Source organism: Homo sapiens, chromosome X (assembly GCF_000001405.40).
Source record: "Homo sapiens chromosome X, GRCh38.p14 Primary Assembly".
In the NCBI taxonomy this organism is placed as follows: Eukaryota; Metazoa; Chordata; class Mammalia; order Primates; family Hominidae; genus Homo; species Homo sapiens.
The window spans coordinates 67044527-67116615 of NC_000023.11; the positions used below are offsets into that span (position 1 = coordinate 67044527).

Below are 72089 nucleotides of genomic sequence, written 5' to 3' on the forward strand. Positions count from 1 at the left end.
ACTATTATAAGTCACAATTGCAAATGCTCCAAATAACAGGCATTGATTTGTGATAGAGCTGCTTCCTGCATGGTTAGCTCTAAGTAGCATGCTCTAGAGTGACGAATTTCAAAGATTTACAGTAGAAAAACAAAGGTGGTGTATAAAGAACTTTATTTCAACTTTGAGAATTACCACAGCTCCATATTAATCATTACAAATAAAGTCAATAATATAAATCCAAGAATAATTATTTTATTTGTTCTATTAAACTGTATTTAACAAGGTTATTGATATCTCTGAACAACATCAGTTAAGACAGCTAGTAATAAATATAAAAGTTTGATGTGATGCATCTAAAACTTAGCACAAGCATTTAAAATATCCATAATAGATATTATCACAATGCAACATGTTACAAATCCTTCTGATATTTTGCATCTGACTATCACTCACGTCCAGAAGAGTGCAGGTGCCAAATCAATGGGCCTGAACCTTGGTTGTCCACTTGAGTAGACATGTACAGACTGAATTCAAAGAAATACTGGACAAAACTCACACCTTTCTGAATAGTGGTGCACTTAGAGGACGATTAAATATAAAGTTCAGACATTCCAGGATCCTTACTTCAATGTCTGCATGACAAACAAATTAACCATGCAGTCCAGGTTAATTCATAACTGGTTTCCAAAAGAATCCAAATTTAGTACATCACACACACATTTGCATAAGAATTCTGTTTTTAACTATGATAATTTGAAAACATCCTTAAGATGTATTTCAAAAATGAAGCTAAAATTAAATGTCTGTGAATTTTCTGAAGACTTTCATTAGATAAGTTTATAGTTGCCTATTAGCTTAAAAAGTAAACAGGGAGGGCAGTAACTTTAGACCAGTGTTTCTCAAACTGTAGTTTATAATCCATTAAAAAGGCATAAAATGTATTTAGTGGGTGGAATGGGACCAGTAGTGTGTGTATGTGTGTGTATATATATATATATATATATATATATATACACACACAGACATATATATATACACATATATATATACACACACATATATATACACACAAACATGCACACATACACACACATATATATACATATATGTATACACACAGACACACACACACGCACACACACAAAAATACTAAGTAATAATGTACATTTTTTTTTTTACTATGGGTCGCAGCCAAAAAATTTTCAAATGTATTTCTTTAGACTCCATTTTCTTCTATGCAACAAGAGTTACAAATACCTCCATTTGTTTCTGAGGCCTAAATCCTCCAGGTTGCGTCTAATACTCATTTTATTTTGGCTCTTCTCTAATAAAGTTATCTCTGGTTATTTGCTTCAAGGAGACTGGCTGGGTTCCTTAATATCAGCCTTCCTGCTACACCCAATCACACACAAACCATAGTCATTTCTGTGCTTGAGGCTTTGCTTCTCTCAGCTCTCTTGCTGCGTGTATCATTTACCTCTTCTGTATTTATCCAATTTCCATTCCCAGATCCAGCATAAGGGTGACTGATCCCATGAAGCCATCTCTGACCATATATTTCTAACTGTTCACACCAACATCTCTTTCCTCTCTTTAATTTAACCAGGATACCTATCTTCCAAGCCATGTATCTGAATACTTAAAGAATAGTAAGAATTTCAAAGATATAAAAGACTTCAAAGTCTATTTGGTCTAACTCTCTATGAGGGTGGTACAGCTCAGGAAAATCTGCATCCAAATCACTTGGGGAGTGTATTCCAGATACAGATTTCTGGGTCTTATGACCAGACCTCTTGAATCAGGATTTAAGGGCTGGGGTATGGGAATCTGCATGTACATCATTTAGGGAGGCCCTGATGCCTAATTGAGTTTGAGAATTGAGGGTCTTTTTTGTCCTACCACCCAGCTGAGGTACTATTGCTTTCGCTGTTTTTCTGGGAAAAGCCTAGGGTCACTGCTTCCATTAGTACCCACTCAATTTTTCTAGTACTGTCCAGCTGGGCAGTAGGGGTTCCCATTTTGCAGATTTGTGGAGACTAAGAGCAAAATTTAGCCACCAGGCAAGAACATAATTGAGTGATAACACCTTTCCAGGACCATAGGGAACTAACTACTGGAGCCCCCAGGACTTTCTACCTGCCTCTCTAGAATGGCCAGAGTAGCCTCCATCTGTTGCCACATGTCATGAAGCTCAAAAATATTACCTTCAAAATCACCAGAGATTGGGCCCATAATTTCAAATTCTGTATTTACAGCTCTGCAGATTATCTACTCTAAGTCTGAGTTTCCTCATCTGAAAAATGGGAATACTAGTGGTATCAATTTTGTGTGGTTATGTGAGAATTAAATATAGCAATGAACAGGAAACTGGCTGTGATACAAGAGAGGCTCACTAAATGATGGTTGTCATCATTCCTATGGTCTTTCTGGTTCTAAATAACTTTTGACTGTTATTTTATCACCCAGGCTCAGCAGGAAACTCTAAGAAACAAAGGACTTTTTACAATTCTATGAAGGCTGATAAATTCAACTCTTATACAACTAGTCTCAGACAGCAAAAATATCTGATGAACCTGGGACCTCTCTTACCCTAAGCAAGAATCATACCCCTAGACCAACGAACCAAGCTTGGCTTATATTGTAGGTGAGGATCTGTCCAATAGAAAGATTATGAATGCTACCTGATACTGAGATGTGCATCACAGAATCCCCGTAAGCCTAGGTTATATAACCTACCTTTCTCCTGTACTCATACAGTAAAACTTATACAGGGACTTAATATGTTTTCCACAAAATATGCAGATATTTAAAACCTTGATTATTCCATGAAGCTTGATATTATCCATAAATGTAAACAACCAATATCTTGATCTATGTCACCGATATCAAGTAGTATAAAGCTCAGTATAGAATCTGTGGGACTCCAGTACACACCTCCATAAATTAATGAGTTCTTATAGAGATGAATCATTTAGTCACTCAACAGAAGGACTGTTGGACTCATCTAACAGTCCACAAAGATGTCACAACTTTTAATAACTTGATTTCAACAGTTTTAAGCAACGTCTCTCTGCATGCTTTCAGTCTGGTAACCTTGTCAAAGGACAAAATATTAACATAAGTCACTTTTCTGTAACTCTCATAAGACATTTTATTTGCATTATTTGTATAAACTTATGACAATGACAAGCAACTTACCAGAATTGGGAAGTTTTTCATAGTATAATATTGTATCTTACCTTTTTAAAAATTACTTTTTGGGGAGCATAAAGTTCTATGAGTTCCTCCATATGCATAGATTCATGTAACCATCACCACAATCTAGGTACAGTGCAGTTTTGATGATGCCAAATTATTCCCTTATCCCCTCTGTAGTTACATCTGCCATCCCTAAACACTGGCAACCACTGATATGTTTGCTCCTGTAGTTTTGCTTTTACTAGAATATCATGTAAATACAACTATATAGTAAGTAAGTTTTTGTCTCTGGATTCTTTTTCTTAGCATAATGTATTTACAAATACACCCATGCTGCTATATGTATCAGTAGTTGGTTCCTTTCTATTCCTGAGTAGTATCCCATGGAATCCAAGTATCACGGTTTGCTTATCCATTCAACCGTTGGTGAACATTTGTAATGTTTTCAGTTTTTGATGATTTTGAATAGGGATATTATAATTAATGTGCAGATTTTTATGTAAATGTAAGTTTTAAATTTTCTAGATTAAATGCTCAAAGGAGCTGTTCTGGGTCATGTGGTAAGTACAAATTTTAAAGAAACTGCCAAACTGTCTTCCAAAGTGGTTGTATAATTTTACATTCGCCCTACTTCACTTGTTTCTTGTGAAATAAGACTGAGCTTTTGTCTCATCAATCCCACTGGTTAGAATACAGGGGCTTCATCTATGTATGCCTCATAGCACCTAGCCCCAGGCCTGGGTATAAAGCAGGTACTTGTTGAATGTCATATATAGCTATTATTGTTTTCTACCTTTCACACATGTCTTTTTAAAATTTATTCTGTTTAATGGGTCGCTTGTAACTTGTAGAATAAAAGCTACATGCTTAAAGGTCACATTTAAAGTCTTTCATAAGCTGTTCCTCACATTACTTTCCTAGCTTCATCACCATATATCATCATAGCCCATATTCCGACAATACCAGAAAACTTCAGTTTATTCCTTCCACCTGGAATGTGCCCCCCATCTCATACTACATCTACTATGAATATTGGAAATTATATTTACTAAGTAAGTATCTCAGGACAATCTATGTACTATATCATATTATATCCCCATAATATTTTATTTTATTATCTCCATTTTACAAATTTGGAAACAAAAGTTCAGATAAATTAAGTAACTTGGACAAGATCACTCAGCCAGTGAATTCTAGAGCCAGAAATCAAACAAAAGACTACAAGATAGAGCCCCAAATCTTTTCCCTGGCATTCAAGTTTCTTCATAACCTTTTTCCAGCCTTTGTTGAAAGGTAATGTGCTATAGAGGTTGAGAGCATGTGTTTGGATCCAGGAAGTTTGGATCCAAACTTCCTGGGTTTGAATCTTGACTCTGCTACTTGCTGTCTGTGGGATCTTCAGTAAGTTACTTAACTTCTGTAGGTCTCCGTTTCTGAACTGTCAACTGGGAATGATGATGTTCATAATATTAATCTGTCTCCTAGGGTTATTGTGAGGATAATACATGTTAAACTCAGTATTGTTTCTGATATACAGTAAGTAATGAACTAATATTAACTATTGGTATTACTTTCTATAATCACCTTCTCTCATTCCATTACTATATATTCTGTATTCTGCATTGTCCTGTTTCTGTGTATTAGTCTATGTCGTTGCCTGCATCTAATCTGTATGTGTAAAAACTCAATTTGTTTTTCTCAGCCCAGGTCAAATGCAACCCTCTTTGTAATCTTCTTGGATTACTTTTGATAGAAGCCAGCCTTTCCTTCTCAACACTTTCAGAGTAATTTGTTTACACCTCTCTCATTATAGTGCTTATCAATTTCTGCCTTTGATTAACTTGTGTAGGTACCTCTCTCTTGATTGACTGTTTATGTTCCAGAATGGAAATTTACACTTTTCTCTGTTGCTTACAGTGTTTAGCACAATATATGACACGGGACCTTTAAGTGCAGTGAATCGTTGAATTGTAATCATCTCTTTCTTGTTACGCTCAGCAGTGGCAGCTGCAGTCTGCAATAAGCTGATGGAAGTTTCATTCTGAAGTTAAGCCTGCCAAGCCTTTCACCGCCTCTTTGCAGACACTTTTATTTTGTGTTAATATTTTCTATATGGGTATCTTTAAACCAAAGCCCAGCAGTTGAAGGTGACTAGAATAGGCCTAGCCTAGGCAAGCCACCCTGTAGTTAGTAGTTGTTTCAAACTTTGGAGTCTTCCCTTACAGTGGAGATGGGGGTGAGGAGCTCCTCTAATTTCTTGACACTGATACAGACATTGAGTCTGATGACACCACATGCTCCCAGTAAATTACACAGATCAGGGGCTCTCCAGATTTCTGCCATCTGGGGTAGCTTCCAAATCAGCCCTATTTGATTTCATCTAGGACCAGACACAAACACTCTTAAACATAAATACAAGTATTGCTCAGCCTTCTGCTTCTGAAAGGAGTCAGTCATAAGTCTCTCAGAATGCCCAGTCCTCTGATATCTGTTGAGGTGGAGAAGGAGAGCCAGTGGGAAGTATGGATAGACATGGCTGGGTATAAAAGGGAACCTAGACTGATGAGGATAGCCTTTTAATGTTTCCATGCCCAAAACATTGAGGATGAGTTCAGCAGGAGAACTATTATTTATTAAGCTTGTTGCATTCATGTGTTCCTCCATCCGTATTAAAAAATATATTGTCTTCGGACTCATGACATCTTAGCATACTGTCCTCCATCCCTTTTCTTTGCTATCACTTATGTACTTTCTAGTCAGTCTCTTCATTTATTGTAGACATTGGCACCTGGCTTACTGTCTTCATCCCTGCTATCATCCTGGAAGACAAATTCTAAGAGATGATCCAGCTAACATCTGGGCTCTTGGGTCCTTTGACTTCTTCATCAGTAGTGATTTTGTTCTACATCTCTTTTCAACCACCTTGGCTATTGTCATCACCCAGAACTACTCCACTCTTGAAATACTAAATGTAAACATCCAGTTACTATCACACATCCTTTCAGGTTTCTTTTCAGTTACTCCCAGGAGAGCTCTCTGCATCATTCATATTTAAGCAGTTAGGGTGAAAAAATCTTGTTTATATCACATAATCTTGTTTATAATGTCTCCAAAAGGCAGGAGCCAGGCCCTCAGTACCCTTCCTTCCCCCCACCACCAACCTTAGTCCACTCCAGTGGAAGCTCATATTACAAATAAACTTCTTCCCCAGTCTGAAAAAGAACACCTAGGCCAAGCCACTATGGCCATGGCCTCTCAGCTATTGATCATTGTTAAAAATTAACCAATGATTAGGTTTAACAGCCCCAGTCTCTTGAAACTAGGGCTAGAGTGTGTGAGTATAACAGTGATCTTCCTAGAGTATTACGTGAAGGGCACTGGGGGAGAATTGTCCTTGGGGTCCTTAAATCCCCAAGCAAATGCCATTTTTAAATAAGACTTTCTCCCTTTGGTTACCAGAATGGTATTTTAATTATTTTGAAGCCTTTAGGCCTTAAATGAAAAGTGGACCAAAACAATTTTATTATAATGCAACAATTTGATTGGCTCAAATAATTTATTTCAAATATAAGAGTGGCTTTTAGCAATGTAATTGAGAAGGGCTGATAAATTACTATTGTCTGGGAAACCAAGGTCTTGAATACCTGGATGCTCTTGGTAAGAGTTGTGACTATGCCCTGGGCCTTTCCTCCATTGAAGCCTGAAGGAACAGGATATATTTCCAGTGTCAGATATTGTTATCCCAGACAGAACCTTCAGTTCCAATTGCTTTCTATAACCAGAAAAGACAGACCCATCTTTCTGGAGATCTGGAGGTTGCTGTAAATTATGTTCACCATTCCTTTCTACAGTCTGTCCAAATGAGAGAAATTCTAATCCTTTTCTCCCCTCTCATCTAGGCAAGAGGATACTCTAAAATTTGCCTTGTTTTACTCACTTCTGGCCAATCTGTGCTTTCTGTATAAAGGGCCCTTCATTAAGAAGGGGGAAAATGGTACTTTTAGTTCAACTTTTGGAACTATAAACTTGGTCATAACCAGATAAGAACGGATGTGGGAGGGGTAGAATTGGGAGGACAAGTGGAGCTACCGGAACTACCACTGGAGTGCATGAGAGGAGTCTGGGGACCACATCCACTGCCACAGTCCAAAATTCTCTCTAAAATACCATAATATAGTAGGGGATACATTGCCCTAGCATCATAATACCTGGGTTTTAAATCCTAACGCTACCATTTTTCAGTTTTGTACGCTTGGGCAAGATATTTCATCTATCTGAGTCTCAGATTCTCCACTTGTAAAATGGGGATACTACTTGCCTTATAAAGTTATAGTCAATTCTAAATGAAATGATCAGTATAAAAGCATTTGCCTTATTCCTCCATTCAGAATATTTGTCAGGAATGTGACAGGGAATTCCACCTGATTAGCAATGTACTCAGAGGCCCAAGGGTAACAGAAACAACAGGTAGGGATGTTGAGTCTTGTTCTGTACTCTGGCTTGTAGTCTGGTCCCCTAGGGCCAGATGAGGCAGTATTTACTCAAGAAACTGTACTTGAGTACTCTGAATCCCCAGACTGGACTATGTTTTCCCACTGATATGTTTTCAAGATCTAGTAACTAAAAGTGTAGATTTAGGAGTCAGACTGACTGGGTTCAAATTTTGCCCCATCACTTTCCAACTATTGTGCAAATGGCTTAACTTCTCAGGCTTCAATGTGTAAAATAGGGATAATAATGCAGTACATATTTAAAGTGCTTAATAGAACAGTGCCTTGTACATTAGAAGTGCTGCAGAAGTTATTCACTTTTATTACCATCATCTCAATGTTTGTTGAAATGCATTACCCTCACCTATTATTAGTTTGTGACATATACCCCCACTTGGCAGGGAACTCATCCAATGCAAATAACACATATGTGTAAAAACTTCAAACAAGGCTACACGAATAAAATATGAATGAACATCCTCTTTATTTTACCTCCAGAGATAACCACAATTTTCTTGTATATGTTTATGATCTTTGAAAATACATGTATGAGATCATACTACATATACTGTTTTATCACCTGCCTTACTAAGTTAACAAAGAATTGTGGCAGTCTTTTCTTGCAAAATCTTTTTCTCAGTTTCAAAAATTCTGAGGTCACTTTTAAGATCATTGTTAATATTTTAGTATAAGATGATTGAGAAAATAGTTACATACAAAATGTCACAGTAACTGTATCACAGTCATGTTTAAAAATGTTTGAAAAATTGCAACTCCTGTATGTGTAAGACACATTTTTTATGTATCATAGATATGTACCTATAGATTAAAAGAGTCCTCACTCTATCTCTGGAATGCCAGAGGGATCTATAACCTTGAGGATAGAGCCCGTGATGCAATCAAATTGGTACTTCCAGATCTGACAGTCTATGGCTATATGTTGGATGGTAGATATTTGTGGGTCTTGGTGGGTTTCCTTTTGCTAATCAATATCTTGAGCTGGCCTTGGGTGTCATTTAAAACTGCCTTGTTGTTCAAGAACAAGGCTTCCATGTGGGCTAGGCAGTTGGGAGGGAGAAAGAGAGGGAGGAGCAAGAAGAGAGGGTGGAAAATACAACCACCCCAGAGTCCACTAGAAGACCCATCAGAGCAAATCTGCTGCCAGTGAGATGATGGAGATTTAGTTGTGAGAAGGAGAAGATGTTTGGGCACTGAAAATTGTGTAGCTCTTGAGGAGGCTTGGAGAAAACATTGATAAAGCTTTTGAAACAATGCTTTGCTTTCATGTTACAAATAAAAAAAAGTAATGAGACAAAAATGAAAGTCTCTCACTGCTCCTCTAGACTAGACATCAAGATATACTTAGAAGTCATAAACATAATGCTCTTCTATTGAAGTATTTGACCTTCATTCATTCTTCTATACTGAATAGAGGCTAAACACTTGGACAGCACCATCCTTAGGGTAAATCTTTGGATGCAGAGCATTAAGTTACCTTTTTGTCAGTTAGGATCCTGGCAGGAAACAAATGGCATGCTCAAATTGGGAATTTGTGCTGAGATTTAATAGAAAAATAATTACAGAAGATGCAAATAGGGTAGTGTAGTACCTTGGAACTATAACAGTAGGGGTATACCCACCATTCTAGACCTAAAGAAGTGAAAAGAGACGCAGTGAAAATGTAGCCCAGCCATGGCAAAACCTTCCCCACAAGAGGGTAAGTGGTGGAAATAAATACCCTAACTTCACTATCTCCACCTCATCTTATCTCCTTCCAGAGCACCTCAGCAGCCAAACCCAACCAGAAACTACACTCTGGTCAGTCTCCTCATGCACAGAGGAGGGTGGAACATGGATCTGGAAGGCCAAACAAAAGGTATGCAAGCCACTGTATGCCATTTTTTTTTAATTCCTAGAAAATCAGAGTTAGAGAAGCTTTTAGTACAGGATTTTTATATGGAGAAACTAAGGTCCACAAAGGAAAAGTGACCGGCCCAGTGTCAAATACAAACCAGTGGCAGATTCAGGGAATTATTTTATCTTATTTTATAGATCCCATTTCAACCCTTTGGGTCACTTTTATGATTGATATCGTTTTTAGCAATTGCATGTTCTTTTCAAAATAAACACAACAAAATATTACAGAGATGAAAACAGATGTTAAAGGCATGATTTACTTTATGAAATGGAAGTTTTCCTGAAAAGGAAAAAAGCCTATAAAACAAATTGTGCTTTATAACTGAATTCTAAGAAATAATTGAGGACATATTCTGATAAGCAATTAGTTTTTAGACACCAACTTTGTAACAAAAGTAACAAATGACCATGTAATAAGTGATATACAAAAATGCAATTTTAAAAGACTCAATAATAAACATAACAATACCTCAAATAAAATTCAAAATTTATTAAGAGAAATTATAGAACATAATGACTATTAGCAATATGTTTACAACAGTTTAGTAAACTCATTTTTCCAAAACTAGAAAGTTGTTACAAGTAATATATTTAAAGGAAAATTGAATTTCCCCTTAAGCATTAATACTCAAAATGTCACAAAGAACAAATACCAAAATGAAATTTAAAATATCATACTGGAAACTGAACTCCCTTGGAAAGACAGTTACATATTAGAATATGTATTGTGCATGTTGAATGGACATTTAAAGGTGGTCAATGACTCCCTTTCTATCCCTAAGTAAAAATGCTCTTTTAAATTAAATCTTCAAGCATTCGCTTGTTCCTTTTGGAATAGTTATATTCTAGGAAATTCCTTAATTTCTGTTATTTCTCATTTCAGGTAAGAACAGTTAATTACTCTGCCTGTGTTTAGACAGTATTCTTTGCAAAACTCCATGGTGACACTACCATAGTTCATTGCAGTTCCCATTAAATAGAAAATTTCCAGGTTAATTTGTGTTTCTCTAGGTCACACTGCAGTAGAATTTTAAGTAAGTCATTTCTCTAGTCTTCCTTCTTGCTCAGTGTTTAAGGGCTTCAAACTCCCTTCATGTTTGTTATTTTTTCCAATTCTTTCTTTCATGATTTTGTGCAATATATTGACAATAAATGAGGTTTATGCAGTTGGGAAGGAACCAAGTTAAATCCTGGTAATATGACCTATCAGCTTTTGACCTTGACAAAATTACTTTTAATTTCTTTGGGCCTCACTTTTCTAAAGACTAACAAAGTAACTAACTTATACAATTGTTCTGAGGATTAAATGAGATAATACACATAAAAGCTTTCAATACAGTACCTGACACATAAGAAGTGTTTGATAAACAATATATGTATTTTAAAAATAGTTAAAAAGCAAGATCTTTGAGTCTCTACTAGCTAATGAGGTTTATACTTTCTATGCTTTGTATATTTAATGTACAGAAGCCAAGCTATATGTTAGCAGACAAGAGAAGCATACACCTTCATCCTTTGGTGTTTTTTTTTTCTTTATTTAAAATAATTTACTTATTTATTTATTTTATTACACTTTAAGTTTTAGGGTACATGTGCACAACGTGCAGGTTAGTTACATATGTATACATGTACCATGTTGGTGTGCTGCACCCAGTAACTCGTCATTTAACATTAGGTATATCTCCTAATGCAATCCCTCCCCACTCTCCCCACCCCACAACAAGTCCCGGTGTGTGATATTCCCCTTCCTGTGTCCATGTGTTCTCATTGTTCAGTTCCCACCTATGAGTGAGAGCATGCAGTGTTTGGCTTTTTGTCCTTGCAATAGTTTGCTGAGAATGATGGTTTCCGGCTTCATCCATGTCCCTACAAAGGACATGAACTCATCATTTTTTATGGCTGCATTGTAGTCCATGGTGTACATGTGACACATTTTCTTAATCCAGTCTATCATTGTTGGACATTTGGGTTGGATCCAAGTCTTTGCTATTGTGAATAGTGCTGCAATAAACATATGTGTGCATGTGTCTTTATAGCAGCATGATTTATAATCCTTTGAGTATATACCCAATAATGGGATTGCTGGGTCAAATGGTATTTCTAGTTCTAGATTCCTGAGGAATTGCCACACCGACTTCCACAATGGTTGAACTAGTTTACAGTCCCACCAACAGTGTAAAAGTGTTCCTGTTTCTCCGCATCCTGTCCAGCACCTGTTGTTTCCTGACTTTTTAATGATCACCATTCTAACTGGTGTGAGGTGGTATCTCATTGTGGTTTTGATTTGCATTTTTCTGATGGCCAGTGATGATGAGCATTTTTTCATGTGTCTTTTGGCTGTATAAATGTCTTCTCTTGAGAAGTGTCTGTTCATATCCTTTGCCCACTTTTTGATGGGGTTGTTTGTTTGTTTCTTTTAAATTTGTTTGAGTTCATTGTAGATTCTGGATATTAGCCCTTTGTCAGATGTGTAGATTGCAAAAATTTTCTCCTGTTCTGTAGGTTGCCTGTTCACTCAGATGATAGTTTCTTTTGCTGTGCAGAAGCTCTTTAGTTTAATCAGATCCCATTTGTCAATTTTTGCTTTTGTTGCCATTGCTTTTGGTGTTTTACACATGAAGTCCTTGCCCATGCCTATGTCCTGAATGGTATTGCCTAGGTTTTATTCTAGGGTTTCTATGGTTTTAGGTCTAACATGTAAGTCTGGAATCCATCTTGAATTAATTTTTATGTAAGGTATAAGGAAGGGATCCAGTTTCCGTGTTCTACCTATGGCTAGCCAGTTTTGCCAGCACCATTTAATCAATAGGGAATCCTTCCCCCATTTCTTGTTTTTGTCAGGTTTGTCAAATATCAGATAGTTGTAGATATGCGACATTATTTCTGAGGGCTCTGCTCTGTTCCATTGGTCTATATCTTTGTTTTGGTACCAGTACCATGCTGTTTTGGTTACTATAGCCTTGTAGTATAGTTTGAAGTTAGGTGGCATGATGCCTCCAGCTTTATTCTTTTGGCTTAGGATTGACTTGGCAATGTGGGCTCTTTTTTGGTTCCATATGAACTTTAAAGTAGTTTTTTCCAATTCTGTGAAGAAAGTAATTGGTAGCTTGATGGGGATGGCATTGAATCTATAAATTACCTTGGGCAGTAGGCCATTTTCATGATATTGATTCTTCCTACCCATGAGCATGGAATGTTCTTCCATTTGTTTGTATCCTCTTTTATTTCATTGAGCAGTGGTTTGTAGAGCTGGTTTTTTGAAAAGATCAACAAAATTGCCAGACCGCTAGCAAGACTAATGAAGAAGAAAAGAGAGAAGAATCAAATAGACACAATAAAAAATGATAAAGGGGATATCACCACTGATCCCACAGAAATACAAACTACTATCAGAGAATACTATAAACACCTCTATGCAAATAAACTAGAAAATCTAGAAGAAATGGGTAAATTCCTCGACACATACACCCTCCCAAGACTAAACTAGGAAGAAGGTGAATCTCTGAATAGACCAATAACAGAATCTGAAATTGAGGCAATAATTAATAGCTTACCAACCAAAAAAAGTCCAGGAACAGATGGATTCACAGCTGAATTCTACCAGAGGTACAAAAAGGAGCTGGTACCATTCCTTCTGAAACTATTCCAATCAATAGAAAAAGAGGGAATCCTCCCTAAATCATTTTATGAGGCCAGCATCATCATGATACCAAAGCCTGGCAGAGAAACAACAAAAAAAGAGAATTTTAGACCAATATCCCTGATGAACATTGATGCAAATATCCTCAATAAAATACTGGCAAACGGAATCCAGCAGCACATCAAAAAGCTTACCCACTATGATCAAGTAGGCTTCATCCCTGGGATGCAAGGCTGGCTCAACATACGCAAATCAATAAACATAATCCAGCCTATAAACAGAACCAGCAACAAAAACCATATGATTATCTCAATAGATGCAGAAAAGGCCTTTGACAAAATTCAACAGCCCTTCATGCTAAAAACTCTCAATAAATTAGGTATTGATGGGACGTATCTCAAAATAATAAGAGCTATCTATGACAAACCAACAGAGAATATCATATGGAATAGGCAAAAACTGGAAGCATTCCCTTTGAAAACTGGCACAGACAGGGATGCCCTCTCTCATCACTCCTATTCAACATAGTGTTGGAAGTTCTGGCAAAGGCAATCAGGCAGGAGAAGGAAAAAAAGTGTATTTAATTAGGAAAAGAGGAATTCAAATTGTCCCTGTTTGTAGATGACATGATTGTATATCTAGAATACCCCATCATCTAAGCCCAAAATCTCCTTAAGCTGATAGGCAACTTCAGCAAAGTCTCAGGATACAAAATCAATGTGCACAAATCACAAGCATTCTTATACACAAATAACAGACAAACAGAGAGCCAAATCATGAGTGAACTCCCATTCACAATTGCTTCAAAGAGAATAAAATACCTAGCAATCCAACTTACAAGGGACATGAAGCACCCTTTGGTGTTATACTCTGTCACACTTGGTATACTATTTATTTAGAGGTTTTATGAGGAAATCTATCTCATATTTTTTAAAAATTGTCTTCCTCAATTATTTAAAAATGAGTACATAAAGATCTGGAGCATGGAACAAATACAGATGGCATTTATTTGCCATGCTGTATTTAGTATCATTTCTCCTATCCAGTTGAGACACTGTTATTGAGCTAGTCTTGTCTTGTTGACCCTTTCTTCTCTTAGGGTGTGTTTTTCCCTAAAAATTACTTTTTTGTTTACCTGCAGAAAACATATCCCTGGTAGGCTTATCACACTTCCTGCAATGTCTGAATCTCAATTGTGAACCCAAGTTCTATTGAAACTGGGATCTGTGTTGCTGGAAACATCACTGACTCTTCTTCACAATCCATCTCCCCCTTTTCCTTTTGGCAATAGAATCATCCCTAAGTTAGCTGAGTACACAGGCATTCAGCTAGAGGCTACATTTTCTAGTCTCCCTTGTAGCTAAGTATGTCAATGAAACTAAGTTATAACTAAAGGGCTGCAAGTGGACATAGTGTATGCAACTTCTTGTTTATCTTTGTAAAGATGAACCTGCTTTCCACACAATTTATCTCACTCCTCCACCTCCATCAGTTTGAAAGAAGAGAAACTAGTTTAAACCATTCTCATGGAGATTTGAGTCCATTTATATTCAGTGTTATTGATAGATAAGAACTTACGACTACTATTTTGTTGCTTGTTTTCTGATTGTTTTGCAACTCTTCTTTTTCTTTATTCCTTTCTTATTGTCTTCCCTTGTGGTTCAGTGATTTTTTTCTGGTAGTGTGTTTTGATACGCTTTTTACTTTCAGTAAATCTGTTCCAGGTTTTTGCATTGTGGTTACCATTAGGCTTACAAAAAACACCATTTTACAGTTATAACAAGTTACTTTAAAGAGATGACAACTTATTTTAGATCACAAAGAGAAGAAAGAAAAATGGAATACAAAACTGTCTGCACATTAATGCCATTCTCCCTAGATTTTGACATCTAGTCATCTCAATTTACATATTTTATATTACCTATTTCTTACCAGGTTGCTGTAGTTATTATTGGTTTCGATAGATTTGTATTTTGGGCGCCATACTAGAGTACTGAATAGATTGCTCACCATAATTGCGGTATTATAGTATTCTGGATTTGTCTGTATACTTAATTTTACTAGCAAGTTTTATACATTCATTTTTTTCATGTTACTGTGTTTTTCTTTCAGATCGGAGAACTCATCAGCATTTGTTGTAAGATGGGTCTAGTGGTGATGAATTGTTTCAACTTTTGTTTGTCTGGGAAAGTCTTTATTCTACATATTTGTAGGATAAATTTTTTGGATACAGTATTCTTTTTTTTGTTGTTGTTGTTGTTGTTTATTATACTTTAAGTTTTAGGGTACATGTGCACATTGTGCAGGTTAGTTACATATGTGTACATGTGCCATGCTGGTGCGCTGCACCCACTAACTCGTCATCTAGCATTAGGTATATCTCCTGATGCTATCCCTGCCCCCTCCCCCCACCCCACAACAGTCCCCAGAGTGTGATATTCCCCTTCCTGTGTCCATGTGATCTCATTGTTCAATTCCCACCTATGAGTGAGAATATGCGGTGTTTGGTTTTTTGTTCTTGTGATAGTTTACTGAGAATGATGATTTCCAATTTCATCCATGTCCCTACAAAGGACATGAACTCATCATTTTTTATGGCTGCATAGTATTCCATGGTGTATATGTGCCACATTTTCTTAATCCAGTCTATCATTGTTGGACATTTGGGTTGGTTCCAAGTCTTTGCTATTGTGAATAATGCCGCAATAAACATACGTGTGCATGTGTCTTTATAGCAGCATGATTTATAGTCCTTTGGGTATATACCCAGTAATGGGATGGCTGGGTCAAATGGTATTTCCAGTTCTAGATCCCTGAGGAATTGCCACACTGACTTCCACAATGGTTGAACTAGTCTACAGTCCCACCAACAGTGTAAAAGTGTTCCTGTTTCTCCACATCCTCTCCAGCACCTGTTGTTTCCTGACTTTTTAATGATTGCCATTCTAACTGGTGTGAGATGGTATCTCATTGTGGTTTTGATTTGCATTTCTCTGATGGCCAGTGATGATGAGCATTTTTTCATGTGTTTTTTGGCTGCATAAATGTCTTCTTTTGAGAAGTGTCTGTTCACGTCCTTCGCCCACTTTTTGATGGGGTTGTTTGTTTTTTTCTTGTAAATTTGTTTGAGTTCATTGTAGATTCTGGATATTAGCCCTTTGTCAGATGAGTAGGTTGTGAAAATTTTCTCCCCTTCTCTAGGTTGCCTATTCACTCTGCTGGTAGTTTCTTTTGCTGTGCAGAAGCTGTTTAGTTTAATAAGATCCCATTTGTCAATTCTGGCTTTTGTTGCCATTGCTTTTGGTGTTTTAGACATGAAGTCCTTGCCCATGCCTATGTCCTGAATGGTATTGCCAAGGTTTTCCTCTAGGGTTTTTATGGTGTTAGGTCTAACATGTAAGTCTTTAATCCGTCTTGAATTTATTTTTCTATAAGGTTTAAGGAAGGGGTCCAGTTTCATCTTTCTACATATGGATAGCCAGTTTTCCCAGTACCGTTTACTAAATAGGGAATACTTTCCCCATTGCTTGTTTTTGTCAGATTTGTCAAAGATCAGATAGTTGTAGATATGCGGCATTATTTCTGAGGGCTCTGTTCTGTTCCATTGGTCTATATCTGTTTTGGTACCAGTACCATGCTGTTTTGGTTACTGTAGCCTTGTAGTATAGTTTCAAGTCAGGTAGCATGATGCCTCCAGCTTTGTTCTTTTGGCTTAGAATTAACTTGACAATGCGAGCTCTTTTTTGGTTCCATATGAACTTTAAATTAGTTTTCTCCAATTCTGTAAAGAAAGTCATTGGTAGCTTGATGGGGATGGCATTGAATCTATAAATTACCTTGGGCAGTATGGCCATTTTCACGTATTGATTCTTCCTACCCATGAGCATTGAATGTTCTTCCATTTGTTTGTATCCTCTCTTATTTCATTGAGCAGTGGTTTGTAGTTCTTCTTGAAGTGGCCCACCACATCCCTTGTAAGTTGGATTCCTAGGTGTTTTATTCTCTTTGAAGCAGTTGTGAGTGGGAGTTCATTCATGATTTGGCTCTCTGTTTGTCTGTTATTGGTGTATAAGAATGCTTGTGATTTTTGCACATTGATTTTGTATCCTGAGACTTTGCTGAAGTTGCCTATAAGCTTAAGGAGATTATGGGCTGAAACGATGGGGTTTTCTAGATATACAATCATGTCATCTGCAAACAGGGACAATTTGACTTCCTTTTTTCCTAATTGAATGCCCTTGATTTCCTTCTCCTGCCTGATTGCACAGGCCAGAACTTCCAACTCTATGTTGAATAGGAGTGTTGAGAGAGGGCATCCCTGTCTTGTGCCTGTTTTCAAATTGAATGCTTCCAGTTTTTGTCCATTCAGTATGATATTGGCTGTGGGTTTGTCATAGATAGCTCTTATTATTTTGAGATATGTCCCATCAATACCTAATTTATTGAGAGTTTTTAGCATGAAGTGCTATTGAATTTTGTCAAAGGCCTTTTCTGCATCTATTGAGATAATCATGTGGTTTTTGTCTTTGGTTCTGTTTATATGCTGGATTATGTTTATTGATTTTCATATGTTGAAAAAGCCTTGCATCCCATGGATGAAGCCCACTTGATCATGGTGGATAAGCTTTTTGATGTGTTGCTGGATTCAGTTTGCCAGTATCTTATTGAGGATTTTTGCATCAATGTTCATCAAGGATGTTGATCTGAAATTCTCTTTTTTTGTTGTGCCTCTGCCAGGCTTTGGTATCAGGATGATCCTGGCCTCATAAAATGATTTAGGGAGGATTCCCTCATTTTGTATTGATTGGAATAGTTTCAGAAGGAATGGTACCAGCTCCTCCTTGTACCTCTGGTAGAATTCGGCTGTGAATCCATTTGGTCCTGAACTTTTTTTGGTTGGTAAGCTATTGGTTATTGCCTCAATTTCAGATTCTGTTATTGGTCTATTCAGAGATTCAACTTCTTCCTAGTTTAGTCTTGGGAGAGTGTTTGTGTCAAGGAATTTATCTATTTCTTCTAGATTTTCTAGTTTATTTGCTTAGATGTGTTTATAGTATTCTCTGACAGTAGTTTGTTTTTCTGTGGGATGGGTGGTGATATCCCCTTTGTCATTTTTTATTGTGTCTCTTTGATTCTTCTCTCTTTTCTTATTTATTAGTCTTGTTAGCAGTCTATCAATTTTATTGATCTTTTCAAAAAACCAGCTCCAGGATTCATTGATTTTTTGAAGGTTTTTTTTTGTATCTCTATTTCCTTCAGTTCTGCTCTGATCTTTGTTATTTCTTGCCTTCTGCTAGCTTTTGAATGTGTTTGCTCTTGCTTCTCTAGTTTTTTTAATTGTGATGTTAGGGTGTCAGTTTTAGATCTTTCCTGCTTTCTCTTGTGGGCATTTAGTGCTATAAATTTCCCTCTACACACTGCTTTGAATGTGTTCCAGAGATTCTGGTATCTTGTGTCTTTGTTCTCGTTGGTTTCAAAGAACATCTTTATTTCTGCCTTCATTTTGTTACGTACCCAGTAGTCATTCAGGAGCAGGTTGTTCAATTTCCATGTAGTTGAGTGGTTTTGAGTGAGTTCTAGTTTGATTGCACTGTGGTCTGAGAGACAGTTTGTTATAATTTCTGTTCTTTTGCATTTGCTGAGGAGTGCTTTACTTCCAAGTATGTGGTCAATTTTGGAATAGGTGTGGTGTGGTGCTGAAAAGAATGTATATTATGTTGATTTGGGGTGGAGAGTTCTGTAGATGTCTATTAGGTCTGCTTGGTGCAGAGCTGAGTTCAATTCCTGGATATCCTTGTTAACTTTCTGTCTCGTTGATCTGTCTAATATTGACAATGGGGTTTTAAAGTCTCCTATTATTATTGTGTGGGAGACTAAGTCTCTTTGTAGGTCTCTAAGGATTTACTTTATGAATCTGGGTGCTCCTGTATTGGGTGCATATATATTTAGGATAGTTAGCCCTTCTTGTTGAATTGATCCCTTTACCATTATGTAATGGCCTTGTTTGTCTCTTTTGATCTTTGTTGGTTTAAAGTCTGTTTTATCAGAGACTAGGATTGCAACCCCTGCCTTTTTTTGTTTTCCATTTGCTTGGTAGATCTTCCTCCATCCCTTTATTTTGAGCCTTTATGTGTCTCTGCACATGAGATGGGTCTCCTGAATACAGCACACTGATGGGTCTTGACTCTTTATCCAATTTCCCAGTCTGTGTCTTTTAATTGGAGCATTTAGTCCATTTACATTTAAGGTTAGTATTGTTATGTGTGAATTTGATCCTGTCATTATGAAGTTAGCTGGTTATTTTGCCTGTTAGTTGATATAGTTTCTTCCTAGCCTTGATGGTCTTTATATTTTGGCATGTTTTTGCAGTGGCTGGTACTGATTGTTCCTTTCCACACTTAGTGCTTCCTTCAGGAACTCTTTTAGGGCAGGCCTGGTGGTGACAGAATCTCTCAGCATTTGCTTGTCTGTAAAGGATTTTATTTCTCCTTCACTTATGAAGCTTAGTTTGGCTGGATATGAATTTCTTGGTTGAAAATTCTTTTCTTTAAGAATGTGGAATATTATCCCCTGCTCTCCTCTAGCTTTTAGAGTTTCTGCCAAGAGATCAGCTGTTAGCCTGATGGGCTTCCCTTTGTGGGTAACCCGACCTTTCTTTCTGGCTGCCCTTAACATTTTTTTCTTCATTTCAACTTTGGTGAAACTGACAATTATTTGTCTTGTAGTTGCTCTTCTCAAGGAGTATCTTTGTGGACTTCTCTGTATTTCCTGAACTTGAATGTTGGCCTACTTTGCTAGATTGGGGAAGTTCTCCTGGAAAATATCCTGCAGAGTGTTTTCCAACTTGGTTCCATTCTCCCCATCACTTTCAGGTACACCAATTAGACATAGATTTGGTCTTTATACATAGTCCCATATTTCTTGGAGGCTTTGTTTGTTTCTTTTTATTCTTTTTTCTCTAAACTTCTCTTCATGCTTCATTTCATTCATTTCATCTTCCATCACTATACCCTTTCTTCCAGTTGATTTCATCAGGTACTGAGGCTTAGGCATTTGTCATGTAGTTCTCGTGCTGCAGTTTTCACCTCCGTCAGGTCCTTTAAGGACTTCTCTGCATTGGTTATTCTAGTTACGGAATTGTCTGTTTTTTTTCAAAATGTTTAACTTCTTTGCCATTGGTTCACACTTCCTCCTTTAGCTCAGAGTGGTTTGATCTTCTGAAGCCTTCCTCTCTCAACTCTTCAAAGTCATTCTCCATCCAGCTTTGTTCCGTTGCTGGTTAGGAGCTGCTTTCCTTTGGAGGAGGAGAGGCACTCTGATTTTTAGAGTTTCCGGTTTTACTGCTCTGGTTTTTTCCCATCTTTTTGGTTTTATCTACCTTTGGTCTTTGATGATGGTGACGTACAGATGGGTTTTTGGTGTGGATGTCTTTTATGTTTGTTAGTTTTCCTTCTAACAGTCAGTACCCTCAGCTGCAGATCTATTGGAGTTTACTGGAGGTCCACTCCAGACCCTGTTTGTCTGGGTATCAGCAGCAGTGGCTGCAGAACAGCGGATATTGGTGAGCCACAAATACTGCTGCCTGATCGTTCCTCTGGAAGTTTTGTCTCAGAGAAGTACCCGGCCGTGTGAGATGTCAGTCTGCCCCTAGTAGGTGGTGCCTCCCAGTTAGCTACTGGGGAGTCAGAGACCCATTTGAGGAGGCAGTCTGCCTGTTCTCGAATCTCAAGCTGTGTGCTGGGAGAACCGCTACTCTCTTCAAAGCTGTCAGACAGGGACCTTTAAGTCTGCAGAGGTTATTGCTGTCTTTTGTTTGTCTGTGCCCTACTCCCAGAGGTGGAGCCTACAGAGGCAGGCAGACCTCCTTGAACTGTGGTGGGCTCCACCCAGTTCAAGCTTCCTGGCCACTTTGTTTACCTACTCAAGCCTGAGCAATGGCAGGTGCCCCTCCCCCAGCCTTGCTGCTGCCTTACAGTTTGATCTCAGGCTGCTGTGCTAGCAGTGAGTGAGGCTCCGTGGGCATAGGACCCTCCAGGCCATGTGTGGGATATAATCTCCTGGTGTGCCGTTTGTTAAGTCTGTTGGAAAAGCACAGTATTAGGGTGGGAGTGACCCAATTTTCCAGGTGCCGTCTGTCACCCCTTTCTTTGACTAGGAAAGGGAATTCCCTGACCCCTTGCACTTCCCGGGTGAGGTGATGCCTCACCCTGTTTTGGCTCACACACGGTGCACGGCACCCACTGTCCTGCACCCACTGTCCAGCACTCCCCAGTGAGATGAACCCAGTACCTCAGTTGGAAATGCAGAAATCACCCATCTTATGCAACGCTCATGCTGGGAGCTGTAGACTGGAGCTGTTCTTATTCTGCCATCTTGGCTCCCTGCCTGTTACTTCTCTTTCAAGTTTTTTGAAAGCTTTTATTATGAAGGTATCTTGAATTTTATTAAATGCTTTTTCAACATCAATTGAAATAATAATATCATTTTAATTCTTTATCCTGTTGACATGACGTATCACATTGATTGATGTGCATATGTTGAACCACCCTTGCGTCACAGGAATAAATCAAACTTGGTCCCAGTGGGTGATCTTTGTGATGTATGGTTGAATTTTGTTTGCTAGTATTTTGCTGAGGATTTCTGCATCAATATTCTTCAGAGACATTGGCCTGTAGTTCTTTTTTGTAATATGTCTTTCATTTTCTTATCAGGTTAATCCTGAAGTGATAGAATGAGTTTGGAAGCATTCCCTTTTCCTCTATTTTTCAGAATACTTTCAGTAGAATTGGTGTTAGTTCATCTTTAAGTGTTTGGTAGAATCAGCAATGAAGCCATCAGGTCCCAGGCTTTTCTTTACTGGGAAACTTATTACAGCTTCAATCCCATTACTTGTTATTGGCATGTTCAGATTTTGGATTTATTCTTGGTTCAAACTTGGTAGGTTGTATGTATCTAGAAATTTATCCATTATTCTTGATTTTGTAATTCTTTGTCATATAGATACTCATAGTAGCTTAGCCACTAAATATCTTTTAAATTTCTCTAATATTAGTTGTTATGTCTCCTTTTTCATTTCTGATATTATTTATTTGAATCTCCTCTCTTTTTTCTTAGTCTGGCTATAGCTTTGTCAATTTTGTTTAACCTATTAAAAAACCACTTATTGTTTCATTGCTCTTTGTGTTTTTTTTTAAATTTCAATTTCTTTTATTTCAGCTCTGATTTTTATTATTTCCTTTTTTCTACTATTTTTGGGTTTGGTTTGGTCTTGCCTTTCCAATTCTTTAAGATGCATCATTAGGTTGTTCATTTGCAGTTTTTCCCCTTTTTTGATGTAGACAGTTATAGCTATAACCTTCCCTCATAGTACTGCTTTTGTGGTATCCCATAGGTCTGGGTACACTGTGTTTCCATTATTATTTGTTTCGAGAAATTTTTCAAAGTTCTTATAAATTTCTGCATTGACTTACTGGTCATTTAATAACATATTATATAGTTTCCGTGTATTTGTATAGTTTCCAAAATTCCTCTTGCTATTCATTTCTAGTTTTTTTTTCCATTGTAGTCATATAAGGTGCTTGATATTATTTCAATTTTTTGAATATTTTAATTATTAATTTTTAACTAATATATGTTCTATGCTTGAGAATAATTCATGTTCTGAGAAAAAAACACATGTATTTTGCAGTTCTTAGATAAAATGTTCAAAAAACGTTTATTAGATTAATTTAGTCCATAGTGCAGATTAAGTCTGATGTTTCTTTTTTGACTTACTGTCTAGAAGATCTGTCCAATGTTGAAAATGAATTGTTGAAGTGTCAGCTTTTGGTGTATTGGGTTTATCTCTAACAGAATTTCCTTTTTACATATGGGTGCTCCAGTGTTGGGTGCATATATATTTAAAATTACTGGGGGGAGTGGCCAAAGTGGCTGACTAGAAGCAGCTAAGGTGAGTGACTCTAACAGAGAGGAATGAAAGAGGAGAGTAAATACAGCACCTTCAACTGAAACATCCACATACTCACATTGGGAATAATCAAAGAAACAACTCAACCTGGTGAGAATGGAGAAAAAGCAAGGAAGGATGACAGCCTGCCTGGAAGCAGCAAGGAGCCAAGAGACTCTCCCACGCCCAGGGAAGCAGTGAGTAAATGTGTGCTCTCCAGAACCTATGCTTCTCCCATGAATGTTTGAAATCCTTGGGTCAGGCGGTCCCCTTGTGAACCTACTCCATCAGGGCCTTCAGCCTGACACTCAGAGCTATGTGGAGTCTTAGCAGAGAAGCCACTCAGGCACATGTGGAGATGTGGAAGCATCAGATACTCTGGTTCTGGGCTTCCCAGCATAACTAATGGCAACTCTGGCAAAGCAAGAGATTAGACCTCTCTTCATACCCCTATGACAGAGGCTGAACACAGGTGGCTAAGCCACAGTCTCTTGGCCCCACCTCCACAGCACCACTTAGGATATGACCCACTTGCTTGAAATTCCAGCCAGCCACTGGCAGCAGTGTTGTGCCTACCTGGGATAGAGAATCTAGGAGGAGAGGCAGGCCATCATCTTTGCTGTTTGGGAAACTCAGGTGGATGTTGGAGAGTTCAAACTGACCAGTGGTGGAATGGATTCCCCAGCAGAGCACAGCTGCTCTACCAAATCGTGGCCAGATTGTTTCTTAAAGTGGGTCCCCCATCTTTTCCTCCTTATAGGGTGGGACCTTCTAGCCTGGTCCTCCAGCCTCCCTGACCAGTGTTCTCTGGCCAACAGAGATTTGAATTCTCCCTGAGACAGAGCTCCCAAAGAGAGAAGTTAACAGCCAATATTTGTTGTCTGGGTGACTTAGTCATTTTAGTTTGTGGGCTTTGGAGAGTCTAGGCCAAATCGGGTAGAAGCAGTACCCCAGCACATTAAGTGGCTCCACAGAAACATGGCCAGACTGCTTGTTTAAGTGGGACCACAATTGCATTCCTATTCACTGAGCAGACACTTGCATCTCAGATCTCCAGCCACCTCCTACAGGTGTGTGCAGGCTGGCCACAAGTCCATGCCTCCCTAGGATGGAACTCTCATAGGAAGATGCAGGTTGCAGTCTTTGATGTTTCACAGCCTTCACTGGTGATATATCTAGGTACTGAAAAATCCAAGGTGACTAGGAACTGGTGCAGACACCCAGCAAAGCATAGCAGCCCTACAAAAACATGGCCAGACTAGTTAAAAAAATTTAAAGTTCACCAACCCCAAGAATTGAAGGTAGACAAGCCCACAAAACAAGAAAGAATCAGTGCAAGAACACTGAAAACTCAAATAGCCGGAGTTCCCTCTTTTCTCCAAATAACCACATCACCTCTCCAGCAAGAGTGTGGAAGAAGGTTGAGGCTGAGATAGCTGAAATGATAGAAGTAGAATTCAGAATATGGATAGGAATGAACATTACTGACCTAAAGGAGTGCATTGTAACCCAATGCAAGGGAGCTAAAAGTTATAATAAAACATTGCAGGAGCTGACAGACAAAATAGCCAGTATAAAGAAGAATGTAATGAACCAGAGAGAGCTGAAAAACACACTACGAGAATTCATAATGCAAACACAAGTATTAATAGCAGAATAGACCAAGTGGAGAAAACAATTTCAGAGCTCAAAAACTGGATTTCTGAAATAAGACAGGTGGATAAGAATAGAGAAAAAGAATAAAAAGCAATAAACAAGCTCTTTGAGAAATGCAAGATTATGTAAAGAGACCAAATCTAAAAGTGATTGGTGTACCTCAAAGAGGTAGGGAGAATGGAACCAAATTGAAAAACATATTTCAGGATATCATCCATAAGAAACTTCCCAACCTAGCGAGAGGTGCCAAGATTCACATTCAGGAAATTTAGAGAAAATCAGTAAGATAATTCACAAGAGGATCATCTCCAAAACACATAATCATGAGATTCTCCAAGGTCAAAATGAAAGAAAAAATGTTAAAGGCAGCCAGAGAGAGAGGATGGGTCACCTACAAACAGAAGCCCATTAGACTAACAGTGGACTTCTCAGCAGAAACCCTACAAGCCAGAAGAGATTGGGGGCCAATATTCAACATACTTAAGAAATTCCAACCCAGAAAATCATATCCAGTCAAACTAAGCTTCATACGTAAAGGAGAAATAAGATCCTTTTCAGACAAAAAAAAAAAAAAAAAAATGCAGAAATTTGGTACCACTAGAACTGCCTTACAAGAGCTTCAGAAGGAAGCACTAAATATGGAAAGAACATTATCAGCCACTACAAAAACACACTGAAGTACAGACCGGTGACTCTATAAAGCAATGACATAAGCAAGTCTGCAAAATAACCAGCTAACATCATGATGACATGATCAAATCCACACATATCAATAATAACCTCAAACATAAATGGGCTAAATGCACCAATTAAAAGACACAGGGTGGCAAGGTGGATAAAGAATAAAAAACAAATGGTATGCTGTCTTCAAGAGAACCATTTCACTTGCAATGACACACATAGGCTTAAAATAAAGGTAAAGAGAAAAATCTACCAAGCAAACGGGAAAGAGCAAAAAACAGAAGTTGCAATCTCAATTGCTGACAAAACAGACTTTAAACCAACAACGTTTTAAAAAAGACAAAGAAGTGCATTACATAATGGTAAAGCCCTCAATTAAACGAGACAATCTTACTATCCTAAATATATACACACCCAACAAATGAGCACCCAGATTCACAAAGCAAGTTTTTGGAGACCTTCAGAGAGACTTAGACTCCCACCCAATAATATTGGGAGACTTTAACACCCCACTGACAATATTAAATATGTCACTGAGACAGAAAATTAATGAAACATTCAGGACATAAACTCAGTACTGAGTCAGGTGGACCTGATAGATATCTACAGAACTCTCCACCCTAAACCAACAGAATATACACACTTCTTATCACCATATGACATGTACACTAAAATTGATCACATAATCAGGAGTAAAACACTCCCTATCAAATGCAAAATAACTAAAATTATAACAAACACTATTTTGGATATCAGCACAATCAAATTAGAAATCAAGACTAAGAAATTCCCTCAAAATCATACAATTATATGGAAATTGCATAATCTGCTCATGTATGACATTTGGGTAAATAATGAAATTAAAGCAGAAATGAAGAAGTTATTTGAAACTAATGAGAGCAAAGATACAATATACTAGAATCTCTGGGACACAGGTAATGCAGTATTAAGAGGAAAATTTATAGCATTAAATACCCACATCAAAAAGTTAGAAATATCTCAAGTTAACAACCTATCATCACAACTAAAAGAACTAAAGAATCAAGAAATCAAATCTCAAAGCCAGCAGAAGACAAAGAAATAACCAAAATCAGAGCTGAACTGAAGGAGACAGAGATGTGAAGAAACAACCAAAAGATCAATAAATTCAGGAGCTATTCTGTGAATAAATTAATAAAATACATCATTAGCTAGACCAATGAAAATGAAAAGAGAAAAGATTCAAGTAAATGCAATCAGAAATGCTAAGGCAGATGTTACAACTGACCCCACAGAAATACAAACAACCATCAGAAAATATTAAGAACACCTCTATGCATGTAAACTAGAAAATATAGAAGAAATGGATAAATTCCTGGACACATACACCCTCCCAAGAATGAATCAGGAAGAAATGGAATTCCTGAACACACAAATAATTAGTTCTTAAATAGAGGTGGTAATAAATAGCCTATGAACCAAGAAAATGCCCAGAACCATAGGGATTTATAGATGAATTATTCCAGATGTACAAAGAAGAGCTGGTACCATTTCTATTTAAACTATTCCAAAAAAACTGAGGAGAAAGGATTTCTTCCAAGCTCATTCCATGAGGCCAGCATCACCGTGACACCAAAACCTGGCAGCAGTACAACAAAAATAGAAAACTTCAGGCCAATATCCTTGATGAGCATCAATGCAAAACTCCTCAACAAAATACTGGCAAAACAAATCCAGCAGCACATCAAAAAGCTTATCCACCATGATCAAGTAGGCTTTATTCCTGGGATGCAAGGTTGGTTAACCTTATGCAAATCAATCAATGTGATTCATCACATAAACCGAACTAAAGACAAAAACCACATGATTATCTCAATAGATATATAAAAGGTTTTTGAAAATTTTCAACATCCATTCATGTTAAAAACTCCCAATAAACTAGGTATTGAAGAAACATGCCTCAAAATAATAAGAGCCATCTATTACAGACCCACAATCAATGTTATAATGAATGGGAAAAACTAGAAGCATTCCCCTTAAAAAGTGGCACAAGACAAGGATGTCCTCTCTAACCACTTCTATTCAAAATCCTATTGGAATTTCTGGCCAGGGCAATCAGGCGAGAGAAAGAAGCAAAGACATTCAAATAGAAAGAAAGGAAGTTAAACTATCCCTGTTTGCAGATGACATGATCCTATATCAAGTAAATTTCATAAACTCAGCCAAAAAGCTTCTTAAGCTGATAAAAAACTTCAGAAAAGTCTTACAATAGAAAATCAATGTGGAAAATTTCTAGCATTCCTATACAACAACAATAGTCAAGCCAAGGGCCAAATCAGGAATAAACTCCTATTAACAATTGCTACAATAGGAATAAACTACCTGGGAATACAGGGAACTAGAGAGGTGAAAGATCTCTACAAGGACAACTACAAATCACTATTCAAAGAAATCAGAGATGACACAAACAAATGGAAAGACATTGCATGTCAATGGATAGGAAGAATCAATATTAAAATTACCTTACTTGTCAAATCAATATATAGATTTGGTGCTATTCCCAATTAAACTACCATTGAAATTCATCACAGAACTAGAAAAAAGATTTAAAAATGTATATGGAACCAAAAAAGAGCTCAAATAGCCAAAAATAACAAATCTGGAGGCATCACGCTACCTGACTTCAAACTATACTACTGGGCTACAGTAAACAAAGCAGCATCGTGCTGGTAAAAAATAGACACATAGACCAATGAAACAGAATAGGGAACCCAGAAATAAGACTGCATATCTACAAGTATCTGGACTTCAACAAATCTGACAAAAACAAGCGATGGGGAATGGAATTCCTATTCAATAAGTGATGCTGGGATAACTAGCTAACCATAAGCAGAAGATTGAAACTGGACCCCTTCCTTACACCATATACAAAAATTAGCTCAGTGTGGATTACACACTTAAATGTAAAACCCAAAACTATAAAAACTCTGCAGACAACTAGGGAATATTATTCATGACATATGCATGGGCAAACATTTTATGACAAAGACACAAAAAGCAATGGCAACAAAAGCAAAAATTGACAAATGGAGTCTAATTAAACTAAAGAGCTTCTGCACAGAAAAGGAAACTATCAACAGAGTAAGCAGATAACCTACAGAATGAAAGAAAATTTTTGCAAGCTATGCATCTAACAAAGGTCTAATATACAGCATCCAAAAGGAACTTTAACAAATTTACAAGAAAAAAAACTAACCCAATTAAAAGTGGGCAAAAGACATAAAGACACTTTTCAAAAGAAGACATACAAATGGCCAAGAATTATATGTTAAAAAGCTCAACACCACTGATCATTAGAGAAGTGTAAATCAAAACCACAATGAGATACCATCTCATACCAGTAAGAATGGCTACTATTAAATAAAAAAATGACAGATGCTGGCAAAGTTGAGGAGAAAAAGGAATGCTTATACACTGTTGGTGTGAGCGTAAATTATTTCCACCATTGTGGAAGACAGGGAGGATATTTCTCAAAGACTCAAACACAGAAATATTATTTGACCCAGAAATCCCATTACTAGGTATATAACCAAAGGAATATAAATTATTCTATTGCAAAGACACAAGCATATGTATGTTCATTGCAGCACCATGCACAATAGCAAAGACATGGAATCAACCTAATTGCCCATCAATTATAGAATGGATAAAAATTGGTAGATATTTACCATGGAATACTATGGAACCATAACAAAGAATGAGATTATGTCCTTTGTAGGGACATGGATGGAGCTGGAAGCCTTTATCCTTGGCAAACAAAAACAGGAACAGAAAACCAATTACTGCATGTTCTCACTTACAAGTGCAAGCTAAATTATGAGAACACATGGACACATAGAGGGGAACAACAGACACAGGCTTTTCAGAGGGTGGAGGGTGGGAGGACAGAGAGAATCAAGAAAAACAACTAATGGTTACTAGGCTTAATAGCTGGGTGAAACCAACCAACTATCTCTTGCCTTCAGGAGACTCACCTAACACATAAGGACTCACATAAACTTAAAGTAAAGGGATGGAAAAAGACATTTCATGCAAATGGACACCAAAAGTGAGCAGGGTTTGCTGCGCTTATATCAGAAAAAACAAACTTTGGAGCAACAGCAACTAAAAGAGACAAGGAAGGACATTACATAATGGTAAAAAGCCTTGTTGAACAGGAAAATATCACAATCCTAAACGTATATGCACCTAACACTGGAGCTCCCAAATTTATAAAACAATTACTAATAGACCTAAGGAATGAGATAGACAGCAACACAATAATAGTGGAGGAATTCAATGCTCCTCTGACATCACTAGACAGATCATTGTGACAGAAAGTCAACAAAGAAACAACAGGTGTAAAGTATACCCTGGAACAAATGAACTTAAAAGGTGTATACAGAACTTTTCATCCAAAAACTGCAGAATGCACATTCTATTAAATATCACATGGAACTTTCTCCAAGGTGGACCATATGACAGGTCATAAAATGAGCCTCAATAAATTTAAGAGAATTTAAATTGTATCAAGCACTCTCTCAGACCACCATGGTATAAAGCTGGAAGTCAACTAGAAAAAGAACCTTAAAAACCATGCAAATACATGGAAATTAAATAACCTGCTCCTGAATGAGCTTTGGGTGAAAAACGAAATCAAGATGGAAATTAAACATTTCTTTGAACTGAATGACAATAATGACACAATCTACCAAAACCTCTGGGATACAGCAAAGGCAGTTCTAAGAGGAAAGTTCACAGCCCTAAACATCTACATCAGAAAGTCTGAATGATCACAAACTGATATTCTAAGGTCACACCTCAAGTATCTAGAGAAACAAGAACAAGCCAAACCCAAACCCAGGAGAAGAAAGGAAATACCCAAGATCAGAGCAGAAATAAATAAAATTGAAACAAAGAAACAAACAAAAAATACAAAAGATAAATGTGATAAAAAGCTGGTTCTTTGAAAAGGTAAATAAAATTTATAGACCCTTAGCAAGATTAACCAAGAAAAGAAGAGAGAAAATCCAAATAACCTCACTGAGAAACAAAAAAGGAGATATTACAACTGACGCCACTGAAATACAAAAGATCATTCAAGGCTACTATGAACACCTTTATGCATATAAACTAGAAAATCTAGAAGAGATAGATAAATTCATGGAAAAATACAACCCTCCTAGCTTAAATCAGGAAGAATTAGATATCCTGAACAGACCAATAACAAGCAGTGAGATTAAAACGGTAATTACAAAATTATCAACAGAAAAAGAAGTTGAAGACCAGATGAATTCATAGCTGAATTCTACCGGACATTCAAAGAACTGGTACCAAACTTTTTGACACTATTACACAAGATAGAGAAACAAGGAACTATCCCTAATTCATTCTATGAAGCCAGCATCACCCTAACACCAAAACCAGGAAAGGACATAACCAAAAAAGAAAACTACAGACAGATATCCTTGATGAACATAGATACTAAAATCCTTAACAAAATACTAGCTAACCGAATCCGACAACATATCAAAAAGATAATCCATGATCAAGTGGGCTTCATACCAGGCATGCAGGGATGGTTTAACACATGCAAGTCAATAAATGTGATACACCACATAAACAGAATTAAAAACAAAATTCACATGATTATCTCATAAGATGAAGAAAAAGCATTTGACAAAATTCAACATCTCTTTATGATTAAGACTCTCAGCAAAATTGGCATATAAGGGACATATCTCAATGTAGTAAATGTCATCTTTGACAAACCCACAGCCAAGATAATACTGAATGGGAAAATGTAGAAAGCATTCCCTCTGAGAACTGGAACAAAAAAAGGATGTCCATTCTCACCACTCAACTTCAACATAATACTGGAAGTCTTAGCCAGAGTAATCTGAGAATAGAAAAAAATAAAGGGCATTCAAATTGGTAAATAGAAGTCAAATTGTCACTGTTTATTGATAATATGATTGTTTACCTTGAAAATCCTAAAGACTCCTTCAGAAAGCTCCTAGAACTGATAAAAGAATTCAGCAAACTTTTCAGATACAAGGTTCATGTACACAAATCAGTAGCTCTTCTATACACCAACAGTGACCAAGTGGAGAATCAAATCAAAAACTCAACCCCTTTCACCATAGCAGCAAAAAAAAAAAAAAAGGAAAGAAAAAGAAAAGAAAAGAAAACTTAAGATTATACCTAACCAAGGAATCAAAAGAACTCTACAAGGAAAACTACAAAACACTGCAGAAAGAAATCATAGATGACACAAACAAATAGAAACACATCCCATGCTCATGGATGGGTAGAATCAATATTGTGAAAATGACCATACTACCAAAAGCAATCTGCAAATTTAATGTAATCCCCATAAAAATACCACCCATTATTCTTCACATAATTAGAAAAAAAAACAATACCAAACTTCGTATGGAACCAAAAAAGAGTCCACATAGCCAAAGGAAGACTAAGCAAAAATGGAACAAATCTGGAGGCATCAAACTACCTGAATTTAAACTATACTATAAAGCCATAGTCACAAAAACAGCATGGTACTTGTATAAAAATAGGCACATAGAACAATGGAACAGAATAGAGAACCCAGAAATTAACCCAAATATTTACAGCCAACTGATCTCTGAGAAATCAAACAAAAAACATAAAGTGGGGAAAGGACACCCTTTTCAACATAATGCTGAGATAATTGGCTAGTTACATGTAGGAGAATGAAATTGCATCATCATCTCTCAACTTATATAAAACTCAACTCAAGACGGATTAAGGACTTAAACCTAAGACCTGAAACTATAAAAATTCTAAAAGATAACATTGCAAAAACCCTTCTAGACATTGGCTTAGGTGAGAATTTCATGACCAAACACCCAAAAGCAAATGCAACAGAAAACAAACAAAAACCATAAATAGCTGGGACCTAATTAAATAAAAGAGCTTTCTCACAACAAAACGAACAGTCAGCAGACTAAACAGGAAACCCACAGAGGGGGAAAAAGTTTTCACAAGCTATACTTCTGACAAAGGACTAATATCCAAAATCTACAATGAACTTAAAAAAATTCATAAGAAAAACAAACAATCCCATCAAAAAGTGGGCTAAGAACCTGAACAGACAATTCTCAAAAAAAATTACAATAGCCAATAAGCATATGAAAAAATGCTCAACATCACTAATGATCAAGGAAATGCAAATAAAAAATGCAATGCAATACCACCTTACTCCCAGAAGAATGCCCATAATCAAAAAATTATAAAACAGTAGATGCCAGTGTGGATGTGGTGATCAGAGAACACTTCTACAAGTGGTGGGAATATAAGCTAGTACAGCCACTATGGAAAACAGTAAACAGTGTGGAGATTCCTTAAAGAACTAAAAATAGAACTACCATATGATCCAGCAATCCCACTATTGAGTATCTACCCAGAGGAAAAGAGGCCATTATACAAACAAGATACTTGCACACACATGATTATAGCAGCCCAGTTCACAATTGCAAAATAGTGGAACCAAACCAAATGCCCATCAATCAATGAGTGAATAAAGAAACTGTGGTATATATACGTGATTGAATACTGCTTAGCCATAAAATGTAATGAACTGACAGCATTTGCAGTGACCTGGATGAGATTGGAGATAATTATTTTAAGTGAAGTAACTCAGGAATGGAAAACCACAAATCACATGTTCTCACTGATATGTGGAAGCTAAGCTATTAGAATGCAAAGGCATAAGAATAATACAATGGACTTCAGGGACTTGGGGAGAAGTGTGGGGGTGGGAGCAAGGTATAAAATACTACAAATATGGTGCAGTGTATACTGCTCTGGTGATGGGTGCACTAAAATCTGACAAATAACTACTAAAGAACTTACTCATGTAACAAAACACCACATGTATCCCCAATAACTTATGGAAAAGCAATTTTAAAAAGGGAAAAATATACCTGGATGAAAAAAATAATCTATACAAAAAAAAAACCCATGACACAAGTTTACATACGTAACAAACCTGCACTTGTACCCCTGAACTTAAAAAAGTTGTTAAATAGAAATTATAATGACATTGTTATATTCTCTTGCTAAATTCACTTCTTTATCATTATAGAGTGAACTTCTTTGTGTCTACTTATAGACTTCGTTTGAAATCTATTTAGTCTGACATAAATATAGTGGCTTCTGCTCTGTTTTGTTTCTCATTGGTATGGAATATCTTTTCATCTCTTTATTTTCAGTCTATGCATGCATTTATAAGTAAGGTGCATTTCTTGCAAGCAACTAATCAACGGGTCTTGTTTTTTCACCCTTTCAGCCAGTCTATGTGTTTTGATTGGAGAGTTTAATTGATTTACATTCAATGCTATTATGGATAAGTAAGGCCTTACTCTTGCCATTCTATTTTTTGTTTTCTGGTCTTCACTTGCTTCTTGTTTTCCCTATCTTTCTCTAGTTAAGCAAATTTTCTCTGGTAATATGATTTAATTTATTACTTTTTATTTTTTTGTGTATTGATTGTGTATTTTTTTGGTTCAAAATTACCATGTGACTTGCAAATACTATTCTATGACTCATTTTTTAAACCTGATAACACCACTATTTGCATAAACAACAAAAAAGCAAAAAAATAAATAAATACTCTTGTCTTAAGTTCATCCTCCTGCTTTTTAATTTTTTGTTGTTTGTATTTATATCTTTATGTAATAACTATGTCTTGAAAAGTTGTTCTACTTATTATTTTTTATTTGTTCATTGTTTATTCTTTCTACTTAAGAGTAGTTTACACACCACAGTTACAGTGTTTTAATATTCTGTGATTTTCTTTGTACTTACTATTATCAGTGAGTTTTGTACCTTCAGATGATTATGTCTTTTTCTTTCTTATCAAAGTAGGCTCTTTAGCATTTTATGTAGGACAGCTCTGGTATTGAGGAAATCTCTTAGCTTTTGTTTGTCTGTGAAAGCTTTTATTTCTCCTTCAAGTTTGAATAATATTTTCACTGGATATAGTATTCCATGGTAAAGTTTTTTTTTTCCTTTAGAACTTTAAGTATGTCATGCCACTATCACCTGGTCCTTAAGGTTTCCACTGAAAAGTCTACTTCCAGACATACCGAAGCTTTATTGCATGCTGTTTATTTTCTTTTTTCTTTTCTTTTCTTTTATTTTTTCTGCTTTATTTCTGCTTTTAGGATCCCTTTTTGTCTTTGGCCTCTGGGAGTTTGATTATTCAATGCCTGGAAGTAGTCTTCTTTGGGTTAAATCTGCTTGGTGTTCTATGACCTTCTCATACTTGAATGTTGATATATTTATCAATAGGTTTGGAAAGTTCTGTGTTATTCCTAGGTTTGGGAAGTTCTCTGTTATTATCAAACTGAATAAGCATTCTACCACATTACTTTCTCTACCTCCTCTTTAAGGTCAATAACTTAGATTTGCTCTTTTGATGCTATTTTCTAGATTCTGTAGGCAAGATTCATTTTTAAAAAATTATTTTTTCTTGTCTCGCAACTGTGTGTTTTCAAATAGCTTGTCTTCAAGCTCGCTAATTCTTTCTTTTGCTTGATCTATTCTGCTATTAAAGTACTCTGATGAATTCTTCAGTATGCCAATTGCATTTTTCACTCCACAATTTTTACTTGATTCTTCTGAATAAATTCAATCCTTGTTCAATTTATCAGATATAATTCTTAATTCCTTTTCTGTGTTATCTTGAATTTCTTTGAGTTTCCTCAACACAGCTATTTTGAATTCTCTATCTGAAAGGTCACCTATATTTCTTTGTCCATGATTGGTCCCTGGTGCCTTATTTAGTTTCTTTGGTGAGGTCATATTTTCCTGGATGGTGTTGATGCTAGTTGATGTTCTTCAGCATCTGGGCATTGAGGAGTTATTTATTGTAGTCTTCACTGTCTGGGTTTATTTGTAGCCATCCTTCTATGGAAGGCTTTCCAGATATTTGAAAGACTCGAATACTGTGATCTACACTTTATCTCCTTTAGGGAGCATGTTAAGCCCAGTAACACTGTGGTTCTTGCAGACTCATAGAGGTACCACCTTGATGGTCTTCTACAAGGTCCAGGAGATTTATCTGCATTACCATGCAGATACTCTTGTTCTTATCCTTTACTTTTTTTCAAACATACAGAGTCTCCATCTCTGTTATAAGCCACCTAAATAAAGCTGGGGGTGGTGTGACACAAGCACCTCTGTGGCCACACCACTAGGTCTGCATCGTGTCACACCTGAAGCCAGCACAACACTGAGTCCAACCCCAAACCTGCTGTAACCACTCTCTGGCTGCTTTCTTTGCTCACCCAAGGACTTGGGACTCTACAGTCAGCAGGTAGCAAAGCCAGGAAGGCCTGTGACCTTACCTTCAGGGCAGCAAGTTCCCCCAGTCCCCAGGTGGGTCCAGAAGTGCTGTCTGGGAGTCATGGACTAGAGCCAAACCTTAGAAGTCTAATGGAATTATTTCAAAAGAACACAGGAGTCAAGTTTAAGGAGTTTCACTAGCCAAATATTGGACAATTTTATCATAAAAAGAATATCAGTGGAAGTGTATATAACACCTTAATTTTTTTGAAATCCATGAGTTCATATTGCTAACCTAAAAAAGGTGGAAAAGGGAGAGGAAGGTTAATTTTTTAAAAATATGTGTATGTGGTGGTAGAGTACTCTTCTTTACAAAGAATGTTCACTAAGAAATATTGAGGGCATAAAAAAATCACCATTCTGCCACCTCCAGTGTATGATTAATTTAGTCATTCATTATCATCAATAGATACTAAAACTGGCAAGCAAAACATTATTGACAAACAAGATATTCACACAATGTGATAATGATATTGTGGCTATATAAGGCATGTCTTTATTCGTAAGAGGTGTATGTTGAATTATTTAGGTATAACATGTTGTGATGCAACTTATTTTCAAATGGTTTGTCAAAAAATTAAATATGAACATAATTCATGCAAATTTGTAAATTACATAAATATGTGTATATATGTGTATATATAAAAACATATATGTGTGTGTGTGTATATAAGTAGAGAGAGAGAGAGGAAGAGCAGAGAAAGCACAAAATGGCTACAATGTTAGCCATTGGTGAGTCTGAGAATATGCGCAAAGAGATAGAGGTGTTCAGATATTCACTCAGTGTCTTTAAACTTTTCTTCACATTGAAAATTTCAGAATAAAAATTAGAAAAAATAGGTATTTGAAATTTTGAACCAAAAATGTATTAAAACAATTCTGTTACCCAGAACACATCTTAGTGTTTTTATAAATTATATGAAATAGGGCTTGCTGCTTAAATATAAACTTTGCAGGTAGCAAACAGCCAACTTACGAGGATATATGTCAGTGAGCTCTCTCCTTCAGGATGATAATTGAAAAAAAAATTAAAAAACAGCACATTACCTCCCTTGCACACCACCATCCTATTCTTGTGTGAAATAAAGGAGCAGCTACATTGAGAATATTATGTGCAGTCTAAGAAATAATCCTAAATCCCACCAACAGCATAAAAGTGTTCCTATTTCTCCACATCCTCTCCAGCACCTGTTGTTTCCTGACTTTTTAATGATTGCCATTCTAACTGGTGTGAGATGGTATCTCATTGTGGTTTTGATTTGGATTTCTCTGATGGCCAGTGATGGTGAGCATGACTGTAAACTAGTTCAACCCTTGTGGATGTCAGTGTGGTGATTCCTCAGGGATCTAGAACTAGAAATGCCATTTGACCCAGCCATCCCATTATTGGGTATATACCCAAAGGACTATAAATCATGCTGCTATAAAGACACATGCACTCATATGTTTATTGCAGCACTCTTCACAATAGCAAAGACTTGGAACCAACCCAAATGTCCAACAATGATAGACTGGATTAAGAAAAGGTGGCACATATACACCATGGAATACTATGCAGCCATAAAAAATGATGAGTTCATGTCCTTTGTAGGGACATGGATGAAATTGGAAATCATCATTCTCAGTAAACTATCGCAAGAACAAAAAACCAAACACCGCATATTCTCACTCATAGGTGGGAATTGAACAATGAGAACACATGGACACAGGAAGGGGAACATCACACTCTGGGGACTGCTGTGGAGTGGGGGGAGGGGGGAGAGATAGCTTTAGGAGATATACCTAATGCTAAATGACGAGTTGATGGGTGCAGCACACCAGCATGGCACATGTATACATATGTAACTAACCTGCACATTGTGCACATGTACCCTAAAACTTAAAGTATAATAATAATAAAATTAAAAAAATACAAATGAAGAGAAAAAGGTAAAAAAAGAAAGAAATAATCCTAAATCATACATTCTTTTTAATTTTTTTAAAATTATACTTTAAGTTCTTGGATACATGTGCAGAATGTGCAGGTTTGTTACATAGGTATACACGTGCCATGGTGGTTGGTTAAACCCATTTACCCGTCATCTACATTAGGCATTTCTCCTAATGCTACCCCTCCCCTATGCCCCACCCCACCAACAGGCCCCGGTGTGTGATGTTTCCCTCCCTGGGTCCAGGTGTTCTCATTGTTTGACTCCCAATTATGAGTGAAAACATGTGGTGTTTGGTTTTCTATTCTTGTGTTAGTTTGCTGAGAATTATGGTTTCCAGCTTCATTCATGTGCCTGAAAAGGACATAAACTCATTCTTTTTTATGGCTGCATAGTCTTCCATGGTGTATATGTGCTAAAATTTATTTATCCAATCTATCATTGGTGGGCATTTGAGTTGATTCCAAGTCTTTGCTATTGTGAACACTGCTGCAATAAACATAATTGTGCAAGTGTCTTTATAGTAGAATGATTTATAAATCATATATTCTTTTTTATAATTAAATGTATCAATACATAAGGCATTTAGAGCAGTCTGTGTCATACAATAAAACTTTAATAAATGCTAAAGTTATTAATTGTATTGATACATCTATACATATTGTGGTCCATATGTGATATTCTGATACATGCATTTAATCTGTAATGATCAAATCAAGGTGTTTAGGATATTCATGACCTCAAACATTTATCATTTTATATATTGGAAACATTTTAATCCTCTTTTCTAGTTATTTTGAAATATAAAATACATTGTTGACTATATTCACTCAACTCTGCTATCAAACACCAGATATTATTTATTCTATCTAACTGTATGTTGGCAGCCATTAATCAACCTCTCTCATCCTTCACCACACTTCCCATTCTCTGCTAACCATCTTTCTATTCTTTACCTTCATGAGAACAACTTTTTTAGCTCCTACAAATGAAGCTGGAAGCCATCATTCTCAGCAAACTAACACAAGAACAGTAGAAGATGTGATATTTCTCTTGCCGTGCTTGGCTTATTTCATTTAACCTGCAGTCTCATCCATTTTGCTGCAAATGACAGGATTTCCTTCATTTTAATAGCTGAATAGCATTTTATCAGGTATGCATAACACATTTTCTTTGTTCATTCATCCATTGATGGACACTTAGGTTGATTTCATATCTTGACTATTGTCAATAGTGCTGAAAACCATGAGGGTGCAAGAATCCCTTTGATACACTAATGTTCTTTCCTTGGGCTAAATACTCATTAGTGAGATTGCTGGATCATGTGGTAACTATATATTTAGTGTTTTACAAACATCTGTGTTGTTTTTTTGTAATGGCTGTACTAACTTGCATTCCTACCAACAGTGTATAATGATTCCTTTTTTTCCTACATCTTCACCAGTATTTGTTGTGTTTTCTCTATTTGATGACAGCCATTCTAACTAGGTGAGATGACATCTCGTTGTGGTATTGATTTGCCTTTTTCTGATGATTAGAGATGTTGAGCATTTTTTAAATATACGAGTTGATCATTTGTATGTCTTTTTGAAAAATTTCCATTCAGGTCTTTTGCCCATTTTTAATGAGATGATGATACTATGATGATGATGATGATGACTGCTGTTGAGTTGCTTGAGTTCCTTGTATATTCTGGATATTAGTCTCTTGTCAGATGAATAGTTTGGAAATATTTTCTCTTATTCCACAGATTATCTCTTCACTTTGTTGATTGTTTATTTTGCAGCATAGAAGCTTTTTAGTTTAATATAGTCCCTTTTGTCTAATTATTTTTTCTATGCTTTGGAAGCCATAAAATTTGTGCCTAGACCAAAGTCCTGAAGCACTTCTCATATGTTTTTTTCCTAGTAGTTTTACAGTTTGGATTTTATGTTTAAGTCTTATTATATTTTAATTGATTTTTATATTGGTGAGAGATAGGCAACCAGTTTTATTCTTCTGCATATGAATATCCAATATTCCCGACACCATTTATTGAAGAAGTTGTCCATTCCGTAATGAGTGTTCTTGGCACCTTTTTCAAAAATGAGTTGACTGTAAATACATGGACTTATTTCTGGTTTCTCTATTCCGTTCCATTGGTTTGAGTGTCTATTTTCAATACTAATACTACACTGGTTTTGTTACTATAGCTTTGTAGTATATTTTGAAGTCAGGCAGTGTGGTGCTTCCAGTTTGGTTCTTTTTGCTGAGGACTGCATTGACTATTTGGGGACCCATACAAATTTGAGGATTTATTTTCTACTTCTGTGAAGAACATCACTGGAATTTTGACAGGGATGGCATTGAATCCACAGATTGCTTTGAGTAGTATGGTCATTTTAACAATATTACTTCTTCTGATCCATGAGCATGGAATATATTTCCATTTGTTTTTTCACTCTTCAATTTCTTTCATCAGTGTTTTCTAGTTAGCATTGAAAAGTCTTTCACCTCCTTTGTTAAATTTATTCCTGAGTAATTTATTTTTTGTAAGCATTATAAATAGGATTGTCTTCCCGATTTCTTTTTCAGCTAGTTCATTGTTAGTGTATAAATACACTGCTGATTTTTGTATGATTATTTTGTATCTGGCAACTTTATTGAATTTGTTTATCATTTCTAATAATTTTGGGGTGGAGTCTACAGGTTACTCTCTATATAAGATCATATTATCTGCACAGAGGGACAATTTGATTTTCTCTTTTCCAATTTAGATACTTTTTATGTCTTTTCCTTGCCTGATCGCTCAGGCTAGAGATTCCAACATTATGTTGAATAACAGTGGTAAATGTGGGCATCCTTCTCTTGTTCCAGTTCTTAGAAGAATGGCTTTCAGCTCTTCCTCATTCAGTATAATGTTAGTTTTGAGTTTGTAATATATGACCTTTATTATGCTGAATTTTGTTCCTTCAATATATGACTTGTTGAGAGTTTTTATCATGAAAGAATGTTGAATATTATCAAATGCTTTTTCTGCATCTGTTAAGATACTCATATAATTTTTGTCCTTAATTCCATTATGTTATATATTAAATTTATTTATTTTCATGTGTTGATCTAGCCTTATATTCTTGAAATAAATACTACTTGCTCCTTGTCTTTGTTGTTTTGATGTGTTTTTGGATTTGGTAGCATTTTCTTGAGGAATTTTGTATCTGTGTTCCTCGGGAATATTGGCCTATAGTTTCTTTTTTGATGTCTATTTGTTTGGTTTTGCTTTCCAGATAATACGGGCCTTATAGAACAAGTTATGGAGAATTTCCTTCTGTTTAAGTTTTTGGACAAGTTTGAAAACAATTGGTGTTAGTTTGTCTTTATAAGTTTGGTGGAATTCAGCATTAAGTCACCTAGTCCTTGGCTGTTCTTCGTTGGGAGAATTTTCATTACTGATTCAATCTTCTTACTCAATATTGATCTGTTCAAGTATTTTTTTTTCTCGTTTAATCTTGGTAGGTTTTATATACCCAGAAGGTTTTATATGCCCAGGAATTTATCTATTTTCTCTAGGTTTTCAAATTTGTTATCTTATAGTTGTTGATAATAGTCTCTAATGATCTTTTGTATTTCTGTGGTGCCAGTTGAAATGTCTCCTTTTTCGTTTCTTATTTTATTTATTTGGGTATTCTCTCTTTTTTCCTTGGTTCATTTAGCTAGCGGTTTATCAATTTTGTTTATAGTTTTAAAATACCAACTTTTTGTTTAAAAGAACCTTCAGAATTTTTTAGTTTTTATTGTGTTTAGTTCTGTTCTGATTTTTATTTTTCTTCGTGTCTACTAATTTTGAGTTTATCTCGTATGTGCTTTCCATTTCCTTGAGGTGCATCATTAGGTTATTTATTTGAAATATTTTTACTTTTTTATGCAAGTGTTTATTGCTATAACCTTATCTCTTAGCACTGCCTTTTCTATGTCCCATAGGTTTTGATATGTTGTGTTTCTATTTTTATTTGTTTCAATAAAAATTTTTATTTTCTTCTAAATTTCTTCATTGACTCAATCGCCCTTCAGGAGCATATTGTTTAATTTCCATGTGTTTGTACAGTTTCTAAAGTTATCTTCATATAGATTTCTAGTTTTATTCAGGTGTAGTCTGAAAAGATACTTGATATGATTTTAATTTTTACAAATTTGTTAAGGCTTGTTTTGTGTCCTAACGTATTGTCTATTCTAGAGAATGTTCCATTTGCTAATGAAAATTTGATAAAATTTTCCATAAATGTTTGTTAGGTTCATTTGGTCTGTAGTGCAGATTAAGCCCAATGTTTCTTTGATAATTTTTTTTTCTATATGATATATCCAATGCTGACTGTGGGTGTTGGGCTTTCCAGTCATGATGTTTTGAATTCCCCAACTGCATTTGTATTGGGTTTATCTCTTATGTTACCTCTTATAAATGAGGGATATGTATTTCATATATGTGGGTGCTCTGTTATGTATATATATATTTAACATTTTATATCTTCGTGCTGAGCTGATTCTTTTATTATTATATAACGACTTTCTTTTCATGCTTTTTGACTTAATGTCTACTTTGTGTGATATAAGTATAGCTACTCTAGCATGCTTTTGGTTTCTGTTTATGTGAAATATTTTTTCCATCTCTTCAATTTCAGTCTATTTATTTACAGATGAAGTGAGTTTCTTGTAAGCAGCCTATAGTTAAGTCTTGTTTTTTAAATCTATTCTACTAGTCTATATATTTTATTGAGGGAATTTAAGCCATTTACATTCAAGCTTATTACTGTTAGTTGACGACTTACTCCTGTCGTTTGGTTAATTTTTTTCTGATTGTTTTATATGTCTTTGTTCCTTTCTTCCTTTTTTATTGTTTGCCTCTACCATTTGATGGGTTGTGTGTGTGTGTGTGTGTGTGTGTGTGTGTAGTGATAATGTTTGCCTCTTTTCTCTTTTTCATTTGTTTTTCTGTTTTACCAGTGAGTTTTATATTTTTGTGTGTTTTTATAATGCTATATATCATTCTCTGCTTCCAGATATATATCTTCGTTACTTATTTATTGCAAAATATGACTAGGTGTAAAATTTCCTCAGTTTTTGCTTGCCTATGAAAGACTATTTCTTCTTTATTTTTGAATTATAGTTTCTTGGATGTAGTTAGAATTATTTACTGACTTTTTTTTTCATCCAGCACTATGAATACAGCATCCCATTCTCTCCTGTCCTGTAAGGTTTCTGCTGAGAAATCCTCTGTTAATCTAATGGAGAGACCATTATATGTGATTTTACACTTTTCTTTCTCTGTTTTTAGAATTCTCACTTTGTGTTTGGCTTTTTGACAGTTTGACTATAACATGCCTTAAAGAAGACTTTTTGTGTTGAATCTATTTGGAGATCTTGGAGCTTCTTGTATCTTGATGCCTACATATCTTGCAAAACTTGTGAGGTTTTCAGCTATCATTTTTAAAAATAGGTTTTCTATGACTTTGCCCATCTTTTCTCTTTCTACAGCTCCCAAAATTTGAAAATTGGACACTTTATGGTGTCCCACATATCACATAGCCTTTCTTATTTTTGTTGTTGTTTTTTATTATTTTGTTGTCTGATTGGGTTGTTTCAAAAGCAGTACATTAAAGTGCCAAAATTTTTTCTTCTGCTCAATCTAGTCTGTTGTTGAAGCTCTTGATTATATTTTTATTTTATTTCTTAAATTCTTCAGTTCTAGGATTTATGTTTAGTTCTTTTAATGATTTCTATTTCTCATTCAGATTATAAATTATTTTTCTGATTTCTCTTTATTATTCATCTGCATTCTCTTTTGTCTCACTGAATTTCTTTAATATTATTTTGAATTCATTTTTAGGCATTTCATAGATTTTCTTTCCATTGGGATATTTTATTGCAGAATTATTGTGTTTCTATGAAAGTTTATATTTCCTTTCTCTTTCATATTTCCTGTGTCTTTACAATGATATCTTCACATCTGGTGTAACAGTCATTTTTTTCCAATTTTATGAATTGGCTTTCTAAGAGAATGACTTACTTCTATACATATATCTATAGTTTTGGTTGGGGAAGGTTCTTGGGCTTTGATTCTGAGTGGATACCATGGTGTAGTCTCCATATAATTTCTTTGGCTGTAATCAGTGTTTGTGATGTCTGTGAGTTCCTCAATGGCTTAGGCTGTGGTTTTTAATGGAGGCTGTGGTAAGGCTTCGTTGGGGATGGGTATGTGCATCCTGGCAGTCCAGTCCTCAGGCATCAGTGGTGGTGGTCCAAAGGTTTCAGTCTTCAGGCTTCTGGGCATCATGCATGGGCACTAGTGGTATTGATTTCAGATGGGCTCATCCTTGGGCCTTCCAGTCGTCATGTTTGGGTGCTGGTGGTGGTGGGTTGAGACAGCAGGATGTGGTCCCCCAAGCAGCATGAAGAGAGTCAGCATTGACAGTAGCAGTGGTAAGGCAACCTTCAGGCTTCCAAGTAGGTTACACAGCTACCAGTAGTAGAGGCACTTAGCTGGATGGGCAATCACCATATCCCTAAGTGATATGCATCGGTTAGTGCTGGCATTAGCAGTAGCAAGCAGGGTGGACCAGGCCCCAGGTCCCAGGCCCTAAGATGCACATACAAACACCAGCAGCAGGGTGGGACCATCCTTATGGACCTGGAAGACAATCACTTGTACCGCTTATGGTGGGCAAGGCATGCCTATCCCCATCACCACATGCAATACATGTGGTCAGCTGTGTTAAGTATGGTGGGACTGTCCTCAGGCTCTTGGGCAACATTCATGGGTGCCAGCAGTGGCAGGCAAGGCAAGTTGATCTCCAGACCCACAGATGACACATGTGTGTGACAGTGGCAGTGGGCCGTGTGGTCCTGTCCTTGAGCTTCTTGATGTTTTTCATGGGTGGGTGCTGTCTGCACTGGGCAGTGTAGATAAATCCCCTGTTCCCTGTATGGCACACCTGGGTGCTAGTGATCATGGTGGTGGGTGAGAAGGGCCTGTCTTCAGGACACCTAGATGGTGCATCCCAGCAGTGGTAGGCATGACAGATCTGTTCTCAGGCCCCAGGATGGCTTGCAGGTTGCTCAGTCCCTAGTCCTCCTAATGATGGATGCAGGAGTATGGAAGCCCTGCTGTTGAGGGGTGGTGCAGTTGCTGTCAGTAGCAGCAGCCTTGGGCAGGTGGCTCTAAGAAGTACATGCTTTGGCTCCCTTTGTCCCAGGGGCAGCCTCCCTATTGTTCTAAACTTTCTATTTCCTGAGGTTTAGGACACGACATGGGCTAGAGTGCTGGGGACACAACCACACAGCTGGGTCTAGCTGGCATCGTGATGCTACAGCCCTCTGGGTGAATGTCCTAAATCATGTATCCTTAGAAAGCATCTAAGTATCTACCATGCCATTTGACAGACCCTGCCCCTAGAAATGTACATATCAAGAGACTGAGGACCAGAAATGTCTCTTGCCCAAAATTAAGCTGCTGCTTATTAGCAGAGCTTTGGCTGAACCACAGTCTGCTGACAGTTTTATGTGCTTTCATGATGAAAAGACAGACCAAGAGGGAGTGTAAAATAAACACTGTTATCACAAAAGACATGAAGAGAGACAAAATAGCCTTGTTCACAAAAACCCAGAATTAGAGAACTTGAAACCTTTTTCCTTAAAACTTAGAAGAAAACAAAAATATTATTTTACACAGCAAATAGTGATTTTATACAACTGTTATTTCAATAAGTAACATAGAATAAAATAATTAAAACAAAATCCAAAAAGTTTTAGGTAGTCATTGAATATAAATTAATAATAAGCTGTTATTAGAGAAAGCTACTAAGGGAATATGATATGGTGCAAACAGGAGTGGACCACAGATTCTTGAGTTATAGACCTGAATTCTGGTCCTGCCACTGAGCCAACATTGCACCTTAAGCAAAATTTATTTTTTCTATATGTTAAATGGATGGATTAGACAAAACCAGCATTTTTCAAAGTTTGTTCTTTAGAATATTAATTCTATGAAATCCTCTGTAAAATGAGTTTTATATTTAAATAATTTGAACAAACATTAAATGTTATACAGTTTTGTTAGCATTTTATAATACACACTAGAATATTAAAAACTCTTGGAAGTCCTGAAATAGAGTACTGTCAACTTTATTTCATGCAATATTTTTCAAACATATCTAATCTCAGAATTTATTTTTCTTAAAATATTTACTAACATCATGTAGGAATACAATTACATGGAACCTCCTTTTGGTGAAGTATACTCTTCTTTTGAAGGCCCTGCTTATGGTTAAGTCTGAGCTGGCATTCAATCTATGGTATAATGTCTTTTTGATATAGAAGGTATTACAGAAATGTAGGCCAGGTCTGGTGGCTCACATCTATAATCCCAGCACTTTGGGAGGTCAAGGCTGGAAGATCACTTGAGGTCAGGAATTCAAGACTAGCCTGGGCAACACGGTGAGACACCATCTCTACTAAAAATACAAAAATAAGCCAGGTGTGGTGGCGGGCCCCTGTAATCCCAGCTACTTGGGAGGCTGAGGCAGGAGAATTGCTTGAACCTGGGAGGTGGAGGTTGCAGTGACCTGAGATCTTACCACAGCACTCCAGTTTGGGTGACAGAGTAAGACTCCATCTCAAAAAATAATAATAATATATTACAGGAATGTGTTTGGAGTAATACTATATACACAGATACATACATATACACATATATGTATACATTTATGTGTATGTATGCATGTGCATTACAAACACGCATATGCCATATATCTTCCGTTTGTTCCTCAAAATCAACTTCCAAGGTGGCTGACCTAATTGGACTTCATCTTCTAGATTCTTGTGTCCTCTGGGTTCAGTCAACAGGAGGCACTATAAGAAAATTGGATAAAGGACAATAAGGTCAGCATTATTATTGCCTTGGCTTCCTCTCTGAGAACTTGGCCTGTGTGGCTTAAATCTGTAAACCAAAAAACACTGCTCATTTCAAGGTGGCCAACTCTACAGAATTGCCTCTTCTTCCAGATATTAGCAATTGCTCCCTCCCTTAGTCCTCTCCTAGAAGTGATAACAGCTCAAGGTCCGCTATCTTGGCTGACTTCCCTATCTCTTGTTTCTCTCTCATATCTATCCCCTTTATAAATAGTGCCTTTGTAAAGAAGTCTGTTTGAAATTATTCTATTTTGAGTGTGCCATCTGCTTCTGCTTGAGACTCTAACTAATCCCCTGTTTTCAGCAAGTTTAGCTTGAAGTTCATGTGGAATCTCCAGGTGGAGATATAAAGAAGTAGAGAATTGGATCAATGGGTTTGGAGCTCAAGAGAGATGCCTAAACTAGAGCTAGTGATATGATACTCATTAATTATGGGAGGACATTGAAGCTGTGGCAGAGAAGGTAATTGTCCAACAAGAGTGTAGAGTAAAAGAAAGACTCAAAACAGAAGAAAGTCTGCAAGGGAGGAATATTACCTCCTAGAAAGAGGGATTATTCAGCATAAGAATATGGTTGTTTAATGAGAAAGGACCCAGGCAAAAAGAAGGTGGATAATTTTAAGGGATATTTTATCCAGACCATCTCTATCTGTTAACAACACTTTCTAGGAACTTTGAGTTTGGGTGTCTTCAAATTCTGGTGGTGCTTAGACTTTGCTGGATACACTGTGCCACCTGGGATCTCTCTGACATCTTGTTTCTCTCTGTGTCCATAATGATTCCATCTCTTACTGATTCACACATTCTCCCTACAGATGTTAACACAACTGATCAAGCTGTGATCAAGCTGCTTGATTTATCTTCAGGAAGATAAATATATTTTCTCTTAACATTGTATGTTGATTTTATCAACCAACTTCTGAAATCTGGGATTGTTCCACTGCCTTTCTGTATACCACAAAATGTATCATTGCAGTGGTCCATGCATAAGCAATTACCAGGGATACCTCCATTTCCATTCTTGCTATAAGAGAGAAAGTATCCTTGCCAAAATATTTTAAGAAGAAGTTTATAAGAAGATGCAGCATAGAGTTTTAAAAAAAAGTTTTCTGGATTAGCAATCAGGAAATCTGGGTTTTTGATCTGAAAATGAACTAAACTTCCAAGTAATTTTGGGCCTTAGTTTGTTTTGTTTTGTTTTTTAATCTATAATATGAAAGAATTGGTCTAGATTGGTATTTTTAAAAATGTTTTCCTTGGAGCCCTAGGTTACTACTTCAGAAAGCACTTCAGGAAGGAATGGGAAATTGAGAAGGTGGGCTCTTGGTGAAGGATATAATTTGCATATTTTCCCCTCCAAATCTTATGTTGAAATATAATCCCCAGTACTGGAGATGGGGCCTAGTGGAAGATGTTGGATCATACAGGAGGATCCCTCCTGAATGGGTTAGCATCATTCTTGCTGTAATGAGTGACTTTTCACTTTGAGTTCATGTGAGATCTTTTACTAAAAAAGTGTGACACCTTCCTTTTCTCTTTCTTGTTCCCACTCTTGCCATGTGATGTGCCTTCTCCCCATTTGCCTTTCCATCATGATTATAAGCTTCCTAGTGCCCTCAAAAGAAGCAGATTCTGGCACAATGCTTCCTGAACAATTTGTAGAACCATGAATCAATTAAATCTTTTTTTCTTTATACATTATGCAGCCTCAGGTATTTTTTATAGCAACTGAAAAACAGACTAATACAAAAAACTGGTACTAAGAGGTGGGGCATTGCTCTAAAGATACCTGAAAATGTGGAAGAGTCTTAGAAACTGAATAGTGGGCAGAGACTGAAAGAGTTTAGAGGGCTCAGGAGAAGACAGGAGGATGAGAAAAAGTTTGAAAACAAATGGTTCCAAGTGGCTATGACAAAAGTGCTGATAGAAATATGGACAGTGAAGTCCAGGGTGATGAGGTTTCAGGTGGAAATGAGGAAGTTATTGGAAACTGGAGTGAAGGTCACCCATGTTACACCCTAGCAAAGAACTTGGCTGCACTATGTCCAAGTCCTAAAGATCTGTTGAAGTTTGTGCTTAAGAGTGATAACCTAGGGTATCTGGAAGGAGAACTTTATTTGTTTTATGTTTCATTTTAATAGTTTTGGGGATACAGGTGTTTTTTTTTTGTTACATGGATGAGTTCTTTAGTAGTAAATTCTGTGATTTTAGTGCACCTGTCATCTGAGCAGTGAACACTGTACCCAATATGTTGTCTTTTATTCCTTGCCTCCCTCCCAAACTCCCCCCCAGAGTCTCCACAGTCTATTATATTGTTCTGTACATCTTTGCATCCTCATAGCTTAGCTCCCACTCATAAGTGAGAACATAGGACATTTTTTTTTTTATTCCTGAGTTACTTCACCTAGATAATGACTTCCAGTTCCATCACAGTTGCTGTAAAAGACATTATTTTTCCTTTCCTGAGTTCCTTTTATGGCTGAGTAGTATTTCATGTTGTATATATACATTTTCTTATCCACTCATTGGTCAGTGGGTACTTAGGTTGGTTTCATATCCTTGCAGTTGTGAATTGCACTCCTATAAACATGCATGTGCATGTATTTTTTTCATATAATGATGGCATAAGAAATTTCTAAGCAGCAAAGCATTCAAGAGGTGGTCTGCCTACCTCTAACAGTCTATGATCAGATATGCAAGCAAAGAAATGACTTAAAGTTGGAACTTATATTTAAAAGGGAAGCAGATAGTACAAGTTTGGAAAATTTGCAGCCTGGCCTGTGGTAAAGAAAGAATCCAAGCAGGCTATGGAACAACCACTTGCTAGAGAGATTAGCATGACTAAAAGGAAGCCCAGTGCTAATATCCAAGACAATAGGAAAAAGACCTGGAAGGCATTTCAGTAGTCTTCAGAACAGCCCTTCCCATCACAGGCCAGAGGCCTAGAAAGAAAGAATGGTTTCAGTGGCCTGCCCAGCCTCAGGACACTGCACCTCACATCCTGGATCCTCTGGCTCTAGCCTCAGCTCAGAAGTGCCCAGGTACAGCTCAAGCGGCTGCTTCAGAGAATGCAAGTTATAAGCCTTGGTAGATTCCACATAGTATGAAGCCGGCAGATACAAAGAACACAAACATGAAGTAGGCTTGGCAGCTTCCACCTAGATTTCAGAGGATGTGTGGAAAAATCTGGGTGCCTGCTGCAGGGGCAGAGCCACAGCACTGAGCCTCTACTAGGGCAGGACTGAGGGGAAATGTGGGGTTGGAGGACCCACACTACCAAGGAACTGCCTAGTGGAGCTATTGGAAGGGTGACCCCACCCTCCAGATCTGAGAATGATAGAGTCAGCAGTGCTTTTCATTCTCAGTCCAGGCACTGGACTCCAACCCATCAGGACAGCCACAAGCGCTGCATCTAGCAAAGCCACAGGGGCAGAACTGCCCACAGTATAGCATCCACCCCTCATACCAGTGTACCCTGGATGTGGGACATGGAGTCAAGGGAGATTATTTTAGAGCTTTAAAATCTAATGACTGCCATATCTGGTTCTCAGGCTTGTGTGGGGAATATTGCCCCTTTCTTTTGGCTGATTTCTCCCTTTTGAAATGGGAATGTCTACCCAATGTCTGTACCATCATTCCACCTTGGGAGTAAATAACTTGTTTTTCCATCTGACAGGCTCATAGGTAGAAGAAACATCTCCACATGCAACTTTGGACTTTGGGCTCAATACTTGGGACTTTTGAGTTCATGCTGGAAAGTTAAGACTTTGGGGGACTATTGGAAAAGTATGATTTTATTTTGCAATGTGAGAAGGACATGAGATTTTAGGAGCCAGGGGCTCGATGATATAGTTTGGATATTTGTCCCCTCCAAATCTCATGTTGAAAGGTAATCCCCATTGTTGGAGTTGCGGTCTAGTTGGAGGTGTTGGATCATGGGGGAGAATCCCCCATGAATAGCTTAGCACCGTTCTTGCTGTAATGGGTTATTTCTTGCTCTGAGTTCACGAGTGATTTGGTTAAGAGTGTGGCATTTCCCCACCTTCTCTCTCTTGCTCTTGCTCTCATGACATAACAAGCCTACTTCCCCTTCACCTTCTGCCATGATTGTAAGCTTCCTGAGGCCCTCATCAGAAACAGATGTCAGCATCATGCTTCCTGTGCAGCCTGCAGAACCATGAGCTAATTCAACTCTTTTCTTTATAAATTACCAAGCCTCAGGTATTTCTTTATACCAATGCAAAAATTGACTAATACAGCCCATATCCCCATTTTTCCAGAGCAGCTTTGCTTTCTCTTGTAGACCTTCAATTGCATGTAAGATTTTATTTGAATGAAAGACTTCATTGCACACCCAACCAACCAACCAAAGAATCAAAACACCCTGGATGATTTTTGGGATCCCTTCTAGAGATTAAAGTCTAGAAGTTTAAAGATGAGAGCATAGATAACAGTATCTTACCTGAAAAAGATTGCTTTGTGAGATACTTTTGGCTCCCAGGTATAGTCATTCTATGGGCAGAGAAAGGCCATAGCTGACTAAGCTTAGTCTCCTGGTTCTGGTACTGCCTTAGCCTGTTGTAATCCCATATCTCCAGTTATATGGTGGCAGAAAGGGGGAGTCTAGACTTTATTATGGTGTATTTTTTGTCCCTCTCCCACAGTGAATTATTCAGGGCTATGTGGGAGAGGGGTATTATTTAGGTAAGATGGACCAGGTTCCTAAATTAGAAAGCAAACAAGCTCAAAATGTTTCTCTCACAAAACTGTGGTCTCTAATCTCTCCCCTCCCATCTTTATTATTCTTCTATTAATTTTGTGGTTGGAACAAGTCTAAATACAAGTAAAATCTCCCCCATATGGCCATCCTTTTCAGCCAGATTCCAAAGTACAGGGAACTATGTTGTTTTCACCATTTGCTTTACATCTGGAATCTCAAAAGAGGATGAAGCAAGGGTAAGCCTTGGTCTACGCCTCCTAACAGAAATTCTGATGCTGGGCTGCTGGAGACTGAGCCAGAGCAGAAAATAAAGAGAGAATCTTCTTTGTTTTGGCAAGAAAAGGGATACACAAAAGATAGGCCTCCACAGAAGATATGAGTTGGTTGTCAGAAATGTGGTTTGCAAGGCAAGTCAGAGAAACTAAATGAGAACTCTCAGAAATTGGATTCCAGCTGTCAATAACCTTAGAAAGGAAAAAGAAATTTAGGCTCAAATTTTTGAAAGTAGCCAGGAAAAGAGGCAGCTACCATGATGTCAGAGGATCCAAAAAGTGATTTCCTTGTCAAGACTTCTGCCTTTCTCACTATTGATCCTTGACTGCCCTTACAGAGTAACTCAGGGAGAAAGGAATGGAGCTTAAGTGTGAAATCCCCTTGGGCTCTGTGACATCAGTTTTCTACTTTGTCCACATACCACGACTTTTGAACATGGTGTCAGAAATAATTCTAGTTCACTTCAGGAAACACTGACATAAGTGCCTACAAAGTGCCATACCATGTGTTAGGCCAAACATTTCACAGCCTAATAGGAGAAAGAGTAAACACAATTTCAACACAAAACATAAGTGGAGTGATAGTTGTCCAAATAGCATCTTGCAGAAGCATAAAGAAGGGGCACTTGACTTGAAGACACAGTTTCATAGAACATGAAATCTGGACAGAAATAAAAGATGCAGTCCAATTTCATCTCTGTGTAGATTGGAAAAGTGAGGTTCAGAATACTGAAGAGACTTGTCCAAGGTTACAGAGCCAGACAATGGCAGAACTGGACTTCTAGTTTAGAGAATTAGGCTCAGTCAGTCCTCTGCCATTCTGCACAGATAATGAACTTTTCCCTCCTTCAAAGTGGGCATTTTGATCTGCAAATTATCTCAGGACTCTGGCCTGGGAAAACATATAGAAGAAGCTAGTGAAGTGTCTGCAGTGTGAAGGACATGTCTGTTGATTTCCTGAAAAAGCAGAGTATATCTGTCTTTGTGTGTCCTTTCCCTTCTTATGATGGGCTCCACATCAAAAGGGCTCACACAGAAATCTACCATTGCTTATTTGTGTAGCAAGACTAGGATTCCCAAATTTATTATCCCTAGAAGCAGTGGAATTCTGGTTGGGAAGAAAACATCTTGGGTCCCCTTATCTCTCTTCCAGTTTAAGAGTTGTTTCTAATACTCTCAGGGCAAGACAATGGTAGAAAAGTTTCTCTAATATAATTCTGTTAAAAGTTTCATATTCCATCCAGGCACAGTGGCATTCACCTGAAATCCCAGTTACTTGGGAGGCTGAGGCAGGAGGATCGCTTGAGCCCAGGAGTTTGAGGCCAGCCTAGGCAACATAGCAAGACCCTATCTCTAAAAAAAGTTTAATATTCCTGTTAGGTGTTCATTCAACACCTTTGTGAGCACCTTCAGTAACAGGGACCCGACTCTCCTCAGAGATAAACAGTTCCATCTCAGAATAAATCTGAAAGAAAGCACTGTCTTATGGCCAATAGACAGACATTTGATTCCTTGAAGTTTCTTCCTTCTGGGGACATTCTCATTAGGTTGGTATCCTCTGGCTTTCAGAGATTTGAAGACCAAACTTACACCACTTGGAGTTTTCTATTCTCCAGGATCAACAATCTCACATCCTTCAATTGCTCTTCATGGGACCTAGATTCTAGCCCTCTTCTTGACTGTAATGCTCTAGACGCATTCTTGTTTTGGCTCAAGGAAAGCATGTGGGGAGATGTACTCTTTCATATATTTCTGGTAGGAATGTTAATTGACAGAGATTCAGGATAGGATAATTTAGCAACATCTATAACTATTTTAAATATGGATACCTTATGACTCAGGAACTCTACATTTAAGACTCCATCCTACAAAACTAGCAGCATCATTGGATGGATAGATAGATACATAGACAGATAGATAAATGTGGTATTTCTTATCACAGGAAAAACTGGAAAAATTTAAGTGCTCACTAAACAAGCATTGATTTAAAAATTTGCTATAGCCATACTATGAAATAAAGTGCTAGCAATGATGTGACTGAAGTAGAGTTACTTTATAATATGGAAAGATGCCCAAGGTACATTATGTGAAAAAAAGTAAGTTGAAAATCAATATGCACTCTATGATTTCATTTTTGTAAAATAAACCCACAAAATTATATGTGGGTATATTTATATGAAAACATAAATTTTATAGGCATAGGAAACATCTGTAAAGATACACACTAAATTATCTCTGAAACATAGGCTTGAAAGGGAAATGAGAAGGAGAGAGTTTTCTCCTTGATAAATGTCTATATTGGTTTCAATGAGCATGAATTACTTTTCAAGTTAAAATACATTAAGATGATAAAATAAGAGGATAGCTGAAGAAACCAAGTTGACTCATCCCCTCTACTTCCTCATTTATGACAGTCATCCCAGGGATATCTGTACAGAGGCAGGTATAACATAGGGTTTACTGTGGGTCCTGGAACCAGACTGCCTGGGTCCAAATTCAAGCTTTGATTTAGTAGCACATGATTGTGGTGAAGTTACTTATAAATCAGTTTCCTCCTTTTTGAAATAGGGATAAACATTATTCTTACCTCAGGAAGTTGTTCTGAGAATTAAATAGTTTAATATGTGTAAAATACTCAAATCATGACTAGCACGTAATAAAAGTTTAGTAGATATAATTCATATATCAATATAATTCATATTGTCTTATAATCAATTATATCCTGTCAGTTGTCAAGACTTTAAATACTCATCTTCCTTAACTCTTTCCTTTTCCTCACTCTTCACAATAAGTCAATCACCATGTCCTGAATTCTATTAGGTCAAGCTGTATGCAGTTCCCATTTCTGTAGAGCAGAAAGGGTCAAATATCAGTCATGTTCCATAGTTCAACCTAATACCTTCCCAAGGTTTAACAAAACTTCTCATTTTCTTACATTACTAGGCTTGGACTGTTACAGCAGTTAGTCTTTTAATTGATCTCCCCAATCCCTAGTTCTCTTCTTACACTAAGCTGCCTTACATGCATACTCCCGATGGAATTATGACCCTAAACCTACTGATCATGCTTCATCCTGCTCACAGGCCACCAATGACTTCCTATTGATCACAAAAGGAATTTTCATTCTCTTTTCTGACAATGTATATATAACAGGTAATGTTCACATGTATGATACACTCTCATGGACTTACTCTGATTTTGGGTTACCACAAAACCTGTTCTGCAGGGAAGTGAAGCACATTCACCGCAAATTTTTGATGTGTTATTCATAGAAGCATTTTGCAAAACTGTGAGTAATTAAATCAAAATTTAAATTTCCTCGGCCATTTTGAATGATGTCAGAAGGTATTAACCTAATAACATTAAGTGTTTTAAAATAACTCTCAGAGATGATTTTATTTCTTTTAATGAGGAACAAAGTTGATGGAAATAACTTGTAAACTTCTTGGCAGCTTGCTCAGGATTTGATTTTAAATGTATCTTTAACGTGTTTGGAACCATTGATCAAGTCAACCATGACTGGACTCTACCCCCCCCAGGGCATTGTGGTTTGCAATTGTTTTTCTCATCAACCCAACTGAGTTTGAAATTTATAAAACTGCCTTTTTGTTTATAATACTGTACACAGCATATGTTCATTAAGCACTTATTATGTAATTGGTACTATGCTCTTCTGTGATCTTATTAACAGAAACATTCATAGTGTCATTCTCACTTATGTACGAAGTAAATATAGAGGCAGTGAGCACCCTTTATTTATCTATCCTTGCCTTTCTCTAATAATGAATGTACCCATGTGTAAGGTAAAAAGAAAAATATAAGTAACTGTAAAGTTACAGCTTACAAGCCCTACAACTTCCAAGTCCTTACATTCATAGTCACCTACTGTAGAATGATTAGGTATAAGACTGGGTAAATATAAGGGTGAGGGTTTTATGTAATTCTTAGTAAGCTAGCTTATAACTCCACCCAAGCCCATCTCTTACTCAAGAAAGCACATTGGAAAACAAGTTAGTAAAGATGATCTTATTATAGGATAACTCTAAATCTACTTAATTTTCCTTTCAGGTAAATCATTTGCAAACTTTGGTACTTTAAATTTTATGGGTAACAGATTACTTTCGACACATCAGTGCGTTGCAACACTGATCTGGTCTTCTGAATAAAGTCCAAGGCCTTTTGGCTGGCCTTCAGGAGAGGCTGTGCTCTGGCCCTCATCTTTTATGAGTACCTTCCCCATACCTATTGCTCTGAAGAAATGGATCTCGTCACTGCTGTCTATTGCACTCCAAGCCTTGGTGCTTTCTCTTCATATCAAGGACTAGTGTTGGAGCCAGAATTTAATCCCAGGCAGGTAGTCTGGCTATAGAGTTCGGGTATTTAACCAGTACACTCTACTGCCTCTCACATAATTCTTGCATTATAGTGCTTGCTGTAAGGTGCAGGAGGAAGGCAGAATGTCTCTTTCACGTGAATTTTTGTCCTCTATGGAACCGTGCATGTAGTAGGTCTACTCAACCCACTTAATGTGGGTTTAATTAATACCCTAGCTTTCTGGAATGTTAAAAAATGTAAGCAGCATTTAAAAATAAATATATTAAAGTTTAGGGAAGCTACATTAAAAATTGTACCCAATGTATTTTTATATTAGACCCTGTGGCAAACCAAAAAGACTACCGGAGATAGGAAAACAAACTTTGCCTTGTGAATTCGCTGTTTACTGCTTCACAAAGATTCCAGATGGCTCGTAGCATAGCTACTCCTTCAAGTTTAAAGGTTAAAGGTTAAAAGTTATAGAACTGTAGTGGCAATTTACAAAGCCACTGCATTTAAATTCTATTGCTTCATATATAACAAGTGTTATGTGTTATTTCTTTATTTCTTCCATTTACTAGTTATTTGACAGTGAGTTGAATGTCTGGGCTTTTCTTTCTTTCTTTTTTTTTTTTTTTTTTTTTTTTTTTGAGACTGAGTTTCACTCTTGTTGCCCAGGCTGGAGTGCAATGGCGAGATCTCGGCTCGCAGCAACCTCCGCCTCCCGGGTTCAAGCCATTCTCCTGCCTCAGCCTCCTGAGTAGCTGGGATTACAGGCAAGCACCACCAGGCCTGGCTAATTTTTGTGTTTTTTAGTAAAGACGGGGTTTCTCCATGTTGGTCAGGCTGGTGTCAAATTCCGGACCTCAGGTGATTCGCCAGCCTCGGCCTCCCAAAGTGCTGGGATTGCAGGCATGAGCCACAGCGCCCGGCCCATGTCTGGGCTTTTCTATCCCTATCTGTAATATGCAGATAAACCCTCTACAAGATTGTTGTAAGGATTAAATATCATAACGTATATAAAACACCTAGGACAGTGCTTGGCATTTATTAGGGGCCTCAAGCATATTAGTTTTTACCCTCATCCTATCTCTTCACTGAGATTACAAAATCCTAGCATGGGGCTAATTACAGGGGAAGATTATAATACATACCAAGATACATGGGCTTTGGCCAGTGGCTTTGGGGAGGCAAAATTGAAACCTATAGAATGTTAAGCAGCAATTCAGCGTATGATTTTTTCTTTAAATCTGGAAGTCATCACTGCCTGTTCTTGTCACTAACTCCTCACACCAAATACAGCACCAAGTCTTGTCTATTTTGCCTCCTAAATATCTCCAATATGTTCCTTTATTTGTAAACCCTCACTGTCTCTCACCCGGATGGTTGCAACAGCCTTCTCATTGGTCTCCTTTTGGTTTTGCTCTACCTGATTCCACTCTCCACACTGTTGCCCTCTTTCTAAAGTTCAAATCTAATCATGTCACTCAGTGGCTTAAAACACTTTAGTAATTCTTCATCATGCTAACGGTAAAATAAAGGAAAAACTACTTAATGTGACTTGCTGGTCAGTTATGTCCAATCCCTGCCTTTCTCTTTGGTCTTATATCTGCCTACTTCTCACACGCAAACTGTATGATTTGGTACAATTGAACCACCTAGAATTCTACAGACAACAATTCATTATGTCTCTGTCTCTGTCTCTCCCCACTCACCCTCTTTGTACATGCTTAAATGCCCTAAAGCCCTTACAGTGGCCTAAAAGTCCTTACATCTTTTTGCTTCATCCACTGGCTTCTTTCCTGTTTGTTGAACACATCGAGCACACTCTGATTTAAGGGTTTTTGCACTTGCTGTTTTCTCTGCTTTAATTGCTCTTTGTCTTCCTATATACATTGACCCATCAATTTCCTTCACATCTCTGTTCAGACATTATCACAATTCTATTTACAATAGCACCCTATCCCCCTCACTCTTTATCCTATACTTTTTATCTTCTTGACCTGTTTACTTTTCTTTATACTATCTGATTTACACATGTATGTGTATGAGTGACCTGCTTTCAGAATATTTGCTCCATGAGAGCAGAAACTAAAGGTTATTTAAATGAGTGCATCTTTTGGTTTCAAAAACTTTTAATTCCTACATTTCCAATTTTTTCCTGGGTAATGTCTATTTAATCTTCAGCTTACATCTTTTTTTTTTGCAGCAAACAGCTAGGTTAGGCATGCTTCCTCGGGCCTTCCCCAGCTCCTGCTTTCTCTTATGACAACACTAATCAGATTATTTCTCTGTGGAAAGGGTAAATGGGCCCAGATCATGGCAGTCACTGAATGCCACATCAGACTGTTTGAATTTCATCCTATTAGTTGTGAAATCATTGCAAAATTATTCAGGGGCATATTATGTCTTGAAAGAATGTTTTTGAAATATTTTCTAGCCACAGTGTGCAAGATATATTAAAGGAGAGCAGGGAGAGCAGAGACCTCTATGAACAGGGATATAAAGACTGAGACAGGTCAGGTGCAGTGGCACACTCCTGTAATCCCAGCACTTTGGGAGGCTGAGGCAGGCAGATCACCTGAGGTCGGGAGTTCGAGACCAGCCTGATCAACATGGAGAAACCCTGTCTCTACTAAAAATACAAAATTAGTTGGGCATGATGGTGCATGCCTGTAATCCCAGCCACTCAGGAGGCTGAGGCAGGAGAATTGCTTGAACTCGGGAAGCAGAGGTTGCGGTGAGCCGAGATCACACCATTGCACTCCAGTCTGGGCAACAAGAGCAAAACTTCTTCTAAAAAAACAAAACAAAAAAAGGACTGAGACAAAGGGAAAAAACTTGAAGCATGCAGAATTCAGAATGGGTCTGGAGCTGTCATGAAGGAATAATTAACAGGGCTATATGACAGTTGGATACAGTGAAAGATGCAAATTATGGCAATGACAATATTAAGTTATCGAATCTGGGTGCCTATAGAGTTGAGCTGGAGTGGTTCAAGGGGAAATCTAAGTGGAAATGGTCATCAAGTAGTTGCAAATTTGAAGTCACAAAGTTAAAGATGCTCTGATAGGTTTGGGGGTCACACTTGTTAGAAAGACTGTGCTTCTGAGGAAGACAGTGGAGAGCATAGATATCTCCACTTTTGATGTTAATTCTATGGTGGCATCTAAAGCTAAATTTTATTGTTCTTTTTTTATGATTGTACTTTAAGTTTTAGGGTACATGTGCACAATGTGCAGGTTAGTTACATATGTATATATGTGCCATGTTGGTGTGCTGCACCCAGTAGGCTTTGAAGAAAGAAGTCACTAGATAGAAAACATGACTAAAACTGATTAAGCTCTGCCTGTGTGCTAGTTACTGTGCTAGGCGTACAGTGGGTATTTGATTCTCACAACAATGCTGTGCACTAGGTTATGTTTCTCCCATTTTATAGATGAATAAACAGAGGCTCAGCAAAATTTCATATAGCCAGGAAAAGGTTAAGCTTGCATGGGAGCTCCGATCTTTGTGATTCTTTCTACTGCACCACCACCCAATGAACAATTACCATCAATAGACCCCTCTTGTGAAGGACATCAAAGTATTATATCCCACTCTGCCCCCCAACCCTAATTTTTAAAGAGTTTCTGCTATGATATAACTGATGGCAGGGAGGATTGATCCATGATGAATGTGTAGTAGGAAAAAGCTTCTGTGGTTTACTGTAAAATGGTAAGGATTAAAGAGATTTACTGACCTCTGTAACAAGCTACCCACTCCTCATAATGTGCTATGGCTACTATTAGGGGTGGGGAGACACTCTAGTAACTATTTTAGAAATTAACCTGGGTTTATGGAATCCGTTATGGAAAAACAAAGCTAACTTCAACTCTTTCCTGATTCTTTTTACTATAGGAAGCAGAGGCCTAAAATTATATTTGAGGCTGTGAGATCTTTTTTGAGGGAAAAATACCTAAATGAATCTCACAATTATGACAACATAAAACAATAATTTTAACTGGAATGAACAATGAAGAACTAAACTTGAGTTCTTTTCTGTTTGTTTGCAGGGATTTGGGACTGGCTTCTTCTGTCTGGGACTTAGGAGATGGATTTGGGGTTCTGGTTTTTGTTGAAGACTGACAGGGTCATAAACAAGCTCCATCTGGCAACATGAAGGTAGGCTGAGGAAATCAGGCATGATAGATGGACTCCAGGAGCAATTGTCTCTAGTGTTTAGTTTAAAGATTTTCCTCTATTATAATTCCTTTCAGCAAAATTTATAAGACATCACAATCTGTTGCTGCCTGTGCCTTGGATAATGAAGGGAAGAACATTTATCTACTCTGAGAAAAAGAGATGCAAGAAGAAAAATAGCCACCGGTGAAATGTTGGTTAGGCGATAGCTTCAGAAGAAAGGCAGAGAAGTCTGGGGTTATAGGTGACAAGAGACCACCAGGAAAGATTTGTGACAAATGTAAGCATTAACCAAGGAGTCTCAGAAAGATGTAAAGAGAGGAGTTGATAATCATGGAATTTCTTCTGCCACCTTAAAGTGCCCTACTATTCTGACACCTCAGCAGTTTTTGGCTACAGTTTTGAGTCTACCTCCTTTACCTGAGGCCATCTCCTCACCAGCCCTGCCAGTTTCCTTCTTCTATTTTATTGAGCCTTGCAGATGGCAAGAGAGAAGGGAAGGTTCTGGAGTTATCAGCCTGCTTCATCATTCTTGCTCCCCTTCCCCCTAGGAAGCTGGGGCAGGGAGGGAGGGGACTGCAGGTTGGAACAGCAAGCTACCCACAGGCCAAAGTGAGGGACAGGGTACCTTTGATCAGCTCCCCGTTAATGAACTGTTTTTCCTCATGTCCTACTTTTTTCTTTTTCTTTGTTTCTTTCTTTTTTCCTTTGGTCTTTAACATTTATTTATTTATTTACCAACTTGGTCTGTGCCGAGCAGACGTGGTTAGCTATCTAAAGGTCACTAGGATGAAACCATTTGGCCAGAGCCCAGTGTTTCAGCTTTGCCAGGGACACGCTGTTCTACTGTACCTCAGCACTATCAGAAACATGCAATTAAAGCTCATTTTACATTTCTTTCCTCCTTTATTTTCTCCTTCTTATCTTATACCCACTCTTTTGAGTCTGTTACTCTAATTGTATCTGTTTTCTCTGTTTTTTCTATTTCCATTCTTTGCAGTCTCTACTCTTTTCCCTCTGCTTCTTTTTCCAGGCTTGGCTCTTTCTGCTTGAGTTGACTTGAAGCAACTCTCCATTACCAGTGGAAATTTTCTGTGCCTGGTAGTCTGGGAAGGTGGTAGGTAGAAACGTCAGTGGAGTATTGTTTTTATCTCTATAAAGTAGAACTAAAGTTAAGCTATTGGTGGCTGGGTGTGGTGGCTCATGCCTGTAATCCCAACACTTTGGGAGGCTGAGGTGGGTGGGTCACTTGAGGCCGGGAGTTTGAGACCAGCCTGGTCAACATGGCAAAACCTCATCTCTACTAAAAATACAAAAATTAGCTGATTGTGGCGGCATGCACCTGTAATTCCAGCTACACAGGGGTCTGAGGTAGGAGAATCACTTGAACCCAGGAGGCGGAGGCTGCAGTGAGCCAAGGTCACACTACTGCATTCCAGCCTGGGTGACAGAGTGAGAATCTGTCAAAAAAAAAAAAAAAGTTAAGCTATTGGTGAGATCTCGATAGAATGCTGAACTGTGGCAGGAGCTAGTGAGGGGAGGTGAGGAATCCACACTGCAGACAGATACTCACTTTGGAAAAGACTGAGGACACATGAAGGCCATCAAACAGGGAAACTAGAAACTATATTTCTTGAGGGCAAGGGGGCACTGAACTCAGAAGTCTAAGAGGCTTTGGCGCAGCCTATTTACATGATTTCAGAGATTACCTTATCTTGTTGACCTTTCTATCTTTCATCCTTTTCCCCACTTTGGTCCACTATCTCTCTATCATCACCATGACCACTAGTGCTACCACCTCTTAATTCATGGTTTACTTCCCTTTTGTCTCACCCCCTACTCTTTTCTGCCAGGCCTCTTGTATAACCCCTCCCAACACCTTTGGGGGTATCTCTGAATCACTTTCTTGGTGCTCGAATTTATTGCCATCCTTCTTCAGTGAAATTATGAGACGGCATAAAATGAGGACAGGGAAGGCCTTGTTGAATTCAAACACATAGATCCACATCCCAGCTTCCAGAACTAGAGAAGTTTCTCTTTTCCAGCTCTTCCCGTGGGCATCAAATCTCAGCTGCAGGGCCCTGCCTTTATCTGTTATCGCAGGCAATCTCTATACAGGCAATGCAGACTATCCCGAACCAAGGCCCCACTGGAAATGAAAGGATTGTGTCCCTTAAACACAATTAGACCATAGGTGGAGAGAAGGAAAATCTCTGAAAAAAGGAGGTAAAACGTTCATATGCAGCTTTATGGAAATGAGGAGAGGTAAAAATTGTAAGATGATGACTGTGGGCAAGATGAAAAAATAAATAAATAAATAAAAAGCCTTCCAAAAAATGTGGATTCTAAAATAGTAGCATAATTAACTAAAAAGTTGTTACATTCTTTCTAGGAGATTCTCAAGAATGGGGTATCCTCTCTTCTCTGGGTAGGTCAATGCTGTAATTTCATAAGAGTCCCGCAATTAGTTCTGGGCTCTATGTTTATAAAGGACATTAGCAAATTGAAGTTTGCCCAGAGAAGTTTGAACCACAACTTAAGGTATGGCCTAGATGTAAGAGCTGAAGAAACAAAAAAGACTTATTCTGGGAAAGACAAGATTCATGGATTACTACCTTTAAACACTGAAGGTCTTACATGTAGAAAATGAACTAGATATTTTTATGGCCCCTAAGTCTATATCTGGGAGCAATGAGGTAGACTCCGTGGAGGTGAGAGGTGGGACAGTAAGTGATGATTAGGTCATACAGAAACCTTGATTAACTCCACCGAGTTTAAAATATTCTTAAAAGAGGTAGGAATCTTTAAGGTTAATATGGCACATGTATACATATGTAACAAACCTGCACGTTGTGAACATGTACCCTATAACTTAAAGTATAATAAAAATAAAATAAAATAAATAAAGGTGCTAGTACTTTAAAAAAAAAAAGAGGTAGGAATATATGAAACAGTCAGTGTTTGAGAGTGTCTATTTACTATTCTGTGCTTTGTGAAGGACTTAGAGAACTAGAAAAAAATTTCATTATGAGATTACAGTAGATTTGCGAATTAGGCGCAAAGGTGTCCCAGCCTTCATTAGAAGTAGCATAGCCCTTGGAACCAAACCCACTGGATCATCTTTCCCAGACTCCATCTGCTGCATCAAAGGGTAGTTCTACTTTTAGTTCTTTAAGGAATCTCCACACTGTTTTCCATAGTGACTGTACTAGTTTACGTTCCCACCAGCAGTGTAGAAGTGCTCCCTTTTCACCACATCCACACCAACATCTATTATTTTTTGATGTTTTGATTTTGGCCATTCTTGCGGGAGTAAAGTAGTATTGCATTGTGTTTTTGATTTGCATTTTCCTGATCATTAGTGATGTTGAGCATTTTTTCATATGTTTGTTGGCCATTTGTAAATCTTTTGAGAATTTTCTTTTATTATTATTATTATACTTTAAGTTTTAGGGTACATGTGCACAATGTGCAGGTTAGTTACATATGTATACATGTGCCATGCTGGTGTGCTGCACCCATTAACTCGTCATTTAGCATTAGGTATATCTCCTAATGCTATCCCTCCCACCTCCCCCCACCCCACAACAGTCCCCAGAATGTGATTTTCCCCTTCCTGTGCCCATGTGTTCTCATTGTTCAATTCCCATCTATGAGTGAGAACATGCGGTGTTTGGTTTTTTGTCCTTGCAATAGTTTACTGAGAATGATGATTTCCAATTTCATCCATGTCCCTACAAAGGACATGAACTCATCCTTTTTTATGGCTGCATACTGGGTATATACCCAAAGGACTATAAATCATGCTGCTATAAAGACACATGCACACGTATGTTTATTGCGGCACTATTCACGATAGCAAAGACTTGGAACCAACCCAAATGTCCAACAATGATAGACTGGATTAAGAAAATGTGGCACATATACACCATGGAATATTATGCAGCCATAGAGAATTTTCTTTTTTTAATTATACTTTATGTTTTAGGATCCGTGTGCACAACGTGCAGGTTTGTTACATATGTATACATGTGCCATGTTCATATGGGTGTGCTGCACCCATTAACTCGTCATTTACATTAGGTATATCTCCTAATGCTATCCCTTTATGTCCTTAGCCCACTTTTTGATGGGGTTGTTTGTTTTTTCTTACTAATTTCTTTGAGTTCCTTGTAGATTCTGGATATTAGTCCTTTGTCAAATGTACAGATTATGAAGGTTTTCTCCCACTCTGTGGGTTGTCTGTTTACTCTGCTGACTGTTACTTTCACTGTGTAGAGGCTTTTTAGTTTAACTAAGTCTCACCTATTTATCCTTGTTTTTGTTGCATTTGGTTTTGGGTTCTTGGTCATGAAGTCTTTGCTTAAGCCAATGTTTAGAAGGTTTTTTCCGATATGATCTTCTAAAATTTTTATAGTTTCAGGTCTTAGATTTAAGTCCTTGATCCATCTTGAGTTGATTTTTTGTGTAAGGTGAGAGATGAGGATCCAGTTTCATTCTCCTACATGTGGCTAGCCAATTATCCCAGCACCATTTGTTGAATAAGGAGTCCTTTCCCCATTTTATGTTTTTGTTTGCTTAGTCAAAGATCAGTTGGCTGTAAATATTTGGGTTAATTTATGGGTTCTCTGTTATGTTCCATTGGTCTATGTGCCTATTTTTATACCAGTGCCATGCTGTTTGGGTGACTATGTCCTTATAGGATAGTTTGAAGTCAGGTAATGTGATGCCTCCAGATTTGTTCTTTTTGCTTAGTCTTGCTTTGGTTATGCTGGCTCTTTTTTAGTTCTATGTGAATTTTAGGATTTTTTTTTTAGTTCTGTAAAAAATGATGGTGATATTTTAATGGGAATTGCATTGAATGTGTATATTGCTTTTGGCAATATTTCACAATGTTGATTCTACCATCCATGAGTATGGGATATGTTTCCATTTGTTTGTGTTGTCTATTATTTTTTTCAGCAGTGTTTTGTAGTTTTCCTTGTAGAGGTCTTTCATCTAACTGTGTTCTTTTTGAATGATTCTGGATCAGTGTGAGGGTACATAGTCTAATATGTCTAGTTTTGCTCAATAAATTCTGAAGTCAGGGTCTATCTACTTATTAAGCATATGAGAAAAGTATTCCATGAGAATCAACCCTGTAAGCCTTATCTCAACTCTCAGAAGGAGTCAGCCAGCAGCCACAGTGGGCAAATGGTCTCGTTGTTACAGAGTGCTGATTAGGAGATAGACAATGGTGGGGTCTGAAGCCAGCTAAAGAACCATCCCTCTCATCCAGATGTCCCAGGATACCTCTCCCAAATCCATCACTGTCTACTGAGAAAATGATATGAGACATTGCCCCCTATATTTTGCTCCCTAATCATGCCTCCAGTCATGATACAAAAATCAGCAAGCCCTTCTGGAGATGAGCACCAAAACACCAAGGGAAAGACATGTGACTCAGTTCAATATCCTGCATGATTACAAGAGCTGGTCCTTGCCATCGGCTACTACACAGACTTCACCAGTGATAGGGCAGGTCCCCAAAAGCCAACTGATTGCTATGTAGGACAGTGGGCAGTGATGTTCATGATAATCCAAGACCTGATGAGATGGGAATGTAAAGAAAACAGAGGTGCTCACAGAACTATAGGGTGGAAAATGGGAAGTAAGGATGAGATAAACAGGAGGAACGCTTTAATGATTTGTTGATGCTCAACATCAAATAAATAGACTCCTATAGCATAGTACCAAGAAACAATAACATAGAGACCATGGGCAACAGTAGCCAGGACTCCCAGGAGGTAGCAAAAAAGGAGGCAAGAAGAGAAAGACTCTTCAAGAGCAGAGACATCTGGTAGGCCCTAGAGACAGAGAAACAAATAACACTAGGAATTGCTCTGATCTGTAAGTGCTGTTAAGACAGAAAAGATAGGAAATTAATCGGATGACAAGCAGGATCTATAAAAGTTCTTAACAGACTCAAGTGATAGACGTAAACTCACAAAATGGAGTTTCACAGAGAAATGCAATCACTTTTATACTTGGGTACAGAAAAATCAACTACAGAATTATAGTATGAATGAAAATGACCAATAGTCAGCCATAGAAATATCAAAAAACTTAGGATTTTAGTTCAATATGACAGAACAGGAATTATACAATTGTCCAGAAATCTAATTTTGTCAATTTCAGGATACAGTAATAGAAGCATAATGTTCAAAGTAAGGAAGGTGATAATCTTACATTGGATATAATTCTAGTTGTCATAATTTAAGAGTATCAATGATAATTTAAAGGGTGAGAGTAGAATAAATAGTGATAAAGGTGCTGGAAAACATAACGTCAGGATTAGCTGCAAGAACTATAGCTACTTAGGCTGGGAAAGAAAAGATTTAGTAGAAAAAAATATCTATTATTAATATTTAATATGTTCAGTGTAGTCACATGAAAGAGGCATTACTCCTACTTTGTGTTGCTTCAGAGGATACAATTAATGTTATAATGGACAAGAAGGAGATTTAGGGTCAATCTAAATAACTAATTGTCCCAGAAGATGATAGGTTCCCCAAGACATTTATGAAGACGGTGAAATACCACCTATTATAGATACCATACTGTGGAGAGACTCCCTTGGGCTGAAAGATGTGTTTGGTCAGCTTTCTTTGCAACCTCTGAGATGGAACCAGATTAAATCCTAAGTGACTTCTAGAGCCCCTAAACAATAGTAGGACTTCTGCATGAGAGATGCATGAGAGGCATTAGCACCTTGTCTCTTTAATTAAATATAGATTATGCCTTGGTATAGGATCAATTAGAAATCTGAGTAATGTAAGCACAGACAAGCTCACCTAATTAATATATTATACACATTTGCCTATATACATATTTGTTGTGTAGACCAGCAATGCCCAAAAGAAAGATAATGCAAGTGACATATGTAACTTAAATTTTCTATTAGCTACATTTTTAAAAGTGAAAATAAATAATAAAAATTTATTTTAATTATATATGTATATATATACATATACATATACAGATATATCTATATCTATATATCTATATCTGTATCTATATCTATCTATATCTATATCTATCTATCTATCTATCTATCTATCTATCTATCTATACTTTTTTTTGAGATGGAGTCTGGCTCTGCTGCTCAGGCTGGATTGCAGTGGCCCAATCTCGGCTCACTGCAACCTCCACCTTCTGGGTTCAAGCGATTCTCCTGACTCAGCCTCCCGAGTAGCTGGGACTACAGGCGTGTGCCATCACACCCGGCTAATTTTTTTGGAGTTTTAGTGGAGACGGGGTTTCACTGTGTTAGCCAGGATGCTCTAGATCTCCTGACCTCGTGATCTGCCTGCCTTGGCCTCCCAAAGTGATGGGATTACAGGCATAATATTGTATTTAAACCCAACATATCAACAATTATTGTTTCAACATGGAATCAATACTTTTAAAGTATTAATAAGGTATTTTATGATGCTTTGTCATACTATTTCTTCAAAATCTGGTATGTATTTTGTACCAACAGCTCATTTCAATTAAGACCAGCCATATTTCAAGTGATTGATAGCCATATATGGTTAGTGGATACTGCATGAAATAGCAAAGATCTATAAAAAGTTTATGAAGTCTCTGAGTAGCAAGAAGAACTGTATGAACTCTCCTGAAAAGAAGTGTTAAAACCTCACAATAAATGTACAAATTTGATATTATTATGGGTAAAAGACAGGTTCTTGTTTGAGAAGCTTGGCTATTTGGTTTCTCTTGACAACTTTTATTTCTACTTTAAATCAGTAATTTTCAAACTACATGGACATACATACAGAAAATGAAAACCATAGTTTCCTGAAAGAATATTAACCTTTGCAATACATCTTCTGATATTTTCTTTTCTTCATTTTTTTCTACACTAACCTATTGCCTTTTTTCTAACATCTTGTCTTGACCCAATAAACTGATTTCTCAATCCACTAATGCCATTAATATCAACTTGTAATGCATTACAAGTTGAGTAAAGAGAACAAGAAAGGGGGACACTTTCTAGAAGCAGATCTGTCTCAGGCTGCAAATAAGTAATGTATTAGCCCACTAATCAAGAGTATGTTTGTGCTCAATAAATAAATAAATAAATAAGTTATGCTTAGAAATGTTCCTGACACAGAGAAGGTGTTCAATAAATGGGATTTTTCCTGCCTCCTTACTATTCTCGTAACTCCCTTGTAAGTGCCTTTAGTTTGACTGAACCCTCTTAGTCAAATGGCTATACCCAAGGATAGAGATGGGGACTGAAAGGTCCTGGCTTTGTTATGGCTCAGCCTGGGTGTCTATGCAGATAGGGCAGATTGTGGATATGGGAATCATCTCAACATCCTCGTGCCACAGGACAGAGGTAAGGTTGAGATTTATGTAATAATTACATCATTATTTTTTGGAAAGGCTACCCAACATTGTAAGTAGTGAAACGAGTTTAGTATTGAGAGTAGTTTAGTTCTGAAGGTAGAATATACAGCTGACATGCTTTGAAGCATACTGGAAAGTCTACCCTCCAGAAATCTCCAACGCATGCTAGTGGGTCAAAAATTTCACCATTAGAGATTCAGTCCTTTGAATCCTAGTCTTCCAAAATTACCTACTAAAATTCAGGGGCCACATACTGAGCCTTAAATTCTCAACCAATAAGCCTGTAGTGTGTATCATATGGCACATAAACATTAAGGTGGTCCATTAAGATGAGACATAGAATGAGTCTTCAGATTTGGAAAGGGGATCTGGTGAAGTTAGGGATGGGAAAATCTTCAGCAATTCTGCTTTATTTGCAACCTTCCTTTCCACATGCCTCATGATATCCCTATTCTCCTCACACAAATACATCCTTCTTAGGTCTGTCCATGATAAGTGTGGCATAGTGCATTGTTCTTTCACTGCAACATGTGCATGTGCAATACTTACACATGCATAGACACAGACACACCCCCTACTATTTTTATCTTGCTACCCAAATTCATTCAGCTAACCTGCTCAGTCTTCCCCCTTTTATCTCTCCTATTCTACCTCTTGAATTCTAACCACTCATAAAGTACACTTTCTCATGCAAACTACCAGCTTCATTGATCTCCCACTCAATTTCTTTTAGCCCTTAGAATTTGTTTTATGTGATCCAACACTAAATGCTGGACTACTTGCTACACTGGTCACATTCTGCTTTGTGCCCAAATCAGCTGGATATTACTGCATCTCCTCTACTAAGCAGGGAACTCCTCAGAGGTGGAGGTTGTGCCTGATTCCTCTCTGTTCCCCACAGCACAGTGAAACGCTCATTCCTATAACTGAAGCTCCAGAAATGCTGATGTTGGGCTTCATGTACCTCCAGTCTTTGCCTCATTGGTAGTCCCTACGACAATATTCTACAAGGCCAAACATCTGAAGGCCAAAAACTTCTCTTATGGCTTAAAGAAGACTCAGGCTCAGGTTCTATTGAAAACACCATGAAACAGGGAAAAGCAGTTTAGATATATGTCATTTTAATACTCCTTAGTGTGGATACCTATAGCATAGTGGTTAAAAACATGGGCCTTAGAGTCAGATTATCTGGGTTAGCAGCCTAGGTCAACAACTGTCCAGCTCTGTTAGGTTAGCCAAGTTACTCTTCATCAGCAAACTTCAGATTTCTCACCTGGAGCAAGGGAATAATTGTGAGAACTAAACTAGGTAGTTCCTGTTATGCTCCTGGGACTGTACATGTTCAATAATTGTAGCCATCATTAGCACTTTTTTCAATGTTGTAGTCTACGAAGAACTCAACTACCTGAGCTCTCAGAGCTCACATCAGCATTTCTGACAGGGGTACCCTCTCGAAAAGACTTTCTTCTTTACAAAAAAAAAAAGAAAGAAAAAAGTCTCTCCTTTTTACTGGTGGTCTCCCTCCATTCCAGAAATATGTATTCCTTTTCAATGAGTCCCTACTCTCGACCCATACAGAATTTTGTGAAGTATACGTAAGTTTCCTTTCACGTTTGTCCCTCAAATTATTTATTTATTTATTTATTTATTTATTTATTTATTTATTTTGAGATGGAGTCTTGCTCCGTGACCCAGGCTGGAGTGCAGTTGCGTGATCTTGGCTCACTGCAATCTCCGCCCTCCAGGTTCAGGTGATTCTCCTTTCTTAGCCTCCCGAGTAGCTGGGATTACAGGTTCCCACCACCACGCCTGGCTAATTTTTGTATTTTCAGTAAAGATGGGGTTTCGCTGTGTTGGCCAGGCTGATCTTGAACTCCTGACCTTGTGATCCACCTGCCTTGCCTCTCAAAGTGCTGGGATTACAGGCATGAGCTATGATGCCCGACCTGTCCCTCAAACTATTAACACATCATTTCACACATTATTTGTCCATAAAACAGAGAGAACTCTGGCTGCAACAGTTCATGTGAGATTCACGCCAGTTAACATGGACTCATGAGCAGTCTTTCTCTATTTTAATTTGATGAAGAACCATGACTTATGGTCCCCGAAGATAGGACCAGAGTAGATAGGGCTTCTGAAAGAATTTGGAGAAGCAATAAGAGTTATTGGTTCAAGGATTGTGGGCCTCTAGTTCATTCAGCTAAACTGAATGCATTCCTAGGAGAAAGCTGGAGAGCTTATTTTCTACCAATATTTCAAATAATCAAATTTGAAGACTGAAAGGGGCCCTAGAGATAAAGAAAAAAAGACAGTCAGGAAAAAAAAGGTCTTTCTCTAGGTTACAGTAGATAATTCATAAAATTGGAAGGGGAACTTAGGTCTTTTTAGACTAAAGTAAATGTTTATTTCATTTTATGACCCTGGAAAAGCATGTCACGCTTTTCCAAAGGGGGGGTTAGGGTAAAGCAGGGGTTTTCAAGCTTATTATGAGGTGTCTGATGATTCTGCAGAGGTGCTTCAGAGACAAAGGTGGATCCTAACAGGTAGGACTTCACAAAAGTCCCCCACCAGTTCTTCAGGGAGAAAAGCTCTTGTTTCCTTTATTTTATATACCAGCTATTTCAGTTTCCTAGAGCTACTGTAATGAAATACCAAAAACTGAGTGGCTTAAAACAACAGAGATTTTTTTCACAATTTTAAAGGTAAGAAGGCCAAAATCAAGGTGTCAATAGGGCCATGCTCCCTTTGAAACACGTAGGAGATAATTCTTTCCCGTTTCTTTCTAGCTTTTCTTGGTTTGCTGGCAATCTTTCACATTCCTTAGCTTGTAGATGCATCACTCCAATCTTTCAACTTTCCATGGCATTCTCCCTGGGTTTCTTCACATAGTCTTCCTTCTCTATGTCTGTCTCTGTGTCCACATTTCCCCTTTTTATAGGGACACTAATCATATGGGATTAGAGCCCATCCATATGACCTCATTTTAGCTTGATTACCTCCGTAAAGACCCTATATCCAAATAAGATCACATTCTTGTGTACCATGGTTAGCACTTCAGCATATCTTCTGGTGGTAGTGGGGAAACAATTCAATCTGTTAAACCAAACTTCCATGTAAGAGTTTGTTTGGGAAATAATAGGGGCCTTATGACTTTATAATCTAAATGGTTCAGAAATCTGTCTCATCTGTCTCCATTCTGTGAACTGATCAGTTTACAAAGACATGGCTGCCATGCTTTGTTAAAAAAAAATACTGACCGATTCTAGGAAAACATGGCAAGGAAGTACTGACATAACGGAGTTTTGACCTATGAGGATGCTTTAAGCCTAGTCTTCATTGTGCTTGTGTTCTAACAGAGGCTTTCCTAAGGGTTAATGTAGTTTGTACCCAGCATAAATGACACCCTTTTGTAAAGAAAGA

General features: G+C 37.5%; 1 annotated feature.

Annotated features, from left to right (window-relative positions):
* Positions 49401–49980: an enhancer, noted in NCBI's record as "OCT4-NANOG-H3K27ac hESC enhancer chrX:66313769-66314348 (GRCh37/hg19 assembly coordinates)". NCBI's record gives its function as "activates a minimal SCP1, AML or CMV promoter by ChIP-STARR-seq in primed H9 embryonic stem cells {active_cell/tissue: H9 hESC(primed)}" and the evidence as "EXISTENCE:reporter gene assay evidence [ECO:0000049][PMID:30033119]".